Source organism: Culex quinquefasciatus, chromosome 2 (assembly GCF_015732765.1).
Source record: "Culex quinquefasciatus strain JHB chromosome 2, VPISU_Cqui_1.0_pri_paternal, whole genome shotgun sequence".
Taxonomy (NCBI): Eukaryota; Metazoa; Arthropoda; class Insecta; order Diptera; family Culicidae; genus Culex; species Culex quinquefasciatus.
This window is the reverse complement of record NC_051862.1, coordinates 93,637,143-93,706,816: the sequence shown is the minus strand read 5'-3', so window position 1 is coordinate 93,706,816 and position 69,674 is coordinate 93,637,143. Positions and strand designations below refer to the sequence as shown.

Below are 69,674 nucleotides of genomic sequence, written 5' to 3'. Positions count from 1 at the left end.
GGTTTCCACAAGACCCTAGTTAATATTATAAAGTTTTGTAAAGTACTTCAAAAGGTGTGCAAAAAACATGTTTTTAACAAAAGTCTGGTAGATTGTAAAAATGCGTGGTTTTTGTAAGAAAGCCCATCATGTTATACATGGTATTCAAAAGACCTTTCTAACGAGTCCAAAACATTAAAGATCTGACAACCCTACCAAAAGGTACGAGCAAAGTGTTAAATTAACACTTAACGAAACTATTGGCACTACGCCCCCCGGGGCATGGCCTTCCTCTAACGTGGGATTTCTGCTCCAGCGCCTCTGACGAGACAGGAGAAACCGGGACCGACGTTTTACTTCACCATCCGATAGAAGCAAAAAAATAAATTAACACTTATCAAAAGCTAAATCTCAGATATTTTGATGAAAATGTTGTCCGGATCTATCGTGAGGCCCATCGTTGGTGGTAATCAGAAGACCTTTCCACCATACTTAATCAGGGTGGATTCAGTAACGTTTTTATCATAATATCTGAGATCTGACCTCAAATAACCGGCTCCGTAGCTTAAAAGTTACGGCTTCTGTCTCGCATGCAGAAGGATCAGGGCTCAAATCTCGGTCCGTACCTTTGAAATTTGTAATCAGGAATTTGAACTTTGAAAATGAACTTCGCAATTCGCAATTTTCAGTGTAAGAACGAGCCTTGACCGATCTTATGCACCAGGTTCCCGACGAACACGCACTGCCCTTACACCTACATCTCACCCTTGCTCTGAGTCAGTACGAGCAGCACGCTAGAACACGCTTTGAGTGTTCGTGCCAGGCATGCACACCTTCTTTTCCGGTTACGCATTTTAACTCGGCCGGAGGTGGTACATTACGTAGGGTTTGATGTAAGTATAAGCGCCTAACCATTTATAGTGTGCCTATCAACTTTCATAAAGCCAAAACTGTTTTATTTTAGTTTGAATTCAAAACTAATTGTTATTTACTGTGTATTGTTTTCTCCTGAAATCTTCCCTATTGTTGAGTCGTGTTTATCTGTTGCTATTTCTTTTGTCGCGGTGTTTTGTTACAATATTTTGGTCCTAAGCATTTTATAAAAGTTTTTCAAAAGTACAATAGTAATATTTGTGTTAATCCTTTAATCATTTCATAAATTGAGTCAGGGCTCGAACCTCACTTGCTTAAGAAAAAGGTGAAATTTCAAAACAATGGACAGTGAAAGAAATATACTATGTAAAGAATCAATAGTAAAAGAAAGATAGTAATTTATGAAGAAGATAAAGAAATTAACAATAGTTAATGAAAAGAGATAACAAACAAGCTTAGATTATTGTTATGATGGGCAATTTACAGGGAAGATGAGAAATTATTTAAATAGATAAATAAAGAAAAGGCACATGATAAACAAAATTGACATCGCTGCCAAATTAAGGGAAAGCAGACAGTTTGTTGCAGCAGCATCAATTAGTAAAACAGAGTAGAAAAGCGTTGAGAAATAAGAGAATCAAATAAGTAAAATCGAAATCAAATGGAGGATAGTAAACAGAAGCTGCTTTAGAGAATCAGTGAAACAAAATTAACAGAATATAGATGATAGATAAAAACGGAAAGAAGAGAAACCCCGTTGTGTGATGTTTCAGGTACATCCACAGCAGTTGACTCAACATACTGCGAATCAAAACAATACCGTCTACAATCACAAATTACTTCCCTTCCCCACATTGTCGCGCCCCTTTCTTTTAGCCGTTTCGACTCTGACCCGCGGTGGTCAAAGGTTTACGATCCGTTTCCACAGGCCACCAGCTAGGTCATCATGAAAACCAAGCCAACGTGGAGGTAAGAAAATAGGACACTTGCAAGGAACCAGAGCTATACTGTCTTGATCAAGTATGATCTAACAGGACTACGGACGTAGTCAGTGACGCTCCTTCCAGGATGTTCCTCGCCTGAGCGTCAACTGAAGAGGTATCATCAGCATCATTCGCACTTGGCCTGCTAGAAAAATCGTCAAACTATGAGAAAAACTGCGTTTGGCCAAAAAGTTAACACCGTAGGATTATAGTCCACTTTTCCAACAAAAAACGTTGGAGATCTGACAACCCTATCAAAAGTTATAACCACTTAACTGTTATTGATACATTTTTTAGAGGCCGGTCTCACATATTTTGATGAAAACATTGTCCGGTTCTACCATGCGACCTATCGTTGGATGGGTAATCAAGAGATTTTTCCAAAGAATCCAAAGATTGAAAATCTGACACCCTATCAAAAGTTATAAGAACTTTACACTTTTTTCCGGCTGGATCTCAGATATTTTGATAAAAATAAGTGTTATTTATACACTTTTTTGAGGCTCTATAGTGAATTAACTTTATGACTGTGAGGAAGGTACCACCCACCCAAAGGTGGGTTAAGCATTTTTATTACACACCCAACGATGGATTGCATGTTTGATCCGTACATCATTTTTATCATATTATCTGAGATCCGACCTCAAATAACCGGCTCCGTGTCTTAATGGTACTGTCTCACAATGACGAATTTAAACTTTGAATGTATGTATGTATGTATGTATGATCCCCATACCCGCAGGCAACTTGGTCCTGGAACACATGTGAGCGCTAGGTGAACAATTCGATCATCTTTTACTCTGTAATCTGTACACCCACGTGCATAAGTTTTTGCACGAATTTTAGTGCTACAAATACCGGCGCAAAGAATAAAAGAAACCCCTTTCCCTCCCCAAGCACCGGAAATTTGTAGCGGGTGTAGGACACTTTGTATAGACGCCCTTGCTCCCATCACGTCACTGAGGGTATGGAGCGACGAGAAATTAATAAGCATGCCCCCTAGTCGAACCTTCATTAGAGAAGCAGGCAATCCACAACTCACAGCGAACGACCAAAGGAACACCCTACCGCGTATATAGTAATATTGGCGTGGTTTGTGTTCATTGATGTGTGTGTATGTCAGAATAAATGAAAGTATGGTTGTCTTATAAAAAGAACGAGCTCACCAGTTGATAAAATTTTCAAAATCAGCTTCTCTTCAAAGGTCACGCATGCCCGAAATACACCAAAAAGGCCGGTTCCTGCTTGGGCTGCTTCAGCTTGCCGCCGCCCCACTCGTAATCTGCTCCGTCGTCTTCCTTTCTCTCCTTTCGTGAAAACTGCGGCAACGGAACCTCCCGCTACAACTGCGTTCCACCTTAACTGGTTCCGACGAACTAAACCGTGCGCCAAGGCTCCGATTCCCGTTTGACCTCGACGAGTCCATCCACGAGGAGACCGACGACCGCTTCGCTCTCTGCGTTCCTTCAGATTCCCGGAAGTTGTCCATTTCCAGGCGAACCCACATCCACCCTGGTCGTCGGGGAAGTTTCGAAGGCCTCCGCGTTCCATAGCAGTATCGCGACCGACCCGGAACGAGCCACGTCCTTGATTGAACCGTCCTGTTCAAAATCCTCCGCTGGAACCATTGCTTGAACATTTCCACCACGAACAACACCATTCACCACTGCACTGATTAGTTCCGGAACCACTTTTTATTTTTTGGAACAAAAATTCAAAGAAAAGCAGCAGCGAAAATTTTTGACGTCTTTCTCCAATCGTAGACTGCTTCGATCCCACACGAATTTAAACTTTGAATACGAACAAAAACGGAAATGATTCAGGTGAGATTCGAACTCTTGCTCTATGTTTAGGGCGGGGCCAGAAAATGCCCAACGGCCTCGGAATTGGGGGGCGTGGGGCGCGGGTTCGATTCCCGCCTCATCCTCCTGGCCTTCTATCACATGGGGAAGTAAAACGTCGGTCCATTTGCGTAAAAGAGGTTTTGGATGACTTACTACACATAACCTTCGGACGCCTAGAAATAAGCAGAAACTTGCAACAGAGATCACAAAAGACCTGGGTGTCGTTGAAGTGGATTGCTTTGCTTTGGTCTCTGCCACTCTGAAATGGGTCGTTGAAAGCAGCGCGAGAGCAATCACCACCTAATACCCGGGACTAAGATATGATGCATCGGCATTCGGCATATACAAAGTCTGATACAAATTATACCTTCCCATAATTTCGTTACCGGTTAGCGGGTATTGGATTGGACCACACTCACACACACAATATTCGAGATCCGGCCTTAAAAATGTGTACAAATAAAACTTAAATTATCATATCAGATCTTCAATTTATTGGGCTTTTTTCTTGCCTTGACAAAAAGTCTAACGAACAGAATATCGTTGCCAAATACAATTACTATTATTAATGATTAAAAAGACCTTTCTACCAGGCTATCCACTACACCACCGGACCCGGTAACACCAACAGGTACCACAAGCCCAATTTATCGCCTAAAAACAATAAGGACTTTTTTTTTAAGACATCACGGGAGAGATTAAAATCTAATAGAGATGCTACAAAACTGAATGCCCTGTGCAGTGTAGTCAAGGCGCTATGCATATCATAATTCGTTCGGCGGATCGGAACACGCAAGAACGGAGTGTTGCGAAGCGTTCGAAGCGGGACCGTCGACGGATCGCGATCCGAATGAATCTTCGCTGAACACTGAATCCGCAACGCACTGTTCTCGTGGCAGAACAGTATTCCAGCGATGAACGGACCAAAGCGCAGTAAAGAGCTTGGGACAGTAGTTTTACATCCGTAAAACCTATTGCTGCACGGAAGATGAAGCCGAGCAGTCGCGAAGCTTGGGAAATCATGAAGGAAATGTACTGCTTGGGATTAATGTACCGCAGTTCTGGTGGTCAAACTTGATCTGGTTGCGTTTCCTGGAGAAGGCAATGACGGAGCACTTGGTGGAGTTGACAACCATACGGTTTGTTTCACACCAATCTGCGAAGATGTTCAGTTCCTGTTGGAGGGCTAGAGCGTCGGCTGCATTATTCACTTGACACTAGATCTTCATGTCCTCTGCGTATGACAAACGCTGCCCAGAGAGTTTAGTGGTTGCAGTCGCCCCCTGTGCGATACCCGGAAAGGCCCTCAAGCAGCCAAGCAGATTTCTCGCCGGCCAGATAGGACTAAAACCAACAAAGAAGAGTCCTGTCGATTCCCATTATTGTCGAACGCTGCCGGCAGGTCGGTGTACATTTTTTCAGGACAATCGATGGAACCCCGTCTCTGGACCTCTTTGGGGACATTTTAATGAATATCACGTGTTTTTTCAAAAGGAAATGGTTGAATACCCCACGAAGAATGATGGACCAGTTTGGACCGGAAGGACCACTTTAAGACGATCAGCCTGCCGTCGAAAGTGGCTCAGCTGTAGCGATTAGGAGGAATGCAGAGTTCTCGGAAGGCGAAGATATCCAGCAGCATGATTCAACGGAATCTACCCAGCTTACGCCGGATTTGGAGGCGAGGTCCGACGATGAATTGACTATGGAGCTCGTCAACATAAAGGTCAACCACCAGAAGCAACTTCGAGTCAGTGCGGGACCGAGCCGGACCTGTCCTAAGCAAAGACGGCTCACGAAGACGCCAAGGAGTCCCACATGTGTGTCAATCTTGGTTATTTCGTGTCGATGGATCGGAGCGTGAAGTAGGGCGTACACCTTGCGGATGGTCGCTCCGGAAGGACAAGAGGTGGACGGAGTATTCGGCGTATGACCCGAACCAAGGAGTCCTGCGATGTCGGGACGTGACTTGGCCTTGCTCGAACTGTGGAACGCAAGATAAGCAACTTGTAACAGACCGACTGGACCAAAACTAAAAGATGTTAGATGTATTTTATTTGTATGTAAATTGTCCACGATCCACGAAAGTATCCTTATAATTATAATTATAATTACAGATACCCCATACCCCATAGAAATTTGACAGTTCTCAAAACCGACGAAATGATAGACTAAATCGGTCCCTACAGAATCGGCCTACAACTAGACTGATTAAATCGGGTTTCGTATTGTTTACAAAGTGGACTTAGAGAAAATTTTGGTGGCAACTTCTTTTAAATATAATTTAATTAAGAGAGCAGTTATTTTCGGTATGTTTTATATAAAGTAGAACATTTATTGCTCTAGTTTAAGCAGTAAGTGGAGTTTATAGTAATCATGAAAGATTGCTGTTTATTTTAGAAATTTTCATAATTTTGTAGGTGTTTCAATACAAAGCCAGGATACAAAGGTTTTCATCATGATCCGGAAGATGGCCCATGCGGCCAAATAGCTTATGATGACACCACTGGTTCCTGCTACAGCTTTCCGGATTGCCGAAACATCAATCTTTGTTCGAGGGAGCGAAGAGATTTGAGGTTAGTTTTTTAGATTTATTGCAAAAACTTCCGGGGGGGGCTACACATTGTGTAAATATGTATTGGAAGAGCCTGCGCATGTGAACTTGGCAGTAGGCTCATTTCGGTTGATCCGGCTGGCCGGATTCATCCACAACGCCGTTTAAATGCATCGATTAATCAAGCGATTTCGTCGGTTGCAGTCGGCCGATTTAGTCAACCGATTAGTCGGTCGATCCCTGTGTTAAGCTCCCATAAGAGTCGGTGAAACAAACGACCGATTAGTCGGTAGATTTAGTCGGTAGATTCAACAGACTGAAACCGACTAAATCGTTGAGAACGTCGGCTATATTGGATTCTACCACCGTAACATCATGATTCTACCAAGATTTCGATTGAGTTTTATATGGAGGTCCCTGGTCCCGACATCATTATAATATCTTTGGAAAACTTTTGGGCTGTTCTTGGTCCGGCAAAATATCCAGAAATACAGATATTGAATTCTACCGAACGAATCTTTATCGAAATCTTGGTTGAATTATACTTTTTTAAGGTGGTTGATTCCATGAGCTGTATTCCTGGAAACCTTGAAGATATTTGAAGGGTCACACAACACATGTATAATTTCTGGAAAGTATTTACAAGTCTCAATGGAGTACCCACCGTCGAGCAGTTTTTGACAGTTCGCTCCATAAGAAATACATTGTAGTAAAATGCAAAAACTACTTGACGGCGGGTGCTCCATTGTGAACCTGTAGTTACATCGGTTTTCAACGCTATTTAAACTTTCGCAACCTTTGAACGCATTTATCAATCTCGGACACATTCCTCTGGACGATCAAACCAGACACACTTTCAATCAATACGAGAAGAATTCACATCCCACAGGGAGAGACACACCAACTGCTTTCGTAAACGCTTCACGTCTATCCTTCTTATTCTACGACGGCCAACCAGTCTTGCATATTGTGTCCACTTCTAACACCACACCAAAACCCACAAAACTTCTTCGCTCAGCCAGCGTTCCCATTTAAACAATTTGCTAGCTTTTACTCGCTAATCTGGTGCGGGAATCTCCCGTTGATAACGGAACATTCTCGACACGATAACTCAATCAAACGACACAAAAACTCTGGAACTTACCTTCTTCACAATGCGCTTCGACGTTCACTTTCCGCCACTTCCGGGGAACCTCTCTTTTTGCTTTGTGCTGATTTGGCCACTTCCACTTAACACGGTGGGGTGGCGCCTCCTCCTCCTCCGCTCACGTTCTCGCCGTGTACGTGGAGCACGACGACGACGACGACGATGTCGGATTGGGGTGTGTGTTGGAGCAGCGAAGATGACGTTTGCGGATTTTTCGTCGTCGCGGCCTCCTCGCGCGGACAATGGGCAACCGCGACTCTTTTTGCTGCTGCTGGCTGCTCTACAAAATGGAACTCTTTTGCGATTCTAGGTCGCGCGCACACACTCACTCTCTCCTTCTCTAGCTGGATTATTACAGAAGAACAGAAAAGTCACTCTTGGGAAAGGGGGTAGAATCGGTCGCGGACACACGACGGAATTACGGACACGGATAACTCTTTTTTCTTCTTGCTTTTTTAAAACTTTTTTGCCTGGAAAGAAATTTCTGGTTAAAATTTGCGCTGCGATTCGCTGCTCTTCGTTTCACGCGGCCGCTGTAACGGGAAATATCTTCCTCTTGCTGCTGTGGCCACGGTACGTCCCCCGCACACCTGTCCACCACTCCCTCCCCCTCAAATCTACGCCCCACCGGGAAAGACAAGAGAACGCGAAATCGCAAGTGATTTCCCCGGAATCTTCCAACACAACACTCCAAAGCTACTCGACCCCCCACAACGGAACCACAATCCGGAACAAACCCCGTACAGTGACCACGAAGGCGTTTTCCTGCGAGATTTTTCGGAAATCACGTCCGAACGAAACGCGGCGCGACGAACCTCTGACGCACACACACACTAACGGGAACCTGTGCCGCGCGGACGCACGAGTATTGGTGCCAACTCTGGTGGCCGCACTCTTTGTGGCCACGGCGCCGCCGAGACACCGCCGGGTTTGATGGTAGTGATGGGATGGTGCCGCCTGCCCTGCACACACCAACACAATCGCACGCGCGCAAGTGAAAAATTCCTTCCTGCTGGCCTTTGCGCTGCTTCCTTTGGAACCGTCCTCTTCGCCCCCTCTCCACCACACTGCTTCGTTTTCTTCCACCACCTCCGTCACACCGCAAAAATCGCGAGAAAGTCTCCGGAAAGCCCCGTCCGCTCAAAAACCCCGACGATTTCAGCCCCAAACCCAGTCCCAACCGACCCGCATTCACACGCACCGGACGCGGAACGGTACCCCGGACAACCTACACGCCACTTGGGCCACTTTAACGCACTTTTACCGATGCTGCTGGCGAGCTTGCCTTACGGAACGGTCGAATCTTGAACGGCAGACAAAAATGGCGTTCGTTCGTGTGAAGAGTGTGAACCTGCTGCTGCTGCTGCGATGATGTGCACAAATACAGAGAGATGCGATGAAGGGTGTGCGTGTGTGGGTGACGTGACGTGACAGGAGGGTGGCAATTATTGATCTAGATCAGATCGGGCGTGAAAGTAAAGCAAAGTTGAGCTGAAATGCGTAATTTTAACACAGTTTTTGATCAGAACACTGAAGATCAGAATTACTCAAAAAAGTGTAAAATCAACACATTGTGGTAAAGCGTACGTTGCAAAATTTCGCAGCGGCATTGAACTAAAATGTCCTAGAGTTCAACCGTCGGCATGGAGACGTCAAGCGCGAGTTCAATTACGATGACGTATGACCTATATATACAATTTATCAATACTGAATTCAGTTAAATTTACTGAAATCTGCACTACTGAAATTTTCAGTAAATGAAAACTTGCTGAAATTTCAGCAAACTTTGACAGGTCGGCAACGTGACCATCACTGCTGTCGCACGTCGAAACGTCCATCCAGAACCCTCCTGCCTGGGGTCTTCGGAAGTGACCGGTGGCGTACCGTAAGAATCGCTACAGCTTGGACTCGAATGTTGGCTAACCTTGAGCAGAAGCGTTGAATAATATAAAAAAAATGTTTTCTTTAGCATACTGTTTAAAACATTTAAAAACAAAAATCAAATAAAATAAATAAAATCAAGCACATTTTGTTTATTCTCGCCAAAAAAGGTTTCTTTTCCAATTAAAAGTAAAACCGACGACGTCGGTAAAACACTTTTACCACAGACAAACAGACGGGACCAGGGTTGTTAAAATATCAAAATATCAGCTCTCAGCAACTACAATTATCCCGCCTGAGTATTCATGCCTCAAATACAACTGCTCTTCTCTCCTCATTGAAACTCTAAGCGCCGAACATAGCCGAACACGTTCTCGTGTTTACCCACTCGCGATTGACATTTTCCTTTTCTCTCTCATTCTCGCTTCCACTATCATCCTACCGTAACAGCGTTTAACCACAGAAGCCGTCACAAAACCAATTATGCAAACGCAGTTTAACGGGACGTCATGCGTGGTCGGCTCCTAATCGCCATCTCACGGTCTTTCTTTGCAGTTTTCGGAGAGATTGAGAGACTCAGCGCTGAGAGCGCATAGTCGAGGAAAAGGAAAGGAGTGATAGAGAGAGATTGACATTGCTGTGAATCACGAGACACACGAAGAGATCTCACAAGCTATAGTGACGGCCGCTATACTCTCGGATATTTTTGGTGCAGAGATAATCTATTGATAGCTTTTCTATCACTCTTTTGCAACACTGGACGGGACACTCGAGTGCCGAACCATCGTCCTCCAAAAACGGTTATTTCAAATTGAATTTTGTTTCGGCATCCACTCACCCGGCGCTGATGGCGCTGCTGTCGTGACAGCTCGCCCGTCTTTTCTCAGTGTGTGTGATGCATGTTTTTTTGTTTTTAAGTTGAGCGTGAGCACGTGTGAGGCAGCAAATAAAAACAAAAAAAAAACAGCTTTCCACCTCGAGTGCACCCGCCGGAAGGTTGCTTCATCTGTGGAGAGTTCGAATCCGGCCGAATGCACCTGAACGACGAGAGCCAGCGGTCTCGGACGTAGTGTTCCGACGGAAACACGAGCAAACGGACATTTACGGGCACTTCTTTGACACGCACGACTTTGGGTGTATCAATCGGTGGCGAATCTACCTCACGAGGGCGACTCGGACAGCGTGACGGACCGGAAGCGGACTGAAAACCTGAAGTGGCACACTCTTGCTTTTACCCCACTATTAACCAGATAGGCCTGCTCCACTGCCTGCCGAAGTCGAGGCTGCTGCTGAGGCGCCCGCTACTGCGGAGAAAGCCGGATCCTGTGGTGGAGTCATCTCCTTTGGAGCAACCTGCTTATCCTTCGTGGACTGCTCAGATTGCTGCTGCTGTAGTCCTTTTGGCATTTTGACGATGTTGCGTCGATCGTGAGCGCCACTCTTCGCGACTTTTTTTTCGTCATTCGGCCCTTTTGGTTTTGTTCGCTGGCAACTTAATTGCGCCGTGGACACGTTCCCCGTAGATGTTTCCAAACGCCCATCGTGGGGATCAATTCCGTTAGTTTTGAAATGGATTTTCCTATTCCGGCGGCCACTACTGGTGTTTTCGTGACCGGGATATCTGGTTTCAGGTGTAATGGTTCATGTTTTCGGTGGAGGAGGAATCTTAGACCTTGTCTTAGACGGAACATGCAAGCAACGGGAGGACCAGTGGTGTGGTCTCTGTCATTGTGTTTGTCTTGCATCGCTGCAGGTGCTGCCGCAAGAGTTGCCTCATGAGGTTCTGCCATTGGAAACGGAACCGACCCACCGTCATTTTCGGCCGTCGGTCTTGATTTATTTATTTTGATTTTGTTACTGATGATCAGCAACAACAAAATTATTTCGAAACAGCTGTTAATGTTTACAATCGTTAAGGCTTGATTGTCTCACGCATACACTGACATGACACATGACAGTAATGGGTTTGTATTGGTGTGTTTGGGCTGCGCTTCGGCATAGGCTCACCAGGCAGCGCTGGCGTCGCCGTGATTTGGTGGTTTGATGAAGGACGATGGATTTCAAAAATAATTTGTATGGAGAGTCACGTCTGTTTGTCTGTGCTTTTACTGTTACAACGATTTTGCTCCATAAATGCATGGTAGTATCAAAAACATTCCAACTTTAAAATTAAAAAGTTTGAATTTTCTACAAATATTCTTTTAATCCAACGAACGATTTTTTTAAATTTAGAGTATTTTTTCTTTGTGTGTAGGCCTATCCACGACCGTAGACCGTGAGAAGATGCCAGAAAATCCAGCTACAAGCTAAATCCACAATACCTTCTAGTACGACGTAGTCCGACGTCAAAAGATGAAAAGCCTTGGGTAAAAAGTAGGGACCCTTAATAGGGAGACTGGTCGAAGTGAATTTGACGTACCCAAACCGGGGGGATGGTAACCTTATTCCGACCATAGCAAACTGACCACAGTCGACATTAGCACGGTTGTCAAATGAGAGCCCACAACAAAAGCAAATCCAATCAAATTATTCGCTCTACAGCATTGCCTTGGCGTTCTCGATTTCGAGATTCCTACTCGAAACTAGGTGTCCGAAGGCTTGATTGTTGAGGCAATTGCAAACCTCTTTTTTACACCTAAGCTTCCATCCATCCCGGGATTCGAACTGACGACCTTTGGATTGTTAGTCCAACTGCCTACTAGCGACTCCACCGAAACAGGGCCCAGGGAGACGACTCCTACACCTGGACTGAGCTTACGACCTAACCTTTTTTTTTTAGGTTAGTCCGGGGCCAACATAGAGTTATCTACGTGCGCATGTATTGCGTGTACGTACACGAAAAAAGTGAGGTTAAAATTTGTACCCGCCAACAAAAACAAATGGTACACCCAAAGGAAAAATATATCTCAAAATCTGCAACATTGGATTTGCTGCAGAAAATGTCATATTTTATAACATTTTTTGCAGCAAGCCCGTAGATCATTTTTGCCCGCGTGTAAAAATGTCAGCGATCTGCAGTTCTCACCAACACATATAAAGCTGGCCCGTCCCCGAGCAACACTCCAAAGAGAAGCATATGTTGGTGCTATTTCACTCACTTTTCACCAAGCGTCCATGGCGCGGTGGTAGCGTGTCGGATCAATAAACAAGAAGTTGGTGGTTCAATCCTCGTTCTGCTAAGTGTTATTTTGTGAAATACAACCAAAAAGCCGTCGGTAATGTCGATAATTGTCGGTAACGGGCAAAAATGTCATACCCCTATATCGCAAAAAATGCATGAGGACCTAGATGAGGACAGATTTCATGCAGATTCTGATATACTTTCATGCCGCCATGCATCACAATCATGCGACTGCCAGTTGGGTGTAAGCTAGTGTGCGTGAGATCGGGCTTAAATAGCTCTATTAACTTCCCTGTCCGACGGAAGGCGTGATCAGACAAACTCGTCTCAAAATTTGCCACCGGGACCTTCTGGGATCGAACTCAGGCAGAATGGGTGAGAAGCAATCACGCTTACCCCTACACCACCAAAAGCACTAGCTGTCAAATGGTAGCCCATAACAAATCATTGTTTGGGTTTTTGATTTTCAAATTTCCCGCAATTCAAACGATAAATACTTGAAAAAACACGTGAATTTTGTTGCTGATGGCAAATTCTATCATATCCTTGGAGATTCCATCCCAATATTGGCTGAAAATTCATATCGTAAAAGTGATTTTTCTGTTTATCTTTTTGCTTTTTTCTTTTGGTCGATCAAACAGTGCACCCGTACACTGTGAATCAGCATTACACATTTTTCAGTTTGGTTTACACATTTGCATGGGACTTTTGAGTTTAACCAGGATTCGTGTTACCAAAGCATAATATGAATAATTCTGATTCTGAGTGTTTGTTATCTTGTTCCAAGATGGCGGCTTCTTCGCTACCCCCTGACCCAAACAGACACGAGTTTGACGTATCCAAACGCCCACACTGTAACTGAAAATCGCACTTTGCTGAGCTCGTTTTCGCACTTTTTCATAGATTTTTTCAGTTCGACTGCGATTACACAAAAAAGTGTAATCGCAGTTGAACTGAAAAGTATGAAATGCTCAACAAAGTGCGATTTTCAGTTACAGTGCAGTAAACTTGGCAGTGTGGCAAGCTCAAAACATACGTAGCTAGAACGATTTAGCAATGATCGACCAGTCTCCCTATTTAGGGTCTCTAGTTAAAAGTAGAGAGCCTATATGTAGGTCCCTAGTTAAAAGTGCATAATCATTTTGAGTGGGGTGTTAAGCGTGACAAAAGATATCTAAATTAGTAAAACAAGTCAAAACTTTTCAACGTGTTTAACACGCTTAAATAGAATCCATTAAAATTGAGTTCAACTAATTTTTGACAGTCCCCTTTCTCTGGGGGTGGTGAAGCTGGTGAAGTGGTGCGGGTGCTCTTGTGATTTTGCGAAGAAGAAGAACAGAAACAGAGAGAAAGGCACAAAAATCAGTTCTCCGCGATTCGTTCCTTCGTCCAGTCGTTCGTGGGAGTTGCTGCCGCTGTGCTGTGCCGTTGAGAGATCTCCCCCTTCTGAGAAGCTTCTAAACTCTGTGGGCTCTTTGTAGAAGTAAACACTAACACAGCAGGCTTAGTCGTTGCTTCTATGAGTAAAGTTTCGGCCCGTTCTAATGTTTTCATCGTCGTCGTCGTCGTCGGGACTTTGAAGAGTATTCTTGTGGCACTTTTTGGTCTTTTTGGCCTCAGTTCGCTCACCTTTCTTTGTGTGGAGCTTTTTTTCGGGGGGCTCTTCTTCCCTTGAGTGGTGTGCTGGTTCCGTGACTCGTCCACGAAGGACAGACGATGAAGTGGACGCGATAATAACCGATTTCGAAAGATTTTGGAAACCTCCAGAGAGAGAGGTAGAGCAAAAATCGAACCGCAGGAGATGATTAATTCATAGCGATCGTCGTCGTCGTCACGGTGTGTGTCATAAATAACTTGGGTCAACTGCCCCCTGGCCATCGAGACGGGAAACCGAAAGAGAACAACGCGAGAGAGAGAACCTGCCACCAGAAAGTTAGGAAATTCCAACGCAGCTCGCGACCTGCTGCTATTTACGTATTTAAGTAGAAAGAGATTAAGCCACCGCGTACACAGACTGAGTCATTCTCCCACTGATAGTCTACGCTAGAAAGGACAAACAAACCCACGAAAAGATGTTGAAAACGAAATCTCAACAGCAGAAGAACATTCTCAACACCATCATTAGCGTGCTGCCGGACAATCGACCCATTACGTCCCTTCAGCTGGTCGAAGATTATGAGCGCTGTCCGGCTAACTTTGCCCCGATCAATAAAACCTACGACCAGGATCAGGATGCGGACCTGTGGCGAGAAAACATTCTCTTCGGGAAGAAAACCTCGCGCTACCTGTGCCAATCCAAGACGGAAGGCCTTCCCGATTACATCCTGGAAACGCTGCGGGTAATCGGCGAAAAAGAAGCACTGCCGGAGGGATTTTCACAGTTGACTCGAACGGCGGACTCGGAGCAGAAGGCTTGGCGCAAACGTCAGCTGGTGTACCGGTTGGCGAAGAAGGGAGTCGCCAAGCAGGCCATCACCGATATCATACTGTGTTCGAGGTTGCGGCAGGCGCCGGAGGGATTCACGCTGGCGGGGTGAGTAGATTTAATTAATTTAATCTTTGGTAATTTTTTACTGTTCCCAAAGCACTTACTATGGACATAATGAGCCTGTTTCTAGTATGTGTCATATTTTTAACTTATGCTCGGCCTATTTCGACTTTGACCTATCCCGTGACAATTAAAATCCGATTCCTAAATTTCCTGAAGTCCCTTCCCTGACGAGTGACGATACAGATGTAGAACGCTATGATATTTTTGTCAATTTATTAAGCTAGTTTTGTTGATGCGAAAAGACGAGGTGGTTTTGTGCATTTTTGAGTGAGTGTCTTGAGTTTATGCCAGATACAGCTCAAGGGGGCTTTTGTCCACCTCTAAATAGAGAAAATGAAATGAAAATGAAATTATAAATTCACAATACAAATAAAACCTGGGATCAAATGTAAATTTCCGGCTAGTTCCTTCCTTGAAGTTATCGTACCCAATAAAACAACAAATTACCAAAAAACACAAAACGTGACTATTTTTGTCCTTTCCATTACATCCTGACTTGGAAGGCAGGTCAACAATGGAGAAAAAGTAGAAACCAACAAAAACTAGAATTGTGAGATAGGTTTACGTTTGGCAAACAAGGTTGGTAATATGAAAACATCTTGAAAATAAAATAAAAATCTGATAAATTAAAATTAATTAAAATAAAACCAAGAGTAGAAAATTCAAATAAAAAGCAGGTGGTTATGTTACACATGACCAGGGTTGTTAAAATATCAAAATATCAGCTCTCAGCAACTACAATTATCCCGCCTGAATATTCATGCCTCAAATATAACTGCTCTTCTCTCTTCATTGAAACCCTCAGCGCCGAACATAGCCGAACACGTTTTCGTGTTAACACACTCGCGATTGACATTTTCCTTTTCTCTCTCATTCCCGCTTCCACGATCATCCTACCGCAAAAGCGTTTAACCACAAAAGCCGCCACAAAACCAATTTCGCAAACGCAGTTTGACGGGACGTCATGCGTGGTCGGCTTCTAATCGCCATCTCGCGTTCTCTCATTGCAGTTTTCGGAGAGATTGAGAGACTCAGCGGTGAGCGCATAGTCGAGGAAAAGGGGAAGAGTGATAGAGAGAGAATGACATCGCTGGGAATCATGAGACACAAGAAGAGATCTCACAAGCTATAGGCAAGAAAACTGTGACGTAGCAAATGAACTCAAAGAACTCAGTATTCATTTTGTGAGTGCCATTTGAGTGGTTTGACAGGTGTCAAAACGGGACTTAGCATTTTTTTGAATTAGAATTTGCTTCCAATTGCGCGAAACGTCGTAACCCGAGTTTTTTTTTCGTATAAGTGTCCGTGTGCTTGTCCGTGCTTCTGGCCGTGTTCGTGTACGTGCACCTGACCACGTAGTTGCCTGTTCCTGGACGTACCCGTGGCCGTGCTCTAGGCCGTGTCTTTGTCCGGACTCCTGCCCGTGTTCGTGCCTGTGCTTCTGGCCGTTTTCGTATCTCTGGCCGTGTAGGTGCCTGTTCCTGGCCATTTCCGTGGCCGTGTCCTTGCCGTGTTTTTGGTCGTATTTGTGTCCATGCGAAACGGAACAACCGGAACAAAATTATAATTTTAAGTCCCGGAACTGACACCTGTCAAAAAAGTTCATTCGGTTGTTTACCTTTGAGGTTAAGTTCCGAGCTTTTCTCCTTTATCGTGACGACCGCTATACTCTCGGATATTTTTGGTGCAGAGATAATCTATTGATAGCTTTTTATCACTCATTTGCAACACTGCACATGACCAATATATATACAGGGTTGTTACGGACGGCGCGGATCGCGCGGATGGCGCGTATCGCGCGGATCTGGCGCGGATTTGCTGGCTAATTTTGCTCAGGCGCGGATTTCGCGCGGATTATTTTGATAAACAAAATAATTGAGAACGATAGAATTTACAAAGGAAAATATTATTAGGAATTAAATAAATTCAATCTTATTCGTTGAGTGCGAAAACACCAATTTCTAAGAAGTTGTTAATGAAGAAAATTTTCTTCTAAAAATTATTGATTGTTTTTTCTTCATACGAAACTTTGAAATAATCTTCAAGGAGCAATTTTGTTAATGTATTGAGATTTGTTATATAAATTTAACATAACATTAAAATTCATTATTTTTAAAACATCTGCCTAACAATTCAAATAAATACCAATTTTATTAAAATCAAAATAACAAAATTCGAAAAAATTACAAAATTTAAAAATTTAAAGCTATGAAACTTTTTAGATTTTCTATGTTTTTTCAATATAATTTTTTTTGGTTTATTGAAAAAAAAAAAATCTGTTGCCACTCTGATTCAGGTAGAATTGATTCTACTTCCAATTATCACAACATGACGAAATCCACTTAGAAATCTGCTTAAAACTCCGTCTAAAAGCGAAATGTAATGTTAAAATAAAAAAAATAAGAAATCTGGAGTTCAACAATTTGAAATTTCAGAATTTACATATTCAAATAATAAAAAAATAAAATTCATTATTTGAAATTGTCAAAACTTACAGACTCAAAAAACGTAAATAAGTATGAATTATAAAATTGAAAAATTACAAAAATATGACAATTGATTTTTTTTTTTTGTTAATTTTCAATTTTTCAGGAATGTTCTCAAGTTATCAAATTATTAAATTTTTAAATTAGGCCGATGCAAATATTTAAAAAAGTTTTTGTCCCTCGGCCCTGGCCGAGGTCAAGGGGGCAAAAATAAAAAAATATAAAAATTTAAATAACAAGCCATAGTCTTCACATTTAAACGAAAAAAGTGTTTTAAAATACATTTTACACTAGTTCAGTTGTTTTGCAATCATTAGGTTTCAAAAAATCTAAGATCTGACAAAAACAAAAATTGTATCGAAAAAAAAGATTTTGCATCGAAAATTTTCAAAAAATATTAAGATTTTTTAATAAACCCAAACATGCTAAAAATGATTTTTTGCAATTCCGTCGTGAAACTACTTACTTTTCCTGTCATTCTTGATCGACGAAATAGCCTACTTTTCTGTACCAAAAATAACAGAATCGAATAGCAACACTTTTCAAAATAAATGCTGAAAAGTTCTACTTTTCAGCACTCAAATGGGTGCTGAAAAGTTGAACTTTTCAGCACTTGTTTCGAAAAGTAGCACTTTTCAACATTTTTTTTATTTAAACGATTTATTGACAAAATACATGAAAATTTGACATAAAATTTCACTCAGTGTGTGTTTTTTGGAATTGCAAAAAATGTTGTATGGAACTCGATGCAAAACTTGATTTTTTCAACACTCTTCGTATTTATCCAACTCGGTGAACCTCGTTGGATAAATGTACGACTCGTGCTGAAAAAATCCTCTTTTTGCAACTTGTTGCATAAACTACTATTAAACGCAGAAGAATGTATTTTAATTTGATTTCAGTTGGTTGCACTTAAATGTTCATTGAAATTTTAAAGTTTATCGTAAAAATATTTTTTTTGACCCCTGATTTTTCGGGCCAATTTTGAAGGGGGGGGGGGTGACAAAAACTTTTAAAAATATTTGTACCAGCCTTATTAGATAATTAAATTATTAAATTATTAAATTATTAAATTATTAAATTATTAAATTATTAAATTATTAAATTATTAAATTATTAAATTATTAAATTATTAAATTATTAAATTATTAAATTATTAAATTATTAAATTATTAAATTATTAAATTATTAAATTATTAAATTATTTAATTATTAAATTATTTAATTATTTAATTATTTAATTATTTAATTATTTAATTATTTAATTATTTAATTATTTAATTATTTAATTATTTAATTATTTAATTATTTAATTATTTAATTATTTAATTATTAAATATTAAATATTAAATTTTTAAACTATTAAATTATTTTTTTTTGCCGTTTTCTTAGTTCGAATCATTTTTGGAGTCATATTTTAGTTTAGAGAAATTTAGAGAAGAAAATAATATAAATTTCGTGTTTCGATTTTCCAGAGTAAAGTTTTGGCGAGAATTATCAATACTAAATCCCTAAATTTTATTATTTGGTGATTTATTTTATGGTTTTAAATTTTTAAAATTTTCTAATTTTTTTTCTGAATTTGTTTTTAAAGCAACGATATTTAAAGTGTTGCAAAAAATGCTAATATTGTTTCAGAAATGGCAAAAGAGGTTACATTTGGTACAGGAGGGATATGAATCCACAACTGATCAACGGTACTGATCCAAATGCCTTCTGTATTATTCTTTTTTGTTTAAAGTTTCATTCATTATGTTTGTAGCGATTTTTTTATATGGCGCAGATTTCGCGCGGATTGGGTTTTGGGGTCGGCGCGGATCTGGCGCGGATTTTTTCTCGACTTTTCCGTAACAACCCTGTATATATAACAAAGAGCATTACAAAAAACTCTTAAGGCTCTGAAAAGTATCATCCCCGGCCGGCCATTTGACCGGGGGGTTGAGATTTCCAAAAAAGTGTCCACGTGGTTTATGGATGGTCCTTGTGCAAATTCATGAATCAAAAAGTTGTTATCTTTTTGTTGTTTGTAGAAGCATTTTACGTGCATAATTTTTCGTTTCAATTTTCTATTTCTGGACCCTTAAGTGTATCTCCAGCGCAGGGGGCAAACATCGAAGCAAATCATGTTTCTTTTTATCTGACGAGAGTTTTTTCGCAAAAAAAAACTTTTTGCGGGACTGTACATTGGTTTTCCATAAAAAAAACTCTTAATTTTTAAAGGAGTGCTAAATATGTTATAAACGCAGAAAATGTATTTCAAATGGTTTTCCATCGATTTAACTACTATTTCCATTACAATTTAGAAGTTCGATTTTTTGCACCCCTATTTATTTTATTTTTAAAATTATTATTATTATTGAAGGGTCAGGGCCCAGCTTTGAAAAATATTTCAACGACCTTATAAAATAAAAATAATAATTAAAAACTAAAATCTAGACTCTAGGTTCTATAAACAAATGTAAACATTGAGTGTATCCCGTTTATTCCGATGGACATTGACATAATGTGAGAGGGACTCACTCAATGTTTACATTTGCCTATCCAGGTTTTTAAGCGAAGATGGCGTTCGAATGTTGAACGTCCGAAATGTCAAAATCGCGCAGTAGCACCAACATTAGAAAAAAATGCGGCTGTCATGCCATGGCACACTTTTTTCGTAATGTTGGTACCACTGCGTGATTCTGACATTTCGGGCGTTCACCATTCGAACGCCATTTTCGCTTAAAAAGCTGGATAGGAAAAAAAAAATGTAGAAATAAATAAATAAATATAAAAAAAAAAACAAAAAAATAATAATATTTTAGAAATAAAAAGGAGAAACCCCCAAATTCAAAACAAAAATCATTATAAATAAATCTTCAACAAACTAAAACACATAAAAAAAAAAATATCAATTTAGAATTAAGAACAAAACATCACAACATTTAAATGCCGTTGTGCTCTCTTATACTAACATACATTTTCGTAGTTGTGAGAAAATCGATTTTTAAACTTTAAATTGTTGTTTCTGAAAAACTATTCGACAAACAATTGTATTAACAAGAAGAATAATTTTGGCAGAGAAATTACTAAAAAAATATATGCACAAGTGTGTTTTGGAAGGTAATTTGTATGAGTTAGCACAATCGTGCTCAGGGTTTTGGTACAAAAGAGTGCAAAGTCGTTTTATTGTTAAAATAGTACAAATTAGTTGTTTCAATGAACATTTTGCATGAGTTGATCAATTCGAACTTAAGAAAAACATTTTAAGAAAAGACCTTTCTGGAGTTTTTTTTGAAAAGGTCCAATAAACCAAATTTCCAGTTTTTCCTTTTTGGGTGTTTTTGAAACCGCCTTGAGTCAGCACCCAAAAAGCAAAAACTGATTTGGTTTATTGGACCTTTTAAAAAAAAACGTTACTTAATCCACCCTTAGGTGGTTGGTGCCTTCCTCTCATTCAAAGGGTAATGCTATCCAAAATAGACACGCTCGTGAGAAGGTCTTTAAATTACCTATCCAAAGATAGGTCGCATGATATATTTGGAATACGTTTTCATCTAAATATCTGAGATCTAGCCTCCAAAAAGTGTATAAATAACTCTTAAGTGCTTATAACTTTTGATAGGGTTGTCAGATCTTCAATGTTTTGGACGCGTTGGAAAGGTCTTTTGATTACCTGTTCAACGACGGGTTGCATGATAGATCCGGACAACGTTTTCATCGTGATATCTGAGATCCGGCTTCCAAAAAGTGCATAAATAACACTTAATTGCTAATAACTTTTGATAGGGTTGTCAGATCTTCAATGTATTGGTCGCGTTGGAAAGGTCTTTTAAATACCTTTCTAAAAATGTATAACATACAAAAACCACCCTTTTTACAATCTTCCAGACTTTAGTCAAAATTGTTTTTTTAGCATAACTTTTGAAGTACTTTACTAAACTTCATAATTTTCAATAGGGACTTATGGGACCCCAAGACGAATCGAATGAGACCAAAACGGTCCAAATCGGTTAAGCCAGTGCTGAGATAATCGAGTGCATATTTTTTGGTGCACAGACCCACATCCCTACACACACACACACACACACACACACACAGACATTTGCTCAGAATTCGATTCTGAGTCGATAGGTATACATGAAGGTGGGTCTAGGAGGTCTAATTGAGAAGTTCAGTTTTCGAGTGATTTTATAGCCTTTCCTCAGTAAGGTGAGGAAGGCAAAAAAACTCCAGCTTTGAAAGTTAAAGCTATTTTTCTACGCACCGCAACTTCTCAAACCACTAGTGTCTTCCTTTTATCTTCAAGGACTTCGCCGCCCTGGGCTCCTATGTGTATGAAAGTATGGCACGGAGCGACGGCGCCGAATACTCATATTTACAAACAGAATTTTAGAGCGCCCCTATCATGCTGATCAATACCGGCGCCGGCTACAGCCAGAGGTAGAGTCACTGGGAAGTGGATAGGAATGTTAGTCCGTTACTTCAGTGATAGTTAACGCCCAATCGACTGCTTCTCCGACAAAGTATCACGAAAGTTTTAGAAGAGGTTATTAAAACGGGTATGAGGTCAGGATTCACGCGTGCCAGCGATATGATCAGTCAGTGTTATTCATAGAACCTAATTTTGAATAAGATGTTAAATTCAAAGCTTTCAATTTCCAATTCGGTTCACCACAAATGCCACAAAAAACGTATAAAAATAAAAATTATTTATAGCATAAAAAATATATTTTTAGTATAAAAAAAGAAATATCAAAATTCAAAACATTCCTGGTAACATTTTTTGTAAAAATCTAATTTTTAAAAGTGAAAATAAAGCTACATAAAATTTTAAAATTATTTGCAGTTGCCCTAAGTAATTTTTAAACTTACATTTTAATTTAAAAATTTAAAAGTTTCGTTGATTTGCGAGAGACTAGGCTTATATGAGGTATGATTCAAAAGGAAGATACAAATATTTTCTTTGTGATTCGATTATCCAAAACCCCAGTTTGATATTTAGACTCATTAGTTCATAAATATCTTAGCAGTCTACATGCAAGTATAACGGAAACTACAAACCCAAGCCAAAAAAACTGCTAACATAGCTGAAAGTCAATGTTTTACAAACAAGCGTTTAATTACGAGCAGTTTTCTCACTACTCTCCATCTCCCAAAACGAATGAACTTTTCTTTCCAGCGTTAAAGCCGTCGCATAGAACACAACGCTCGTTATTATGTAAAACCGAAAATCGTAACTTATCAGTCCGACCCGCTTTGCCTTCTTCCAGTGAAATCAACGGCATTCTGATCTGCTACAAAACATCACTAATAGCCCACCGCGCCCCACCCGGCGTCCCGTCCCGCCAGAGCATCACCGATCTCGAGCGTACCATTGAAGATTTGAAGATTCAAGCCGGCCAAGAGAATCCACTCTATCCAGTGAGTACCTAGCTAACTTGTTGACTTTAGCTATTGAAGCAAGTTTTTTTTTTGCTGATGAGTCGGCGCGCGTTCAAGCGTGACGCGTGCCCAAGGTCTTGCAATTTATGAGGCTTTTTTTGCTCTCTGTTGCGTCCGATTTCAGGCGGTGCCATCGGATCCGTCCGATCATGACTACGAGCAGCTGCGGATGTCGTACCAAATTTCCCCCAAACGGCCCGCACCCAAACCGCCGGCGTACTCCACCGGAACGTTGAACGTTCACACCGAGGTGGAAGGAGTTCCGTTCGTGCTGAATCCGGCCCTCTCCCGGCAGTCTTTCGAGGTAATTAAAGGCGGTGATGAGTCCGGAAATTTGTAAATTAATCTTCTCTCCATGACTCGACAGGTTCCGTCGCTGTACGAGCCCAGCAGCTCGAAGCTTGAGTATGACTTCCACCTGGAACGGCAGATTCTCTGCACGACCAAGACAACGAATGCTCAAAACAAGAATCCGTTCTTCCACTAGCCGTTGGTGGTCGTCGAATCAATATTCTCAAGTAGGTGAACCCCCTCTTCCACGCAGAACCACACTTCCCAGAAAGGTTGTTTTTCACACGTTTGTCTCCCGTTGATCCATGTTTGAGAGCCACAAAAAAAAAAACAAAACGAATTGCGATTATCAGGTTCCACAGAGCCATCGAAGGTAAAACCTTACCCGTCATTTTATAGCACGTAAGTTAAGCAAGTTGTCCCTAGGAGTAATCCCAATTTCATCGTCGCTAGTCGCTGATGAGAAGCATCGATTGTTGCGTTTCTACACCCACAAAACTCGAATTTACATTTACCGTCTTGTTCGTGTTGTTTACCAGTAAGCTCCCGAAATTATGTCACCCAGAGGAGAGACGTTATTCCACTGGAATTGATTTAAAATATATACATATATTTACACCCAACCATCACCGACTACTGAAATCCTCACAGCATTTTATTTGTTTGCAAAAACAAGCAGGAATCAGGCTAAACCACGATAACTTTTTACAAGTTACACACACCAAAAACCAAAACACGTTGATTTGTTAAAAGCAGACCATTCTCATCGGTGGACTGGACTGATTAAAGACGAAAGAAAAAAAACAAGTTTTCCAAATCGGCACTGAATAGTATTTAGAACCAAACCCATTCTCTATTGGTTAGAAGCGTATATGCTCTATTGTATTGGAAGTATTGTTAGGAAAACGAATAAAGTATTGCCAGCGTAGAGTTAAACACTTTTTTTCTATTGATATTGATGACAGGCCATTTAGTTCCCAATCACGGACTTCACCAGTAAGCGCAGCAAATCAGAAATATATTGCTCTTCTGTTATATTTTTAATTTTAATACTGATTCATTATCTTTCAGTGGAAAAGCTGGGCAGATTCATCCAATGGTACCGATTTTCCCAATCAAGAAAACAACGAAAAGTAGTGGTTTTCCTGATCATAGTAAGCTGAGCGAGGAGTTAATTCGCTCCTGTCATATTCCAATTTCTATCACTGATTCATCATCTTCCAGTATGGTAAGCAAGATCAATTTGGTCAGTAACGCCTACTCGTACCGCAACTGAAACACAACTCTAGAGAGAAGTTGCAGATTAATACAAGAAGCAAGATACACCGAACTACATAGTGCACGTCAATAATTACAGAACAAGAAACAGAAGAACAGAAGAAAAGGTACGAAACTTAATGCAGCGGAAAAATAGCTTGACAATTAGGTACGGAGACCTTGAAGATACTGAATACTAAAGAGAAAATAAGTTTCAACAGATAAATAAACGTTTCGCGCCCGTTGCTTTACTTTGAAGTCCGTATTTGAAGAACAATTTTAATTGATTTAGGATAGTCGGCTGAAGTGCAAGTGCAGTAATAAGTTTTGGTTCTTTCATACGATTTAGGGAATAGCTGTAATAATAGTATCAGTTGTAGGACGACCGTGTTAGTGGGGACGAGAACCATCTGTTTAATCAAACTAGCAGGGACATGAACCAGTTAAATGTTATTTTTAAGTATTTTGACAAAACAAACATTGGAGTTCAAACAAAGGCATAATAAACGTTTGACATCAAGCAACTGGCGACACTTTGACGATCCGCCCCACCCAACCCAAACGACCCAAGGTCATGGACATTACCCGCGAAACCCACGGTCAAGGTGAATGAAAATCGCAACCGTGCGTTTTCCAGACACAAACGCTAATTGTGTATTATTACCTACCTTCTGGAGACATGGTCGAAATTTGCTTTCTTTTGCGCATCCGATCGAGCATGCCCAGACCAAACCGAAACCACTAACCAGTGTTACAGTTGGACAGTTGAATTTCTATAAAACATGGGTCACCGGACGGTTTGGCGATCAATCGATTGTTGGCGGTTTCTGGCGGTGGACATATTGCACCATGATTAGATTAGTGGTGCTGGGGCTGGTTTGTGCAGTTTTTGCTGAAAGTTTGTACCGAGTTGTTTCGGAAAGGAGTGATTTATAACAGTGAGATTTGTTTTATTTTTAGAACGAGAATTCGTACCTTCGGCAAGCATGGACACCGAAGGGGTTGGCGAGTGATCGAGCATCCCATCATTAGCTACAACGGGCTTAGTGAGAATGAGCCGAGTGTTTATTTGTCCTTTCCTAAATTGGAACGACTGTCCAGTGAAGTTGTTGGTTCGGATTTTCTGAACAACGACGAAGAGTTTCGCATAAAAGTGTTGGACGCACAGGACGAAGGAAGAACTGCTTTGCAACGAGCTTACGATAGCATTCCAGAATCGTCGTCTTCGTACATCACTACGAGTCAGGAAGAACCGTTGGAGTTTCTGTCTCCACTCAGGCTCGTGCAACCTCCACCGGCATTCAAGGAAGAATCGCCAAAATCCCAACAGTTTCCCTCCTTCTCGTCAGGTGATATCAAATCCTTTTCGAAACCTCGTAAGCTCTACCCCGAACGATTCCCAACGTTCTACGACAGCGTCCCCGAAATGAGAAACGTGAAAAATTTCCAGCAATATCTAGCTCAATCCGACGACGAGTACGAGTACATTGCTGTCCCAAAGGGGTCCTACCACAAGCTTCCCAAGATCGTGGAAGAAAAACCCCAACTGTACGAAATTGACAAGAACGCCCGTCCGGTGATCCTCAGCGAAGAGATCCGGTATGAAGGACTACCACCGTTCATGTCCCCGCGATTTCCACCGATGCCGATGAAGATGAACTTCCCGAGAGGAGGGCCAAACATGATCCACAGATCGCCGCCGCCGCGGTCTTACTTCAAGCCGATGCCTCCGAAGCGATCTTCGATCAAAATGAAACGAGTCGTAAACAACTCGGACTCGCTGAAGCGGGCGATGCGATCGTACGGAGGAGGATCGGCGACTACCAAAGGGATTCCGCTGATTCGGGGACGGTTCCAAGTTTAGGCAGTTATTAAATATTTTGATTTGTATTTAAACTATATGATTTTTTATTGTTTGTATCAAATAAAGAATACATAGACTTTGTTATTCGTGCATTTCAATAGTTCATGCCCCTCTCGTTGAAATAGGTCTTTGCCTCGTGTGGATTCCCGGCCGGATACATCGACCTCGGGCCACCGCCACCTCCTCCGCCCGGCGGACCTCCCGATTCATGCCAGGAGGCGGATTATTATTGTTCCTGTTCCGATTATTATTGTTGTTCGAAGGAGGTGGCGGCGGAACTGATCGACCCTGACTATGATTCCGATGGCCCCGGTTATTATAGTCCCGATCCGCACTCACGACACTGTCCCGGTCGTCGTCGTCGTCGTACCCGTCAATGTCGAACATGTTGTTGATTTCGTTGTCGAACGCGCTGTCCGAATACCGGCCCGAGGTGTCCCCACTTTCGGAATACTGGCGTTGCTTCCGCGGTGGACCGCGGCCTTCGTTACCTTTTTGGGAGCGCTTGGTGTCCTTGGTGTTGGGACGGACGTTCGACTGGTGCCGGGAGTCGTCATTGCGGCTGAATTTTGAGTTGAAAGAATGAAGAGATATAAAATTTTTCTTAAATTAAAACAAAATTGTATAAATGGTTTTCACGACAACTTGAAATGTTATATGTTTTTTTTTTTAGTTTTTACAATCCCCTTAAGAAGCTATTACACTACGGCAAACAAACAAACTCGCACTTTTTGACAGTTTTCCTGATTAGTTTGTTTGCCTGGATTTGTTTGTACTAACGCCAGCCTGCATACATTTTGCCTTGTTTGCGAGATTGTAAAACTGTCAAACACGAACAAGTGCGCGTTTGTTTGTTTGTTTGTTTGTTTGCGGTAGTGTAATGGCTCCTTTATTATTTTTTTGCTTTTATTTTTTTTAATTTGTAATTAAAATGATTTTAAAATTCATTAAATTCTTCATTTTTAAAACGAAAAATTCAAAAATTAAAAAAATAACAAAATTTTAGAACTAAACAAAATAAAGGGATCTGGTTTTTTTTCGGAAATTTGAGGCCAAACCACTTGAACAATAAGAAAATCCATCAATTGACGCAATCAAATTTTTTTAAAAAAAGCATTATTTATCATTTGAAATGATATATATTTTTGAATCAAAAATTATGATGGTAAGTTTTTTTTTAAAATTCTGATGATTTTAAAATTTAACATTTTTTTTAATAAGATTCAAAAATTTCACGGTGGCCACTCAAGTCAAGAAATTAGAAATGTCACGAAAAGGTCGGAAATTCGCCAAAAATTTGCAAAAAACTAGAAAAATGATTTGCGTTTTTTTGTCAAAAATTCTGGAAATCGGGAATTCCGAGCATACTTGATTGAACAATATTTTCTAATTCTTGAATTATTTTGTACTTTTAAAATATAAAAATTTGAATCATTTTCTCTTAAAATCTTATGAGTTCACTATTTTAATGGAAAGGCTATATCTTATACTTATTGGATGATGGCATGAATTTGTAATAAATTTTATGTGTTTATTATTTATTTTTGACTAATTTAACTAAAATAAAACGGTAACAGTAAACTTAAAACAAAAATTGTGCTATCGAAACTCCAATTTAGAGCTTAGTTTCAACGATTGTATATAATTGTATGATATTTCAAGATCTCTAATTTGTTGTAATCTAACCCTAGCGCAGCCAACCTTTCCTGCAGAATGTCGGGGTGATTACTTCCAACATACTTCTTTTCTAAACGGCCAGGCCAACTGCGTAAAGTTAACCGCAAAGATGATTCGTTGAAATGGATTGAAATAACCAATAATGATTACTTAAAGTTAGTTCAAAACATTTTAAAATTTCCTCTACTCAATGAATTGAAAATTAACTTGAAATTGATGGACAACCAGCGACTACTATTTGAAAAGCCTACAATGATCAGTCAAGCGAGAACTCCATCGATTCAATTAAATACTCTGATAACGCACTCACTACTCAATTCCCTTTAAGTGGCACACTTACGGTTTCGTCAGATTGCTCTTGTGCGGTGGTCTCCGGATGGCCTCCGACTTCATGGACCGCAAATCGTCGTTGGTAATGTTGTTGCGCGATGTCGTGTCGTGCTCAAATCCATAGTTTATGCTTCGCCTGAGGAATAAGTTTGAACAATTACACTAATTAAAAATTCTCACACTAAATTAATTACGGTGGTTGCTCGTCCTCGTCCTTGATTGACTTGCGAACATTTCGCACGAAAATTCCTAAAATTATGATCAGAACCAGTAGCAAGGTGCAAACACCGCCAAATATGGCCACAAGTAGATAAATTTGATGCTGGAGCTCCATGGCTCTTGAGGCACGTTCCACGGATGTACTAACAACACTTTTTCGGCGATAAATCAACCATCACTCAAAAGCCATTGCCGGCTCATGTACCTAATGGATGTTCCAATGACTAAAACACATTTACGATAAGCGAGAGTCCGCGAGACAAGCTGATAAGCACGCCCTCGATGTACCTCGATTGGATTCTTTGAATTCTTCCCCCAAATAACTACAATGCATATATGCAATAAACTCCTCAAACCACAAAGCACTGCAGCAAAACTGGCACTGAATTGGCAAACGGAAATTTGCACCTCGCAAGTGCCCAATAGATAAAACGGAGTATCTCCGGTCTGTGAGTGCTATTCAATTTGTCGTTATCAAACCTGAATCAGCAATTGAAGGATTTCTTATCAACGAGTGTGAAAACGACCCGTGTTGGTAGATCCTCGTGGACACCTTAAGGGAAGATGGGAACATCTTTTCTTGAATTCTCTATTCGTATTTTTGAAATTATCACAAAATCAGTACTCACATCTTGTATAAAATAAATTTTTATTTCGTAATTTCAAAAATACTTATTTGTTTATAATATACCAGACTTGATAATCCGACAGCCTCGGACAAAAAAATCACTTTGGGTAATCGAATCACGAAAAAAAAATTGTATCGTTTTCTTATTTTCAAATTTTCAAATCTGTTAGCATATGAAATACATTTTCTCAATATTTCAACTCCGCCATATTGATTTACAAATTTCCAGATCACTTAAGACCATTTTTGGGGTAACGGAGAGTCCAATTTGCTCTCCATCCGCATTGACTTTTTCGCATTTGTGATTTTTAGACTTTGTAAGCGGATACTGAACTATCCATACGCATTGACTGGCTCTAATTTCTGACTTTCTGTTCTTCTTTTGCTCTTCCTACCAACTGTTTCTTTTTTGTCGTTGTTATGGGAATTTTCGATCCATCCGCATCGACATTAAATCTTGGTTTTGCTGTTACTTCCAAGGGAATGATGGAACGAGACGAGTCACAAATCCGCATAAATAATTTCAAGATTTTTCAGGTGAAAACCAAAAACGCGATCAAAAAATAAAGCGGACGAATCAGGCTCCTGCTAATTTAATTGTCGGTGTACAGGAAGCCGCACTATTTAATCATTTTCTGGCGTACATTTAATTTTGCAGCCACAAATCAGTTATTGAATTGGGTCCTTAAATGAAGCTTAGATTGCTGATATTATTGTTTACAGCGATAAAGCTTATTTATCTGGGTACAATGACCCTTTGTATAACAACAAAGTGTTTAAAATGGATTTTTAAATCATTTTTAAAAAATTTAACCTCGTGGTCCTTCTTTACAGAAAAGGTCCTACTTGACAGCTCTATCCAAGGGAACCATAGTTGATCCATCGAAAAAATTTTGTCTTGTCAACTTTTTTTTGCATTAAAATAATACAAAGTGATCAGAAATGGGTTTTAATCTTTTTTTACCGTTGTACATACAAATTGACATATAAATCTTTATTATCCACTTTATAATTTGGAAACCACGTGGTTTAAGGCTGGTATGCAGATCGGAAGGAAAGGGGTCAAGAAACAGCTTCACGAACAGCAGAACAAAGGAGAGGGAGCGATTTCTTGGAGCTTTTCTTCAACCTCCATTTGATTTTTTTCTTGACCGATTCCTTCCGAAGTGCATACACCGCTTTATGCACGAACCTTAACGACAAGTTCTTCCCGGATGCTTTCTTCGGACTGGCTGAGCTTGCGTGTTTGATTAGATAAGATTAATTCGATGCTAACGAATTATTCAAAGAAAATAAAGGGTATTTGTCCCTATTTTGGGCCTAGTACCTATTTTGGGTCTATCAAACATAATTCAACGAAATTTAGCATTTCACCAAATCTGGCAGGAATCTGCCACTTGATAATGATACGTGCAGTCATTATCTTCATTTTGGTGGGCAAGAATAGTTTACTTTTTCCTTCTAAATTAGAAATAAAGCAATAAAAATAGCACTCTTCAATTTTTTTCTCAGCAAATCGCTAATTGCGAAAATTTTCGCCACTGAGAGCCGTTCCCGAATTTCTAACCACCGGCAATATGTTTTTTTTTGTGGGTTGCACAATCCCGTTGAAAAAAACAATCACCAAACTGCTACCAAATCAATTAAATAACTGATTAATAACACACTCTGTGGTTTAACTATACGGCTCACTTCTTTCACTGGGCCTTGAAAGTCTCATTGTTAAAATTTTTAATGTTTAGAATTCCATTTTCTTCCTTTATGTATTCTCCAATGAAAAAAAATGCATCATTTTTAAATTTTTGTTTTCTAAAAACAAACTGTCCACCTGCTTTACGGATGGCCCCTGCAAAACTTGCTGTTCAGAATGTTGCCTACTCACCAGGCGTAAAATAAAAGCTTTTCACCAGCACTAGCAAAAACATGCAAGCTTCAAGTGATTGAAGTGGGTATGCAATGCTTTTGAGCACCCAAGACACACACCAATAGGCTTGTTTTACATTGCAAACCCTCGAACCAAGTTTTCACTAGAAAAGATGAAAAAAACCAATTTCGGTTCATTTCAACGTTTATTTCAAAAATCCAAAGATTTCCTTCTCGCCTAACGGTTTCGTGTTCTTTTCCTCGTCGGACCGCAGCGCCTCCATCAGTGCCTTGTCCAGATAGGCCCCCGCACTGACGCCCAGCTCCAAACTCTTGGTGAGCGTGTCCGCGTGGAACGACCCATCGCCGGACGTTCGTATCGACGTAATGTCCCCACTGCCATCGCTCTTGTATGACACTCCGATGACCACGCTGATGGTGCTGCACTCTTCTTCCTCGGCCGACGGATCCACTACGCAGTGGTCGCCGATCTTGCACACGGTCACCAGCAGCGGAACCGTCTGGATGGTCAACCGTTCGCAATCGTACGGATCGTCGGTTAGGATGATGTCCATCGCTCCACCGTCCAGCTCGGCGGAGGATACCCGCGGCAGCTTGGTGTTGTACAGGGCGGCCTTCACGGCCAACGAGACGGCGTCGAACAGGTTTCCGCCGCACTCCAGGATGAGAATGTCCGCGTACAGCTTCCAGCACTGGTGTTTAGCGAGGATGCAAAGCGGACTCAGGTCGAAGGCCTGCTGCGAGAGGTACGCCTTCGAGAGGGTGTTGGAAATCTCGGTGGCCAGCTCTTCGCCGCCGCGTCCCTCGAAATCGGGAGTGGCGTTGGCGGAACAATCGACGAAGAATTCGATTTTGCCCTCCTTTGGGCGGTCCGGGCTTGGTACGTCGATGTCGGCTTTGATCGCGACCAGGATGTCGGTGTTGGCAAGGCGAAGACGGGCCGAGCCCATCGCGTGAACGACGACGTCCGTTTCCAGCTCCATCGGGCGGTAGTCCCGGTTCGTGCGGCCGTCGTTGCGGTAACCTTTCTGGAAGGTTGGGGAAAGTTGGTTTTGGTGCTTTATCGCTAAAATTTTAACTCACTTGAATTCCATGCAGAATATAAGTCTTTTCCGCCTCACTTAACAGAACGTTTGCCATTTTAACTAGATTTTATGCACCTACAAAATTTAAATTAAATTCCGCTGAACCACTTTGTTTACAAAATAGTTTGAAGATTCCGCGTGTTGCTCTCTCACAACTGAGCAGCGTTGCCAGCGGCCACAAAAAGCCGGCTGAGAAACGTCAGACTTTCAGTGGAAATTTTACGATGTGACTGCTTTTCGGCCAGTTCGACCAATACCGTTTCGGTTTGTTGATGTTTTGAAAACGGTGGGCTGCGCGCTCGAAATTAGCTGAATCTGAACCAGATTAAACCATTAAACCAGAATATTATTTTTAAAGTTGATGAGTTGAACTGAAATGGAGGCAGAACCGGGAATTATCCGCAAGTTAGACGAAGTCGTGGTCAACCGAATCGCAGCTGGTGAAATCATCCAGCGTCCGGCAAATGCCCTCAAGGAGATGATCGAAAATAGTCTGGACGCGAAATCCACAAGCATTCAGGTGGTGGTCAAAGTGGGTGGTCTCAAGTCGCTCCAGATCCAGGACAACGGAACCGGCATCCGGCGGGAAGATCTGGACATTGTGTGCGAACGGTTCACCACCTCGAAGTTGCAAAAGTTTGAAGATCTGTCGTCGATCGATACGTATGGATTCCGGGGGGAGGCCCTGGCCAGTATCAGTCACGTGGCCCACTTGACTATCACGACCAAGACTAAGCAGGACAAGTGCGCGTACAAGGCTTCATACGAAGATGGTAAGTTAAAGGGGACGGTCAAACCGTGCGCCGGAAATCAGGGAACGCAAATAACCGTCGAAGACCTCTTCTACAATGTCCCCTTGCGGAAGCAATCCCTGAAAGCGCCCAACGAAGAGTTTCAAAGAATCTCCGACGTTGTCAGCAAGTACGCCGTCCACAACCCACAAACCGGTTTCCTGCTCAAGAAGTTCGGTGAAAACGCTGCAATTCGAACGCAGGCCAAATCTACCGTTGAAAACAACATTAAACTAATCTACGGCGGTTCAATCGGTAAAGCCCTGCTCAAAATCGCCATCGACGACCCCATTCTCCAGCTTAAAGTCGACGGTCACATAACCGACGTCAACTTCTCCCTGAAAAAGGGAATCTTCCTCCTGTTCATCAACCACCGCGCCGTCGAATCCGCAAACCTCAAAAAAGCCATCGACAACATCTACTCGTCCTACCTTCCCAAAGGATGCGCTCCCTTCCTCTATCTCTCACTGGAACTCGATCCCAACAACGTGGACGTAAACGTGCACCCGACCAAGCACGAAGTTCACTTTCTCCACGAAGACGAATGTGTCGAAAAGATCAAAGAAGCGGTCGAGCGAGCCCTGCTCGGGGGAAATGCGTCGCGAACATTCTATCAGCAGGCGCTTCTTCCGGGGGCGAGTGCTCCGGCGGATGCAACCAAAGCAAATGACACCACGCGGCTCGATTACAAGTTTGTGCGCACCGACCACAACGACCAAAAGCTGGAAAAGTTCTTCGGGACGACGGCGGTCGCGAGGAGGGAAAGTTCCGGCGATGTCATCGGCAAGAAGGCGAAGCAGCGACCGGTCAAGTGAGTAGTTTTGGTTCATTTTAAACAGTGGTGCTTAAGTAGGATGTGTACTTTGGCCGACATTTCTAGCTTTCAAATATTCAATTCAATTCAATAGTGTTTTTATTAGAATTTAACTGTTCTGCTCCAGGATGTTACATTTGCAATTCAGAGATTTGGAGAACCTTTCAACTGAGATCAATTCATAAGCCTTTGCAGGGAGGATACATATTTCTACGTTTAGATTTTGCTAACTGGGTGTTCTTTTAGGGAAAATAATTTTTGAGAAAAAACCCTAGATCTATGTTTGGCTTAAAAACTAATATCACAGTTGTTGGCGGAGGAGTGCTTCGATGAGCGGATTCGTTGACATCCCACACGAAGTCCTGAAGGTTCTCGTTGCCCTTTCGATGCTTGCATCAACGGTGTCGACGCCGGCCAGCTTGTGTAGATCGTCGGTCGGGTACCACGGGTCCAGGTTGTGCACCATCTTGAGCAGCTTATTCTGCTTCACCTGGAGTCGCTTACGGTGCGATTTGGCGCAGTTGCCCCAGACCGCAGCAGCGTAGGTCAGCATTGGACGGATGATGCACTTGACCACTAGCGACTTGTTCTTGATGCTCAGCTTCGACCGCCGATTCAGCAGGGAGTAGAGCGCTTTGGTGGACCGATCCACCTTCCCGATGATGTAGTTCACGTGCTTGTCGTACTTTAGCTTCTTGTCATGCACCACTCCCAGGTACGTGACTTCGTCGTCCCACGTTGCAGGCTGGCCGTTGACGCTGATCGATCTGCGGGGAAGGTGCCGAACAGCACGCCTCCTGGTGAAGAAGATGGACTGGGTTTTCCCAGCGTTCAGCTTGATGCGCCACTTCCGCTGAAACTCCTCGAGGTTGTTCTGTGTCGCTTGTAGGTGGGTGACGACGATCTTCGGGTCCTTGTCCGATGCCAAGTATGCAGTGTCATCCGCAAAGAATGCGTACGACACTCCATCGATCATCGGCACGTCGGAGGTGAGGATGTTGTAGAGAGTCGGGCTCAGCACTGATCCTTGGGGCACGCCGAAGGGGATGTTGTGGACGGAAGAACGTTCGCCATTCACCGTCACCGTAAACGAACGATTTGTCAGGAACGACTCGACGATCTTGACCAGGAATGGCTGGAGGTTCGAGCGGAAGAGCTTGTAGACCACGGCGTCCTGCCACACGGAGTCGTAGGCTTTTCGACGTCGAGAAGGATCATGCCGGTTGACTTCCCCGCCAGGAAACCGCGCTTCACCATCTCCGAGATACGGGCGAGTTGGTGCACCGTTGAGTGCCCCGGCTTGAAGCCGAACTGCTCGTGTGGAATGAGTTGCTCCGTCTCCAGGTGACGGTTTATCCGGACGAGGATCACCCGTTCCAGGAGTTTGCTCAGGCTGCTCAAAAGGCTGATCGGGCGGTAGTTACCTGGATTGGTTATGTCCTTGTTCGCCTTTGGGATGGCGATCACGTTCGCGTGTTTCCAGCCGGCCGGAAAGTAGCCCAAGGCCAGGCAAGCGTTGAAGATTTTGGTCAGGACAACCAACCCTTTTCTTGGCAGCTGCTTGAGGCACGTATTCCGGATTCCGTCTTGCCCAGGAGACTTCCGGTTTTTGAGCGTGCGGATGATCGCCTTGACCTCTTTCGGTTTGACAAGGGCGGCCGGAGGCACGGGAGGAGTTGTCGCTCGGATGTGGCCAAGCGCGTTCTCCACAGCAGGGGATCACCTGGTTGCTCGTTGTTGTGGGCAGCGGCGAATGCACTAGCGAGCGCTTCGGCTTTCGCTGAAGGGCTCGCTACGAGGTCTCCGTTGACGTTCAGCGGGGGACTGTATTTGACCGTGTTCCGGAGGTTGCGGGTAAGCTTCCAGAACTTGTTGCTGCCGTTGTCCAGCGTCCTTAGTAAGGAGCCGAAATTTTTGTAGCGGTGTTCGGCGCTTTTGGTGCTGATGACGTTGTTCAGGTGGGTCACCACCGCTCCGATGAGCGGGTCACGTCTTCGGATGAACTGCCTACGCCGTACGTTCCTCAGCCGGATTAGCAGCTTCAGCTCGTCGGGAATTTCTTTCTTCTGAGGTAGGATCCTACGCGAAGGGACAGCGGATTCCTCAGCAGCTTTCAGGATGGCGGTGAACTTGTCGATGGCGTCGTCGATTTTCTCCGAGCGATCCAAATCGTTGATCCAGCTTGCGTTAAGGTCGACCTCCCGCTCGATCGAGCGAGCAAATGTACTCCAGTTCGCTCTGTCGAAGCATCGGACGAGTCTTCCAGCCGGGGCGACTGGAACGTCAGCGTCGATCTTAAAAGTGACCGGCAGATGGTCCGACGACAGTTCGACGTGCGTTATCGGCTTCGACATCTGCACCAGGTTGTTTGAGATGACCAGGTCCAGCGTGGAAGGCCTCCCTCGTCCAGCGGGGCAGCGGGTGGGAGTATCCGGAGCGTGTATGTAGATGTCCTTGGACTCGTACTCTTGGTGCAAGATTTGTCCTGCTTTGTTGGCCCTGGCACAGTTCCACATCCTATGTCGCGCGTTCAGGTCACCCACCAGGAAGACTGAGCCATCGATGCTGCTGAGCTGCCGTATTTCGCGTCGGAATTGACAAAGCGTTGCCCTGCGGGTCGAGCCAGGGTAGTAAACAGCAACGATGTTCACTGGTTCGGGATCCACATTGATCGTGACCCCAACGGACTCGATTGCCCGGGTCGAAGTTTCGAGCTTGGAGTACTTTATCCCGTTACGCACCAGAAGTGCAACTCCTCCCCCTCGAGCAGCATCCGGTGAGTTACGGTCCGCGCGAACAATGGTGTAGCTTTCGTGGTACACCGAGTTGTTGAGCTGCAGCCAGGTCTCCGTGATTGCAGCGATGTCGATTTCGTGAGCTTCGAGGAAGTGGAAAAATTCCACAACCTTGTTGCGGATGGAACGGCAGTTCCAATTCATCACCTTCAGCGAGCTAAGGTTGGCCATTATAAACAAACTTGATAATGAGCTCGCTGAGGGCGAGGAATTGCATGGCCTTCGACTGGCAATTCGAAAGCCTAGTGAAGAGTTCACTGGCTAGGCACATGAACTCCTCGACGGTGAACAAGGTTGACGACTCGGGCTGGCCCTGCACTGCTTGCGAGTACGAGACCCCAGGATTCGCGATGCTGCCGAGCAGCTGGCTCAAGTCGCCACCTTGTGGCCTGGGGGCAGGCGCAGGAACTGCAGACACCTTCGGAAGGTTGCTTCTGCTGGCGGGACTCGTTTTCTTCTTTGCCTTCAAGTCCTGCAGGTACTTGAGGCGGGTGGGGCAACCCTTGTAGTTCGCTGTGTGATTTTGGCTGCAGTTAGCACAACGGATTTGTGAGCGGTCGTCGTTGACCACGACGTCGGCTCGCGCGGGGAGTGCGCATGCGGTCGTCTGGTGGCGCTCACCACACTTCACGCACTTGGCCTCCAGATGGCAGTTTCTCATCCCGTGGCCGTACTGCTGGCACCGGAAACACTGGACGACGTCCGACTTCTTCTTGGAGTAGTGCCTCCAACGGACGATCACGTTGAACAGCGCCTTGATTTGTTGCAGCTCCTGAAGTTTCACGGTTCCCTTCTCAAACTGCAGCAGGTATAGCGCGTAATCACCGTGCTTCGATTTCCCCATCTGACGCACACTTGTGGGACGAAGAAACACATCTTCGAGTTCCCGCCTAACTTCTTCTACCGGAAACACTGGCAATCCGGAAAGGACGATTTTCACCGGGGTTTCATCACTGGTCCCGTGGGTGTAGAACTGGACATTTGCCTGCTTCAAAGTACTCACCACAGAAGTAAAGTGGGATTTAGTCGACACCCTGATCTGGATGTACCCTTTGTTTACCCGCAGGTGATAATCGTCGGCGCCCAGCTGGGTTGTTGACATCAGTCGATTAAGCGCTGGGACACTGGAACCGTGGACGAAAATCGGCGGACAGCGTATTTTTGCGGGAGCAGGAGGCGGATTTTTCACATTACTACCAGCAGCATCACCACCAGCAGCACCATCACCAACGGCAAAAGTTCCACCACCGCCGCCATTGTTTACGTTTTCTGCCTCATCGCCGGAGATGTCGAAGTCGAGCATCTCGAACTGATTCGCCGTCGGGAATCCTCCGGAAGACCTCCCGGGTTGGGTCAGTGGCCGATGTTCGTTGAGCTGGTCCGAAATCGATGAGATACCGCCGGTGGAATTTCTTCGGCGGCGTCTCGAAGACGGCGGCGTCACCACCTTTTCTTTCTGCTGTTTGCGGGCCTTCTTGTAGTCCACCCGCTGCACGATCTGCGATGCACTATCCCGGCCGGAATCGCCTTCGCCGGGCAGCGGCGGCGGCTTGGGCTGCTTTCGTTTCCCCAGGGTGCTGGGTAACACACCGGGAGCACTAATAAATTAACTTTCGCGAGAGCTACAATTCGACGACGATGTTTACGCGCCGACGGTGACAGCTCGAATGGCTTTCAAATATTCGCAATTCGCAATTTTCAGTGTAAGAACGGGCCTTGACCGATCTTATGCACTTGGTTCCCGACGAACACCCACTGCCCTTACACCTACATCTCACCCTTGCTCTGAGTCAGTACGAGCAGCACGCTAGAACACGCTTTGAGTGTTCGTGCCAGGCATGCACACCTTCTTTTCCGGTTACGCATTTTAATTCGGCCGGGGGTGGTACATTGCGTAGGGTTTGATGTAAGTATAAGCGCCTAACCATTTATAGTGTGCCTATTAACTTTCATTAAAGCAAAAACTGTTCAAAAACTAATTGTTATTTTACTGTGTATTGTTTTCTCCTGAAATCTTTCCTAGCGTCGAGCCGTGTTAATAATGAAGATCGAAGTAATCAATGACAATCGGTGATCATTAACTTTAAGTTTTCCGTTCAATAAAACTTCATTCCACATTTAACTTTCCCCACAACCAGTCGTATTTTCCCTCGCTCTCTCTAGAGGTTATGGGCCCAGGTGTGGGTGGAAAGTGTCTAAGCTTCTAGAAGATTGAAAATTTTCGCAAGAAGTTTCCGCAAGAATTTGAAACAGAAGTTCACGCAAGCAGTTTCCCTCAAGAACCGTTTTCCTCAAGAATGGCGCACGCTACGGGACCATCTCCGGTCGTCGAACGATTGCTCGGCAGGGAGAATTGGTGCACGTGGAAATTCGGTATGCAGACCTACTTGGAAACGGAGGAGCTGTGGGAAGCTGTGGAACCGAACCTGAAGGATGACGGTACGCCTGAAGCAATTCCGAAGGCGAAGGACCGTAAAGCTCGAGGAAAGATTATTCTTGGCCTCGACCCTTCGTTGTACGTCCATGTCCAGGGGACAACAACGGCCAAAGGCGCTTGGGACAAGCTGGAGCAGACCTACGAAGACAACGGATTGACGCGTCGCTGGGGTCTCCTGCACAAGCTGATGACAACGAACTTGGCCAACTCCGTATCCATGGAGGCGTACGTGACGAGAATGGTTGCTACCGCAAACCAACTCGGTGGTGTCGGATTCCCGATTTCGGAAGAATGGGTTGGAATGCTGCTGCTTGCTGGCCTGCCTCAAAGCTACAAGCCGATGGTGATGGCGCTACAAAACTCTGGCTCGAAGATTACGGGCGACCTGATCAAGACAAAGTTGCTGCAGGAGGATCACGAGCCGACGGAGACCATCGAACCAGCGTTTGCGGTGAAGGGCAAGCCGAGCTACAAGCAGGAGAATATTGGTAAGCAGCAGTCCAAGGGTCCAAAGTGCCATTCCTGTCACAAGTTTGGACACATCGCGCGGGATTGTCCCGCCAAATCGTCGTCGAAACCGCCGGAGAGAAAAGGTGGTAGCAAGCCAGGTCGTGCATTTGGTGCCGTGCTGACGACGATGGACGAGATGAAGAGTGAGGACTGGTTCTTCGATTCCGGAGCCACTTGCCATCTCACCCGGACGAAGTCGTTGCTGCGTGACGCTCATCAAGCAGATGGGAAGATGTTCGCCGCAAACAAAGGCGAAATGCAGGTCGTCGCGGAGGGCACTGCCGTGCTACATCCGATCTGTGGAGAAGAGATCGACGTCAACGGAGTGCAGCTGATTCCAGAACTGGTAGTCAATCTACTGTCGGTAGGTAAAATCGTCGATAGTGGCCACACCGTTGTTTTCGGCCAGAAGGGCTGTGAAGTGCTCGATCTCGAGGGCACGTGCATCGCGACCGGAAGTCGCTCGAACGGACTATTCAAGCTGGAACAGGACGTACCCAAGGTGCTGGTGTGTCAGCCGACAACCGTTGAGCTGTGGCACAAGCGTACCGGTCATTTGTCAATCAAGAACTTGACCAGATTGCGCAACGGCATGGTGACTGGAGTCCAATTCCTGGAGTCTGATAGTGCTGCTGGCTGCAAAATCTGTCCCATGGGGCGACAGACCAGGCTGCCTTTCAACAAGAGTGGAACCAGAGCGACCGAGGTGCTTGAGTTGGTGCATTCCGATATCTGCGGACCAATGGAGCAGGTATCCATCGGTGGAAGTCGATATTACATCACTTTCATCGACGATCGGACGAGGAAGATGTTCATCTACTTCCTGCGTCACAAATCCGAAGAAGAGGTGACTCGCTGCTTCAAGGACTTTCACAGCATGGCAGAGAGGCAGACAGGACACAAGCTGAAGGTTTTGCGTACGGACAACGGGACGGAGTACAAAAACAAGGGTTTCGAGAAGCTCCTGAGTCAGCTGGGGATTCGCCACCAGACCACCGTTGAGTACACACCCGAGCAAAACGGTCTAGCGGAGAGGGCCAACCGGACGATCGTCGAGAAGGCACGTTGCTTGCTATTCGAGGCCAACTTGCCGAAGACGTTTTGGGCGGAAGCAGCTGCTGTTGCCGTGTATTTGATCAACCGATCTCCGTGCACGGGGATTCAGACGACACCAGAAGAAGCCTGGACTGGTCGTAAACCGGATCTGTCCAATTTGCGAGTGTTTGGGACGACAACGATGGCCCATGTCCCGAAACAGAAGCGGCGCAAATGGGATCCGAAGGCGGTTGAATGTATCCTGATCGGGTACGACGAGGAGACGAAGGGCTATCGTCTCTACAACGTGAAATCGAAGCAGATCTTCATGAGCCGGGACGTGACTTTCCTCGATGAAGGATTGGCGGATCGCGACGGAAGGACAACTCTCAAAGTAACCAACGGGCCACAATCGACGTACGTGAGGTTGGACTTTGAAGAACTTGTTCAAGAACCAGAACCTGTTCAAGAGCCGGAACCTGTTCTAGAGCCGGAACCTGTTCAAGAACCGGAACCTGCTCAAGAATTCGAGCAAGTGGAAGAAGAGGAGGCATCCGATACAAGTTCGGACGAGTTCGAGGATGCTGATGACTCCGTGACACTTCCTGCGCTCCCGCCGCGACAATATTCACATCCGCCCCAGTCACAGGCGTTGAGGCGCAGCGGTAGGGAGCGCGCAATCCCTGGCAAGTATAAAGATTTCAATGTCCAGTGCAGTGGTAAGCGCTCTTCGCGTGTTTCAGATGCCCCGATGATGGACGGACCGTCCACTTCAGCTGCCCGACGAGAGAATGCTGCCAGCACTGCACCCCCGTCGTCATCAAATCAAAGACCAGTTGACGACGTTTTCCAACATGGGTTGATGCTCAACGATAGGGGGTGCCCACCCCACGGCAAGTATTCCCATGTTGATGTCCACGATGGCGATACTGGTTCCAACTGTTCACAGCGCAATCTCGATGATCCGTGTACACACCAAGAAGCATTGACACGTGACGATTCCGACCGCTGGAGACGTGCGATGCAGGAGGAGTACGATGCTCTCATCAGCAACGGGACCTGGGAGATGACGGAACTACCAGCTGATCGGAAGGCGATTCGATGCAAATGGGTGTACAAGACGAAGGTTGACGCTGACGGCAAGGTGGATCGATACAAGGCAAGGCTGGTGATCAAAGGGTACTCTCAGCGAAAGGGGTGGATTATGAAGAAACCTATTCCCCGTGGTTCGTCATAGTTCCCTGCGATACCTCTTTGCGCTCGCTGCCAGGATGAATCTCCAGATCGACCAGATGGATGCCATCACCGCGTTCCTCCAAGGTGAGCTGACCGAGGAAATCTATATGGAACAGCCGCCCTGTTTTGACGACCAAGACAAGACGAAGGTTTGCCGACTCAAGAAGGCACTCTACGGCTTGAAGCAGTCCAGCCGCGTGTGGAACCTCAAGCTGGATGCTGCGTTGAAGAAGTTTGGTCTGACTTGTGCCGACTACGACCCGTGCGTATACTACAAGGTCGTCGGAGAGAAGGTTCTGTTTCTTGCGCTGTACGTGGATGACTTGCTGATCTTCAGCAACTGCAAGCGCTGGAGGAAGGAGGTCAAGGATCAACTTTGTGGTGAATTTCGGATGAAGAATATTGGCCCAGCTAAGCACGTCTTGGGCATTCGTGTTTCAAGGACCAAGGACTCCGTTTCACTGGACCAAGAGGCGTACGTTGAGTCTGTGTTGGCTCGTTTCCAGATGTCCAACTGCAAGCCGGTTGCCACACCGATGAACGCCGCCGAAAATCTGACCAAGTCGATGGAACCAACCGATCATGAAGAAGCCAAGCGGATGGCGAACGTACCCTACAAGGAGGCAGTGGGCTGCCTGATGTATCTGGGACAGTGCACCCGTCCAGATATATGCCACGCCGTGAACGTTCTGTGCCGCTTCAACGACAACCCCGGAGACAAGCACTGGAACGCCGTCAAACACCTGATGCGGTACCTGCGAGGGACATCGAAGTTCAAGTTGACGTATCGGAAGGACGGTAACGCAGACATCAAGGGGTACACGGATGCTGATTGGGCCGCAGACTGCGAGGGCCGGAAGTCTGTAACGGGATACGTTTTCATCGCGCAAGGTGGAGCTATTTCGTGGTGCAGCAAACGACAACAAACCGTGGCGTTGTCAACCTGCGAGGCGGAGTACATGGCCTTGTCTGCCACAGTACAAGAAGCTTTGTGGTGGAAACGTCTACGCGCCCGGATCGAGAAGAATGAGGAGATCGTCATCTACTGCGACAACCAGAGCGCCATAGCCGTTTCGAAGAACGGTGGTTTCCACTCCAGAACGAAACACATTGACATTCGTCACCACTTTATACGGGACACACTAGATCGTGGCGATGTCGAGATTACCTATATCAACACCGAAGGGCAGGTAGCCGATGGATTGACCAAGCCTTTACAGAAGCAGAAACTGGAGTTACATCGCGCTGCTATGGGACTTCAAGATCACTGATTGAGGAGGAGTAATGAAGATCGAAGTAATCAATGACAATCGGTGATCATTAACTTTAAGTTTTCCGTTCAATAAAACTTCATTCCACATTTAACTTTCCCCACAACCAGTCGTATTTTCCCTCGCTCTCTCTAGAGTTAATATGTTGCTATTTCTTATGTCGCGGTGTTTTGTTACAATTTTTGGTCCTAAGCATTTTATAAAAGTTTTTCAAAAGTACAATAGTAATATTTGTGTTAATCCTTTAATCATTCCATAAATTGAGTAAGGGCTCGAACCTCACTTGCTTAAGAAAAAGGTTAAATTTTTAAAACAATGGACAGTAAAGGAAATTTACTATGTAAAGAATCAATGGTAAAAGAAAGATAGTAATTTATGAAGTAGATAAAGAAATTGACAATAGTTAATAAATTGACGTAACAAACAAGCTTAGATTGTATTGAAGGCAATTTACAGGGAAGATGAGAAGTTATTCAAATAGATAAATAAAGAAAAGGCACATGATAAACAACACAACAGTGGCAGTGCGTGGCCGAATGGGTTCGATTCCCATCTGCTGCAACCTTCCATCGGATGGAGAAGTAAAATGTCGGTCCCGGCCTTGGTTGTTAGGCCGTTAAGTCATTCCAGGTGTAGGAGTCGTCTCCATGTCATAAGTACAAACAACACACCAAACCAAGCCTACTCCGGTGGAATCGCTGGCGGCGGTTGGACTCGCAATCCAAAGGTCGTCAGGTTTGGGTGCTCTCCCCATTCAAGCCTTCGGACTCCTAGGTTCGAGCAGAAACTTGCAATAGAGACCACAAAAGACCCGGGGGTCGTTAATGTGGATGGTTTGACATGATAAACAAAATTGACATCGCTGCCAAATTAAGGGAAAGCAGACAGTTTGTTACAGCAGCATCAATTGGTAAAAAAGAGTGGAAAAGCGTTGAGAAATAAGAGAATCAAATGAGTAAAATCGAAATCAAATGGAGGGTAGTAAACAGAAGCCGCGTTAGAAAATCAGTGAAACAAAATAAACAGAAGATAGGTGGTAGCTAAGAATGAAGAGAAGAGAAACCCCGTTGTGCGATGTTTCAGGTACATCCACAGCAGTTGACTCAACATACTGCGAATCAAAACAATACCGTCTACAATCACTAATTACTTCCCTTTCCCACATTGACGCGCCTCTTTCTTACTCTGACCCTCGCTGGTCAAAGGTTTACGAGTCGTTTCCACAGGCCACCAGCTAGGTTACACCTTGTCATCATGATGACTAAACCAAGCCAACGTGGAGGTAAGAAAATAGGACACTTGCTAGGAACCAGAGCCATGCTGTTTTGTCCAAACAGCACTACGGATGTAGTTGGGCTCCTTCCGGCATGTTCCTCGCCTGGGTGTTGTCAACCGACGAGTATCATCAGTATCATGCACCCTTGGCCTGCAACATTTCTAGCTTTCAAATATATTTATAAAATTATTTATTTATATATTCACTTTAACGTCCCCCTGCTCATGCAGGCCAAAGATTGATACCTAAGAGCATGCAACGGCACTGACCTTGTTGCGTGCTCTTCGGTTGACATCCAGGTAAGGAACATCCTGGAAGGAGCGCAACTAACTACACCCGTAGTTATGTTAGATCATCCGAATTATCTTGATCAGAACAGTACCGCTCTGGTTTCTTCGAAGTGTCCTATTTTCTTACATCCACGTTGGCTTGGTTTTCATGATGACCTAGCTGGTGGCCTGTGGAAACGGATCGTAAACCTTTGACCACCGCGGGTCAGAGTCGAGACGGCTAAAAGAAAGGGGTGTGACAATGTGGGAAAGGGAAGTTATTTGTGATTGTAGACGGTATTGTTTTGATTCGCAGTATGTTGAGTCAACTGCTGTGGATGTACCTCAACGTCGCAGATCGGGGATTCTCTTTTCATTCTCAGCTACCACCTATCTTCTATTTTTGTTTTGCTCTACTGATTCTCACTTCTTGCAGGCCAAGGGCGAATGATGCTGATGATACCTCTTCAGTTGACGCTCAGGCGAGGAACATCCTGGAAGGAGCGTCACTGACTACGTCCGTAGTCCTGTTAGATCATCCGAATTATCTTGATCAGAACAGTATAGCTCTGGTTGCTTGCAAGCAGACATGCATCGGCACTATGAGCTCTTTTTAACGGCACTCAGCTTGTTCTAGATGGCATTTTCGTTTAAAGTTATGCTTGTTGCTAGGTAAAAATCTCTTGTTTGTGGCTTGCATAATGTGTAGAAAACATTGGTTCATTGGAAAACCCGATTTTAGCTATATTTTCATGTAAATGTTCTCTTAAGCTCTCAAGAAGAACTTCTTAAAAGCTCTTTGAGTGCAATTAAGAGTTCTTAACCTATATCTGAGTTGGGTTTCAAAATAATCTCTCAGGGTCTTCGGGAGCCTCAAAGATAAGCGTAATTAGCGTATTCTAATCACTGGCACAACATGCTGGGCATCTTCTACGTCAAATGCCAAACAAGTTCTTCTAAAAGAGGAGTTAGAGCGGATGCATGTCTGTTTGCAAGTGTCCTATTTTCTTACTTCCACGTTGGCTTGGTTTTTATGATGACCTAGCTGGTGGCCTGTGGAAACGGCTCGTAAACCGCGGGTCAGATTCGAGACGGCTAAAAAAGGATGGGTCAAGGCCCGTTCTTACACTGAAAATTGCGAATTGCGTTGATGTTGATGCTTCACTTTTTTAAGGCAGACAAGGGAAATTCTCCACGGTATCCCTAAACAAAGTTTGCTTGGAGTTTGACTGGTTTTGGGAAGGTAAAAGTTCCAGGACAAGTTTAGGAAACGTCTAAAGCGCTACCTGGTAACGACGTTGATGTCCGAGAGATGTCTCGTTGACAAAAATATTATAGTCAGAGTGATTAATTTTCGAAAAAAAAATCTCTCGCTTTCTTTTCAGAGAAACCAAACTGACCAGCGTGCTAAACCTGCGCAAAGCGGTCGAGGACGCGTGCGATCTGGACCTGCGCAAAATTTTCAGCGAGCTCACCTTTGTCGGCGTCATCGATCGCCGGAAGGCCCTCATCCAGTACGACACCAAGATGTTCCTCACCTCGACTCGGGTGCTGTGCCAAGAGTTGTGCTACCAAATGCTGCTGTTCAACTTTGGCAATCTCGGTGCGATTAGCTTGAGTCCAGCGATTTCGGTAGCCGAGTTGGCCTCGCTAGCGCTGCAGGATCCGGACAACGGCTGGACCGAGGAGGACGGTCCGATCGCGGAGCTGGCGGAACGAATCGTCGAGATTTTGGTGAGCAAAGCGCCGATCATGAGGGAGTATTTTGGGCTGAGCATTAGCGAGGAGGGTCTGCTGGAGTCGATTCCAGTGGTGATTGAAGATTATACGCCGTCGGTTGTCCATCTGGCGACGTACGTGCTCCGGCTGGCGACGGAGGTCGAGTGGGACGACGAGCAGGAGTGCTTCCAGTCGTTCTGCCGTGAAACCGCAGAGTATTATGCAAAGATTGCTCTAACTAAAGAGGACCAGGAATACAAGTGGGAAACGGAACATGCTATCTATCCGGCCATCAAACAGTATCTGTTGCCACCGACATCGTTCGGGAAGAACGGAACCATCTTGCAAGTAGCGAATCTGCCCGAACTTTATCGAGTATTCGAAAGGTGTTAATTTAAATAAAGCTTTATTGTTCCATTTTTAAGTAGTCTAATACAAAGCCGGCTGGCAAAGCCGCTTTTCCTTATTCGCATTCTTCACGTGCTCCTTGAGCATGTTCATAATTTCGTTGTCGTACTCCTGCGGCGTCGGCTTCACTCCGGTCGCCCAGTAGAAGATGTCCCAATCGTTCGTGGGCATATTGATCAGGGTGTCGTACAGCTTGGTCTGCCGCGCGTCCAGCGACTCCAGATACTTGGCCGCAAACGTGCTCAGCAGCAGACCGTTCTCGAGCATGCCGCGCTTCCGAGATTGGTACAGCAAGCTGGAAAGAACCTCAGATTTATAAACTCATTCAACCCCAGCAAGAAAATTACTTAATTTACCGAGATTTCTGCAACTTCAAAGGTTCATTGTGCTTCTCCTTGTAGATTGGGATCGGGAGCGACTTGTCCTCCAGGTCGATCATTGGCGGGGTCGTTCTCCTTCACCGGCCAACGAAACGCGGCTTGTTCCGATGGTACGAAGGACCATCCGACCGCGGTTGAGCCTCGAAGGGCACAACAGCGGGACTTTATAAGGGAAATAATTATCACGTTAAGTAGATTATAACGCAAGAAATGCGAGATTAAACTCACCAAGCAGAATGAAGCCATTTTAACGCGGATTTTAATTGCAACACGTTATGTAAAAGCGACTGGCGCTGATTTTTCTCCCAAAACACGACGCAATTTCACAACAGAAATTTGCAGAAGTTTTTTTTTGTCTAGAAAATGAGCACAAAAGAGAAATGTCAAAAATGGCATCGGTCGGTGAGGTCGAAAAAAGCTCTAATCGCAATCTTTGACTGTTTGAGATATCACAGACTTGGTACGGAAAGATGAAACACTTAAAAGTAAAAATAGCGAAATATATGCAGAAATTGTTCTGGAGAAAAACCATTCGGCCCAAGCAAACTATTTTTGAAAAATTCAAAATTTACGTGATTCTAGGGACCCCAAACTTTATGCTGCCCCTCGAGTTGAGCCTGCTCAGTCATTTTTGTCATTTTTTGTAAGTCAGTGTTATTTAAGGGAGGTATCTATTTTCTTAAAAAAAACTGTATCATATCAAATTCGGAGCCATAAAAGAGACTTTGAAACGTAGATTTAAGCTTTTAAATCGTATCAAGGGTTAATAATACGCAGTTCTAAAGAAAAGAGGTCAAGAAACACCTTTACGAACAGCAAAAGAAATGAGAGGTAGCGATTTCTTAAGGCTTTTCTTCATCCTCTCTGATTTGCCTTCACACAAAAAAATACTGTCATTTTAAAAAGATCGTTCGTTGGATTAAAAGTTCGCATTGGTGAATACCCGTAGAAAGTTCAAACTTTTTAATTTGAAAGTTGGAAAGTTTTTGATACTACCATGCATTTCTGGAACAAAATCGTTGTATCGGTAAAAGTTTGTTACTTTTACTATAAGAAGAAACTTTTTATGGCAGGAATAAATAATAATTAACATTACAGTGATGATTTTCACAAATGTGATGGATTTTATTTCAATATTTTAATAGTAAAATAGTAAGTTTTCGTTTTTTTTTTGTATTTAGCGCACCGTTAGCTGTACCTATTCTTACAGTACGCCACTGGTCACGTCCCAGGCTGAGCAGGTTACGGATGGATGGATGGATAACGCCACCAAACACCCAAGCTTCCTTCTTACCCATTTCGTGAAACAGTCCAAGTCCTGACTACGGCCGCGTTCAGTTTTGATTTTCGTCGTGGACCACCACTCACTAACCACCGAAATCACCTAAACTTTTTTTTTACATTTTGGACTTAGGCGTATACGGTTACACGAGTACGACAAAATGAAAGAAATTATCCAGTTGAAGCTTTTTAATCAGTTAGCAATGAGATTTAAAAAAACTGTAGCAGTCGCAGGCTTCATTTTCAAAACAAGAAAAAAAATCTAAGGTTGCAAATTTTGACCACCTTTTATTTCAAGAGTAAGTTACTTTTCTCATTACTGTAATATTTTTTTGTGTGTAGCTTTTAACCTGCAGGATAAAAGTGTCCATAGACACGCACCACAGTACACTGTAACTGAAAATCGCACTTTGCTGAGTTCGTTTTCGCACCTCCCCATACGATTTTTTCAGTTCAACTACGATTACACTCAGCAAAGTGCATATTTGGGATGTGTATACAGTAGTTGTTCGGTAACTGGGTTACAGTTAAAAAGCAGACAAACGTCAAAAAACCAAAACAACCCTAATAGAATCGGTGTGCCTAACAATTAATTTCCCATTTAGTGAAAGCTATTTGTGTTATAGTTCGCTATACCACAAATCATTTGTCTCTATATGAGAAATTAGTTGTTAGGCACTCTGATTCATTAGGGAAACCAAAATGACCGAGGGGTTAAGGGATGCAAAAATTATATTCAATAAATTAAAAAATCTTTTTTCAAACTTTTGTTTGATTTAAAGTTACAATTAAAGAAATATGAAAAGTAAGAATTGTAAATAAATTTGAGCAACTTTTATTTTTATATTTCATCTGGAAAATATTATTCATCGGTGGTCCCCTCGTTATTATTTGTTCAGCCCAGTTAACGAGCAACATTCGGTGACTGGGCTACGTTCTCAGCCCAGTTACCGAACAACTACCGTAATCTGGGGTGACTTTGATAGGATTTCAATTTGTTTTTGGAATATTTTCCAACAGGTAAGGTTTTTCTCAAGATTATTATTTTTAAAACATGTACTGGGGTAGGCCACACAAAGTCCATGCACTATTTTGGAAAAAAAGTTTTTTTAATAGTGTTTAGAAAAATAGTTACGTTAAAAATTCTTAGTTTCAATTCCGGGGTGACTTTGATAGTCATAGTTTTTCTGGTTGAAATCATATTTAAGATGTTCAAACTTTATTTGTACGTTAAATGTACCATCACTAAAGTAGCTAATATAGTTTTTCAGAAAAAAAATCAATGTTTATATTTAGTTAACTAAGTGTATAAGCTTTTTAACAAAATACATATAAATTTTAGGTAAAATTGTTAAAAAGTCGGAATTTTGCCTGATGTTTATTAAAACTAGTTTTGTTTATAAAATTATCGATTTATATTGTATTTTATACTGAATTAGAAGCAAGAATCACAAGTTTTCAAATTTTACATGAAATTTGTACAACTGAAATTGCTTATAAATATGGAGATTTTTTTTAAGTTGTGTTTCAAAAACACATATTATTTATTATTTACAAACTTACTTAACCTTCTCCTAGTGGAAAATTGTCCAAGGAATCCGAAAATGCATTCCGTTTTCCGATTCAAAATCATGTTCATTGAGAAAATCATGACACTTTGAGAAGTTAAAAACTATAGTTAACTAACTTTTGAATCTTTTCAAAAAATTAAGAACAGTTCTTCTTGAGGTACTTTGAATACTTTCTTACCCGTGTTCTTACCACAGTCAGTATGATTCTAAACCTTTCCGTAAGTATTTTAATTGTACTCTTCATTTTGCTGAAAAATTGCGAACCTATCAAAGTTACCCCGGCTAACAAAGTCACCCCGTTTTACGGTACTGTATTTTCTGGCTGTGTGTCGAATTAGGTGCAAAATTTTCAATAAGGCTTTCTAGTCAGAAATGTACCAATACATTCAAAGTATGTTTATATTACTGTAAGGTACGCACTTCGGAAGTAATCGGTCAAGAAAAAATTCAAATGGGCAGCAGCGGTAGCGAAAGCAAGTCAGAGAGGGTGAAGAAAAGCCCCAAGAAAACATTCCCTCTCTTTTGTTCTGCCGTTCGTAAAGCTGTTTCTTGACCCCTTTCCTTCCGGTCTGCGTACTAGCCTTACAGCTGGACGATTGTTTGCATCAGGTTTCCTATCTCTTTCTAGCAAAAGTTTTTTGTCGGGCGCCTTCTAGCTGGTTTTTTTTGACTGACCGCCCGATATGTCAGCCAACATACTTCGCAGGGCTGTGACAGCTCGAGCTCGATCATTGTTTGCAACAGGACAATGTGACGAGAAATTCGTCATTTTTGGGTTTAATTATATTTTTTCACTGGGTCTAGAAAAAGCCTTATACCAACTTAGCAAATTGGGTCCTAAAATGAAGCATAGATTGCTGATTAGGATGTAACAAAAATGACTTTTTGGCGGGCATTCAGGGGTTTGTTCCGGTGGGCATACTGAGCCTAAATCCCAAATATGAGCTTGATTGACGTAACAGAGCTGGCGCTCCGCCCTTCAATTTTAAATGGGATTTAACCCGTAAAAAGATTTTTCAAAATGTCTCTTTTGAGGCGTTTTGGCCACCAATGCGTTTACCAAAAACATCACTGGCGTGTAGGCCAGATCCTTGCGCATCTTTTGGTATATATAACATTAAAGTTTGGAGCATCCTGGAGCTCGGTACAGATCTTCAAAGTTTGGCATTTTTTCAAAAAATCGGCCCCGGCAAAAAAGATATGCGTCGCACCTCGCGACGCCCGAGACGCCATTTGATTTTGCTGGGACCGATTTTTCGAAAAAATGCCAAACTTTGAAGGTCTGTACCGAGCTCCAGGATGCTCCAAACTTTAATGTTATATATACCAAAAGATGCGCAAGGATCTAGCCTACACGCCAGTGATGTTTTTGGTAAACGCATTGGTGGCCAAAACGCCTCAAAAAGTGACATTTTTGAAAAATCTTTTTTTACGGGTTAAATCCCATTTAAAATTGAAGGGCGGAGCGCCAGCTCCTGTTACGTCCAATCAAGCTCATATTTGGGATTTAGGCTCAGTATGCCCACCGGAACAAACCCCTGAATGCCCGCCAAAAAGTCATTTTTGTTACATCCTATTGCTGATATTATTGTTTACAGCGATAAAGCTTATTTTTCTGAGTACAATGACCCTTTGTACAACCACAAAGAGTTTAAAATGGATTTTTAAATCAATTTTGAAAAATTCACCTCGCGGTCCTTCTTGACAGAAAAGCTCCTACTTGACAGCTCGTTCCAAGGGGACCATAGTTGATCCATCGAAAAAATGTTGTCCTGTAAAAAAAATTGCATTAAAATGAAAAATAGTGATCAGAAATGGTTTTTAATCGTGTTTTTTACCGTTGTACATAAAAATTGACATAGGGCTTTAGTACCCAATTTCCTAAATTCGGCCACCCATAATTCTGCGAAATGTCCAACTCCTTCTATCGAGACGCACGGTGTCAGTGTCGACCGCACGCGCCTTTCGACCTACCCCGTATAGTTCCTGTTTTTGTTCTTTGCTTCTTTCATCCTTGACATTCTCGACAACATTACATCACGGTAGGTTCAAAGGTAAACAAACCGCATTTTGTGAGTTTCTGTTCGCTAGTCAAGTTTAAAGCAAAAATTAAGCGGGTTTCAATGAATGTTGGATATAAAAGTTAAAGTTTAGCATGTTTACCGCGATAAGAGCACAAAGTTTGCCGGCGATTGTCCCACTCGTTCGCCGGTACTGCGTTCCGGTTGTGAACATTTTCGACAGAAAGGTGAAACGACTGCAGCGCGAGCGAGCCGCCAAAAGGTTTGAACTATTTTTAAGTAAACTTAGTCAACTTTGTAATTTAAGCGGTTTCTTTGTAGCGATGACGTCGCACTGTACGACTACATCAAGGAAGAGGTCGGTTACCGGCTTTCGGATCGGATCTTCGACGTGAAGCGCGTGTTCAAGAATGCGGTTGATTTGGGCGCCGGCCGGGGCTACGTGACGAACCACGTGCTTGGGGAGACGGTCGAGCAGCTGACGGCGGTGGACCTGAGCCCGACGATGCTTGCGCAGATCAAGGGAACACCCGGGTTGGACTTCCGGGTGCGCGAGATGGACGAGGAGAAGTTTGACTTTGAGGCGGACAGTTTGGATTTGGTGGTGTCGAGTTTGAGCTTGCATTGGATCAACGATCTTCCGGCGTGCTTCCGGGCGGTCAATCGTGCGTTGAGGCCGGATGGCGTGTTCATCGGGGCGATGTTCGGCGGGGAGACGCTGTACGAGCTGCGATCGTCGCTGCAACTGGCCGAGGTCGAGCGGAGAGGTGGGATTTCGCCGCATTTGTCGCCGTTCACGCAGATTCGGGACGTCGGGATGTTGCTGAACCGGGCGAACTTTAACATGCTGACGATTGACACGGACGAGATCGTGGTGGGGTTTCCGTCGATGTTTGAGCTTATGTGGGATTTGAAGGGGATGGCCGAAAGTAATGCTGCGTTTAACAGAGCGCTGCACATTAGCCGCGAAACAATGATGGCCGCGGCCGCGATTTACAAAGACATGTACTCGAAGGAGGGCGGAGTGACGGCCACGTTTCAGGTCATCTACTTTGTGGGGTGGAAGCCGTGCGCGAGTCAACCGAAACCGTTGGAACGTGGCTCGGCGAACGTTTCGTTGAAGGACCTCGGGAAGATCATGGACCCCAAGAATGTCAACAAAAAGTGAGCGCCGTGTTGGTCTGTTGTTACAAACTTTATTGGATACTGTTTGTAGGTACGTTTTCTAGACATTATTACGAGAAAAGGAACAATCCTGCGGTTGGAAATGAAAAGGAAATCTGAATAAACGTAAATCCGCTGAGCGCGTACAAAATCGTGGATCGAATCCAAAGGTTTTTCTCTGAGTATAAATAGCTTGATTACACCATCATCATCCATCCCTCTCTCGATAGTTTTCTCGAAACTAAGTACATACGTAGATTGGCTGTTGCCTTGTAAAGTTTTCCCTCCTTTATCGCTCAAAACTCACAGTCTTGAATTCTTCCCTGATCTACACACACAAAACTACACCTTCTTAATACGATTTCATTTTATAACGTCTAAATAAAAGCAATAAACAGACAAAATTGAACAAAAATGTTACGATACAAAGAAAAAAAAAGTTCGGGGCAGTCGATAAAGACAAAAGCATTTTAAAGTAACTTGGCGCGCGCACGTGCATTTAAATGAAAAAAGAACCTCACAAAATAAACCCGGGAAGGATCTGGAAGCAGACGCCGCTGCTCAGCCTGTTGCGGGCATGATGGCCTCCGCCACCACCCCAACCGCCGCCGCCGCCGTCCTTCCCGTTCTCCTCCTCTCAGGATTCGTACATCAGCCGTTGGTAATGCGGATAAATCTCGCTGGTCGGCACGTGCAGACTAAACTCGAGCGCCACCAGCACGGCAAACTCGGACGCAATCAGCTCCTTGCGGCTCAGCCGGAACACGTTCTCCGTTTTCTGCCAAAAGAGAGAGAGAAAAAAATCACTAAACATTTTCTACCAACTTCTTCAGGCTTCTTCAACCCACCTCGATCAAACTCTTCAGCACCTCGCCCTTGACGTCGTTCAGCTTGGCGCTCAGCAGCATGCAGGCGCCCGCGCACAGCTTTCGGTTCTCCTTGTTGATCAGGTTCAGCAGGATCAGCTTCTCAAAGTACACGTACGCGACCGAGATGGTGAGGAAGTCGATGCGCGAGTCCAGCTTGTTGATGCGCTTCATCTCGCGCTTGATGCTGAGAAAGAGAGAGAGAGAGAGAGAGAGAGAGAGAGAAAAATGTATGATTTTTTTCTTGTTTTTAACGCGTTTATGTAAATTTTACTGGACGTTTGCATTTTATGCGAATAAAAAAAAGGGCTTGTAGATGAAACTTCAACGTCAACAGCGATTCTGAACCATTAAAGCCGGTTTGGCTCAAATTAACACAGAGTTTTTTATTAGCGTGATCTGTTTTGCCAAAAGTTTTAGTCGCGTGACCATTTTTTGATCAAAATCCCACCGCACTCACAGACATTCGATCAGAATTTGAGTTGATAAGTATAAATAAAGGTGGGTCTAGAAGGTCGAATTAAGGATAAGGAGTTCAATATTTCGACGGTAACATTTTAAATGGCATCATGTACATTTTGACACTTTCTGGGTTATTGTATATTTTGAAAGTACTTCTAATAAGCTACCTCTCCACCAAAAATGAGCAAAAGTTACTTCAGTAAAGTCTGTTTAATCATGATTTTAAATAAAGTAACATAAACAAAATCTCTGCCATCAGCAGTCCCTGTTTATATAGCCCTGCCAACCTGTCAAACAAAAGGCTACATAAACCTCGTGACGAAAAAAAAGCAACATGAAAAAAGCGCCATGTACATTCAGCGAAGAAAAACGAATCATAACAAAGCGCCCCCCTCAGTGCATCTCCAGCGCTGGGTGCAAACATCGAAGCAAAGCTAATTTGCACCCGACGTCAACCCCATCGCGGTAGCTGTCGCGGTAGCAAATTTGCTCTCAGTTCTTCGGGATTTCACTTTGCTACCCGGTATTCAATCTATTTGCTACCGCTTCAAAGGGAATAAGCACGGAAAAATCAAATCAAGCACGGAAAAAAAAATTATAAAATCTAAAAAATTTAAAAGAAATATTTTTTTTAATTTAAAAAAAATCAAGATTTAAAAAATTTAAAAAATTCAAAAATTTTTAAAATTTAAAAAGTTTAAAAAATTTAAAAAATTTAAAAAATTTAAAAAATTTAAAAAATTTAAAAAATTTAAAAAATTTAAAAAATTTCAAGAATTTCAAAGATTTCAAAAATTTAAAAAATGTATTTTTGAATTTTTAAGTTTTAAAATTTTTGAATTATTCAATTATTGAATTTTGGAATTTTTGAATTATTGAATTATTGAATTATTGAATTATTGAATTATTGAATTATTGAATTATTGAATTATTGAATTATTGAATTATTGAATTATTGTATTATTGTATTATTGATTATTAAATTATTGAATTATTGAATTGTTGAATTTTTGAATTTTTGAATTTTTGAATTTTTAAATATTTGAATTTTTGAATTTTTAAATTTTTGAATTTTTAAATTTTTGAATTTTTAAATTTTTAAATTTTTAATTTTTTTGAATTTTTGAATTTTTGAATTTTTTTTAATAAACTTTTAGCATTTCTAGGCATGAATCAACACATAATTATTGATTTTGAAGGTAAACGAGAGCAAAAAATGATAAAAACCCATTTTTGCCCCCCGCGGTGGGCTTGTTTCGGTGGCAAATTTGCTACCCTAGCGGTGGGGATGACGGAGTTTTTTCAAGGTGGCAAATTTGATCTCGGTATTCATGAGCCGGGTGCAAATTTGATTTGCACCCCAGCGCTGGAGATGCCCTCAGTGACAGCAGGGTGATATCGACGTTGGTGATTTCAAAAGAAGTCAAGCAAAACAATGCCAAAGGGCCGTTGTGGGTTTGTAAACAAAGAGTGTGTCTTGCTCACGCTAGAGGATGTTTACATCTGGCATGAAAGGGATACACTCTTTGTTTACAAACCCACAACGGCCCTTTGGCATTGTTTTGCTAGAAGTTATGTTTGTTTTTCTCAAATAAAATTACGGAAATAATGTTTTATTGAATATGGATGATCAAGTATCAACAAAAGCAACGTTTTTCATCGTTTGTTATCATTAGAACATCTTATTTTGCTTTTATATAAAAATGGTAATTGAAAATGGATGCTCAACATTCAAATGCGTTTTTCTCAAAACGCATGGTTTGTACATGATGCTTTTTGAAATGTTGGCATCGATTTGAGTGATTTTATAGCCTTTCCTCATTTTTAGGTGAGAAAAGAACTACAGTAGTTGTTCGGTAACTGGGCGTTGTTTTACTCGATATATCCACCCACGAGAGTGTGTTAGTTTGTAACAAAATTCATCATCCCGGTACGAGAATCGAACTCACGACCTCTGGATTGGAAACCCAGCACGCCGCTAGTCGAAACCCATCCCCTAACGGTCAGTATTCCCAGTGAGCATATTTACTCTTTTAAGGGATCTGACTTTGCCGAGCCAGACAGGAATCGAACCCATCACCTTCCGCTTACAAGGCGAAACCCGTAACCTCACGGCCACGGAAGCTCGGCATAAATTACACTCATACATAGGCAAATCGAGTAGAATAATTCGTCTGTAAAATAAGCTGTGTCTTTTGTTATACCACGAGCACGTGGAAAACAGCTGGTTTTTACAGGCCATTTGTCTACTCGATTTGCCTATGTCTGCGTAAAAATAGTGTAAACAAAATCAGCTGCTCGGAATTCAGCAAATCACAATCGATCAAAACCAAAACAACACTTTAAATACAAATACTAACACAGTACCATAATGTGCGTGAGAGAAACCGTGGAGATCTCTCTGGGCTGCTTGTTAACTGCCCAGTTAAAAAGCAGACAAACGTCAAAAAACCAAAACAAACCGAAATGACCTAGGGGTCAATGGATGCCAAAAGCCTGTTCAATGAATAAAAATAACTTTTTTCAAACCTTTTTTTTAATTTCAACTCGCAATCAAAGAAATAAGAAAAGTAAATATTGTAAATAAATTTGAGTATTTTTTTATTTTTATTTTTGACCAGAAAAATATTATGCATCGGTTGTCCCCTCGTTATTTTTCGTTCAGCCCGGTTAGCGAACAAGCAAAAAAAAAAAAAAAAAAATATATAATAATTGAAATTACAAGTCATGGTCTCAACATTTCAATGAAAAAAGTGTTTAAAAATGCATTTTACACCTGCCCAGTTGTTTTGCAATCATTAGTTTTCAAAATATGCAACTATTGAAGAGATTTTTTTTCGCCGAAAAAAAAATCTTTCTGCGGTGCTGTACATTGGATTTTTACAAAAATTAAAAATATTTTTGATCGATCCCAGACATGCTAAATATGATTTTAAATCCAGGAAAATGCATACTAAATTGTTTTCTGTTGGTTAGACTTTTATTTCCTTTGAAATTTTGAAGTAATATTTCGACATAAACTTTGAAAAATATTTGCAACGGCTTAAAAGTAAAAAAAATATATTTTTTTAAGATTTTTTTTTACGGTTCCTAAAAAAATATTTTGCCTTTTTTAAATTTATAAAAAATAGAAATATTTAAAAAAAATTAAAATAGCAAAAAAAATAACAATTTTGAAATTTCCTAAAAAAGTTTGAATTGATTTTTTTTTAATTTTAGATTTTTTTGAAATTTGAAATAAAACGTTACTTAAGGGGTTGCATACATGTATAGAAAATCACAAAATTTTATATTACAGAATATTTGTTAAATCCACTCAAAATATGTTTCTTAATCACTCCTGAAAGTTTCATGAAGATGTTTTACGAGTAAACTGCGTAAGAGACGATTTAAGCTCACAATTTTGCCATGCGCAAAGCGGGCTGTCAAATTTTGTTGGCGTTTTTCTCTAAACCCCGAGTTGATTTACGATATCTTGAGATGGGATGGACCAAATTGGCTGAAATTTGAAGTGAAGACTCTCAAAATGTATCCCGTGTGCATGACGAAGCCCAATTTTTAAAATTTGCATTATAAAAAAATACAAAAATCAAAAACTATCGGTTTTTGCCTTCCTCACTTCAATGAGGAAAGGCTATAAAATCACTCGAAAAATGAACTTCTTTATTAGACCTCGTAGACCCACATTCACGCATACCTATCGACTCAGAATCAAATTCTGAACAAATGTCTGTGCGTGTGTCTGGATGTGAGTCCGTGCACCGAAAAATATGCACACGATTATCTCCGGATTGGCTGAACTGATTTCGACCGTTTTGATCTCATTCGATCCGTCTTGGGGTCCCACAAGACCCTAGTTAATATTATGAAGTTTAGTCAAGTACTTCAAAAGTTATGCTTAAAAAACGATTTCGAATAAAGTCCGGAAGATTGTAAAAAGCAGGGCTGCGGAGTCGGGTCATATTTCAAACGACTCCGACTCCGGCTTTCTCAGACTAGCCGACTCCGACTCCGACTCCGGCTCCGGCTTTCAACAAATGGTTGGCTCCGACTCCGGCCTACCAACTTTAGCCGACTCCGACTCCGACTCCGACTCCAGCTTTCAACAAATGGTTGGCTCTGACTCCGACTCCGACTCCACATATTTTTAAATGTTTCAAAAGTTAGTCAACTATTATTAATTAATGATTTTTGAAACATTCATAAATAAGATTATTTAAATTAGAGGTGGGCAAAAAAAGAGCGAATCGCTCAAAGAGCCGGTTGATTGAAAAGAGCGAACGAACCGTGGCTCACAAAAAAAGAACCGCGGTTCTTTTTAAACTCCGGTCTTTTGAAAGAACCGGCATGATTTTTGTCATAAATATAATTTATTGAATTTCCAAAAAAATAGTATTAAATTTGTTTTTGAGAATTGAAAATGCAATTTCAAATATTTCAATGCTCATAAAAATTAATTCCAAAAGTAAATGATTTTCTAAGCAAAATGAAGTAAGCTTTTCATTGTACAACTGAGTGCACATTAAAGTAATACTGGAATACAAATTTGAGTATTTCAAAAAGCATAATTTGTCAAACGTTACCAAAAATCAACTGAATATTTGAGAGATTTTGTAAAAAAATAATCATTTTGTCCGATTGAACTTTAGCGTTATAGACTTCATCGATTAAATCATAAGTTCAGTTCTTGTAGAAATTTTTTTTGTGAAAATCCGTTGCACAATAAGGCAAAACGTATTTTTTTGACATAAAAAAAAGTTCATCAATACATCGATACTTTGAAAACTAATGATTGCAATACAGCTGAGATGTGTAAAATGCATTTTTAAACTCTTTTATCATTAAAATGTTTATACCATGGCTTGTTTTTTTTTATCAGAGTTGAGGGACATAAAATTCAAAAAATATTTGGTACGGCCTAATTTTTTAAAAGTCCAACGTGAAATAACTTATAAAATCACACGATTCTTGAAAATCCCATTTTATCGAAATTTTTAAAAAGAGCGAAAGAGCCGTTCAAAAGAGCGAACGAAAATGAGCGGCTCCTAAAAAAGAGCGGGTTTGCCCACCTCTAATTTAAATACTCTCTAAGCGTCATGTTTTTTACAAGAAAAATAAGTTCCAATCTCAAAACGAAAAAAAAGTGTCTAGGTTACAAGTTTTATACGTTATGGAAACGGAAATCGAAACATATCTTCAGTTTTAGAGGCATTTTGAGAAGACAGTTTTGTAAATAAATTTGGAATTATTTGCTTAACCTCAAATTTGCAAATAATGTATTAAAAGCTAATAAATGTGAATATTAAATTGTTACATTTGAATGAATAATTAAAAAAGAAACCTGGCCTTAATGATCTATTGAACATTAAAATTCAATTTGCTCTTTTTCAGGCTGACATTTAAAAGAAGCACAGTGACAGGAACCTTGTTTTTAAATGACAATTTTAAGCGAAACATTTTTTTTTGTTTTTTTACATTGACATCCCGCCATGGCTGAAGGAGATTATAATTGCAAATCAATGTATCTGAACAATTTCTTCGTGGAAAGAAGGTTTCTTTTCAAATATCTGTGACATAGAAAATTTTTTACCCTGGATTTTCTTAATTTATTTTAATTTTAAAAATTAATATACATTAAAAAGGAAGCGCACGATACTTCGTGAATCTTCACCTAAAACGAAGCTTTATGAATGATCTTGCGCCTCCATCAAAATATATGGAAAAACTTAAAATATTATAAATACAAATATCCACAAGTAAAATATTTTCTAGGTCACAAGTATTTCATTTTTATACGGTACATTGATTTGCAATGATAATCCCCTTCCGTCATATTGGCGTGGGACATACAGTATGAGAAAATTCTTACGGGTTGATAATATTTTGATTTCGTTTTTTTTAAATAATATTTGAAAAATAATTTAAATTCCTACATTTTCTTCTATACATTTTTTATTAGTAAATTGTTGTACTGAAGTCTTGAGATTTGTTCAGCGATAATTTACAACGATATCAAAATAGTTTACCTAAAATCAACATCAACATCAACATTCAATGATTATTTCAAAATTAGTTACAATTTCTTTTGATATTTTTTGTTAGTTTCAATTATTTTAAATGCAACACTTTGATTTTCTTGTACTCAGTTATAAACAAAATGCGCATGTTGAGTTCCAAGTAAGAAATTGTTATTATCGTTGATTATTTGTCACAAAAGTTAAACTGTCAGTGACTCTTTTTCGATTTCCAAAAACAGTAATTATTATTTGTAATCTTTTTATGCACCTCGTAATTTTTTTCCCAAAAATGATTTAACTTAAAACCTCCAAGACATTCGCTATGGGGGTAATAGATGATTGTGTATGTTCTTTTTTCAGAAAGAATTGGATGAAATTTGGTCAAATTTGAATTGCAAGGGCACATAAATATAGGCAAAAGGAAGCAGTCAAGAATCAATTAGATATGTCTGACTACATAACCAATGTTTTTTATATTTTTTTTTAAATTATGATACTAAATATTTGGGTAAGAGGTTATCATTTAATGATTATAGTGAAATAACACAATTAGAGCTTTCCAATAACAATAAAAAGCTTCAAAAACATAATGGCATCTAATAAATCTCTTTTAAAAAATGAAAAGATGGCGACGCATTGCATGCGACGTAAAAAATAATTAAAAACATAAGAAGTTCTGTATATCAAGCTGTTGTATAGTAAATACTGAACAATAAAAAAACATATTTTTTGTTGAATTTAATATAACTCCGACTCCGACTCCGACTCCGGGTTATCAGAAATCTTCGGCTCCGACTCCGACTCCAGCTCTTAAAATTTAGCCGACTCCGACTCCAGCTGTTCGAGTTTTGACGACTCCGACTCCGACTCCAGGTCCCCAAAAAGACCCGACTCCACCGACTCCGGCTCCGACTCCACAGCCCTGGTAAAAAGGGTGGTTTTTGTAAGAAAACTCGTCATGCTATACATTTTTAAAAAGGTATTTAAAAGACCTTTCCAACGAGCCCAAACCGTTGAAGATCTGACAATCCTATCAAAAGTTATAAGCACTTAAGTGTTATTTATGCACTTTTTGGAGGCCGGATCTCAAATATTTTGATGAAAACGTTGTCCGGATCCACCATGCGACCTGTTTTTGTATAGGTAATCAAAAGACCTTTCCAATGAACCTAAAACGTTGAAGATCTGACAACCCTATCTGACAAAAGTGTTATGTATACACTTTTTTAGGCCGGATCTCAGATATTTTGATAAAAATATGTCTTATTTATACTCTTTTTTGAGGCTCTGTAGTGTATTAACTATATGAATGTAAGGAAGGTACCACCCACCTGAAGGTGAATTAAGCAACGTTTTTATATGAAAAACACAAAAATATTTTTATCTGTTTTTTTTTTTAAACTTTTTGAAAATCGGACTTCGTCATGCACACGGAATCGGTTTAAAGAGTCTTCATCAAAATTTTGAGTCGATTTGGTCAAGACAGTGTTGAGATATCGTGGCACCCGTTTTTTTAAACTGCTAACTTGAAATTGCTATATCTCGGCAATGATGCATCCAAATATCTTCAAATTTATTTTGAAAGTAGGTGAAAATGTATATTTTAATGCCCTGAAAAAAGAATTTAAAAAAAAGTTGGAAGTGTGTGCAAGTTTCTTCAAAAAGTTTTGCAAAATTTGTTGTTTAAATAGTGAAAATCAGCCAATTGGACGGAGTTAGGAGCGAGTGCTTAACCTGCCAAACATACGAGAATTTCCCCTACTTGAACGGAAGGAGTTTCACTAGAGAAGAAGTTTCGTTTAAATCGTGTAGGCCGTCGAAGGTAAATATTTTTTTCGCGAGTGTGGGGCAAAGTCGGCATCGGAAGGGTGCACTGGAAGCAATTTTTATTTGCTGTGTTGGGCTTCAGCGTTTACACTGCTCAAGTCGTGCGAAGGCGGAAGAGGCGAGCCTGTGTTTAAAGGAGCTTTCCAGTCCGAAGGCAGCGATAAATTACAAAAAAAGTTCCTTGACTGGATAACCGATTCAAAGTTGGTGAGCGAGAGATGGATGAAATTCACAACGGTAGGGACTAGAAGACCTGTGATTAGAGGTAAGTTTTTCTAGTTTTCAGAGTGATTTGGCGTTTTATTTATTTACCAAGGTTAGTCCAGTTTTTTCGGTTAATTTTATGTGTACACTTTATAATATTTGTTTTTTATACTTCAAATCTTTTTTTATTAATCAGTTCAATCTGGCTGAAATGTGTATGTTCTGTTTATTTATGTCTTTTCTTAATAATTATTCCAATATTATCTCATCAACAGAGAGCGAGTTGTGGCGCTATAACCATGGCAAATAGTGTCCAGGGCATTTGTGGAAATACTATGTCCCATCCTAGAGGGTCCCGGAGCACCAAAACTTCTTAGCATGGTGCTCCCAACGATAAATTGCCAAAACAAACAGGAACGTGAGCGGGGGATCCCCACGTTTCTTCCTCCCTGTAGATTCAGAAATGTATTGCTGTTTGAACACTCGTGCTCAAACTCAATCCAATTCAACGAATCATCTTTGCGGTAAACTTTACGCAGTTGGCCTGGCCGCTTTAACGTTTGTGTTGTTTCAATGCATTCTAATGCAATGGCGCACTGCAAATGTTGATAATGACAAGAAGATGCTAGGCGTCAATCAACCTAAGGCATTCTCCAGGATGCCCTCGAAAGACTGGCTGCGCTAGGGTTAGATTAGATTAGATTAGATTAAAAAAAAGTTGAAGGGTGTTATTAACCTCTGACTTTTTTGCCGATATACATGTATGTAACCCCTTAAATACACCCTTAGGTGGTTGGTGCCTTCCTCACATTAAGAGGGTTATGCTATCCAAAATAGATACAAAAGGGCGGACCTTTCAGTGCTCTATCAACTTGATTCATTATTCATACCATCAGATTGGGTAGTCAGATCTTAATAATTCAGGGCATTTATCTGCCGTTCTACGCATAATTGTCCCATGTCATTTTTGGACGATTCTGACATTTTATCATTTTTTAGTTCAGCTTGACACGTACTTTCAGAAAAAACACATTAAATCTAGTACTTTGTTCGGAAACTCATGAAAAACAACACCAAGTCTGTTTGTCTCATCGTTGAACTTCTACGCATAATTGTCCCACCAAGTATTTTCTTTCACGTAATCATCAGTTTTATGAAGTATTGTGTCTTGTTTACCTGTTGTTTAGCAAGAGGTTTACAAATAAGAGTGACTTATTGGGGCGATTAGGGACTTATAGGGTGAATAGGGGGGGCGGTTATGCTTAGAAACACAAAAAACGGTCGAAAAATTTCAATCGCGTTTTTCTCAGTGGCACTTTTTTGAACATGGGACAATTATACGTAGAACGGCAGTTATGTGCTTATAACTTTTGATAGGGTGGTCAGATCTTTAATCTTATGAATTCGTTGAAAAGATCTTTTAATTACCTACCCAATGGCAGGTCGCATGATAGATTCGGACAACGTTTTTGTCAAAATATCTGAGATCGGGCCTCTAAAAAGTTCATAAGTAACACTTATAAATTTTGATAGGGTCGTCAGATCTCCAAGTTTCCGAACTCGTTGAAAAGGTCTTTCGAATACCTTTTTAAAAAGGTATAACATGACGGGCTTTCTAACTAAATCACCCTTTTTACAATCTTCCGGACTTTGGTTAAAATCGTTTTCTTAGCATATCTTTTCAAGTACTAAACTGAACTTTACAATTTTCAATAGCGACTTATGGGATCCCAAGACGGATCGATTACCCTCTCTGGTTTGCTTTCGCTGCCGCTGCTGCCCTCTTGAAATGAAATGAAAAATGAAACATCATATAACCACGTTGGACTGCTTCCTGCATAATTACATTTTTAATCTAGATTATCCAAATATCCGTATTATGTTGAAACCAATGTTTACAGGGGGAACGAACGAATGCCGAGCTCGACACTCAAGCAGCCGCACGACACGAAGGCACATGCTCTTGCCCTTTCTTGCTAGCGTGGTGACGGCAATCATTTGAATGCAGTCATGGGAAAGGTAGAACGTCAAAAAAGGAGCTCTGCGCGAATGAGAGCAGTGGTGAGAGTCAAATGACTGTATGAGTGTGAGTGACCTTGCGTTGCACTCATTTGTACGAGTGTGAACGAAGCGCTTTGTCACCAGTCACAACAACTTTTGAATAATCACAAGCCTTGCTCATGCTGAAACTCTCGTTTACCTTCAAAATCAATAATTATGTGTTGATTCATGCCTAGAAATGCTAAAAGTTTATTAAACTTTTTAATCCTATTGAAAATTTCAAAGAATTTCATTTTTCGAAAATGTCGAAAGTTTAACTATTTGCTACCCGATTTGATTCCCACCAAATTTGCTCTCGAGTTTGCCCCCGAGTCTCCCACCGCGCGTAGCAAAGCAGGTATCAAATTTGATCTCAAGTTCATCTGTAGAAGAAAAATATGTGTCGGTACCTGTCGGGTACTCATTTTCTGATACCCGACAAGTACCGGCAAGCCGGGGGGCAAAGTTTTGAATGCTTTTTATATGTCTGCTCTCTTTATGATATGTATGATTCAAAAATTCAAAAATTCAAAAAATTCAAAGATTCAAAAAAAACAAATATTCAAAAATTGAAAACAAATCAAAAATTCCAAAATTCAAAAATTCAAAAATTCAAAAATTCAAAAATTTAAAAATTCAAAAATTCACAAATTTAAAAATTCAAAAATTTAAAAATTCAAAACAAATCAAAAATTCAAAAATTCAAAAATTCAAAAATTCAAAAATTTAAAAATTCAAAAATTCAAAAATTCAAAAATTCAAAAATTCAAAAATTCAAAAATTCAGAAATTCCAAAATTCAAAAATTCAAAAATTCAAAAATTCAAAAATTCAAAAAATTCAAAAATTCAAAAATTCAAAAATTAATGCGCAGCTACGTGGGATCGCCGTGGGACATCCGGTAGGACCGACGAACAACTACTAAGGTCAGATCTATCTTTTTGCATTATATAAACGCCCCTGTTCCCCTGAAAAAACACCAAGATTAATACCTAGAGTAGCTTGCTAGCTTAAGTCGATTCTTTGCGCGTCGCGCCAAACAGTCAGACCCCGCAGAGTCAGGTGTGACGTCACAAAATCTAGGCCAGATTGCAATAAAGGGAATTGCCTGTGTCCAAATCTGAATTGCGAACTCTTCTGAATTGAAATTTCGCCGAATAAAATACTCTTTGACAAATTCAATAAATTTAATTTGTTGTTCGCGTACGAATTTTGACTTTTTACTATATTTATCGACTTCGAGAAAAGTTGTCATCCTAAATTAGTCTTTGGGGTCGTATTTAGTCGGAAGTTAACCAAAGTCTCAATCCCTATTCCTAGTTTTGCTGCTTCTTTGCCTTTACAGTTAGATTCCGTACAGTCTGGTCATCTCGGTACACTTGGTTGGTCGAATTGGTGTTTCTGATTCTGATAATCTGTTGGCCTGCCCTGAGAAGGGTTGTCTCAAACCGGGTAAATTTAATCGGAGTTAACGGTCCTTTCACTTGGAGAGGTGGCGCTTAAGCCGTTTTACTTGAGGAACAGAACGGAACGTTACATTTTTGAATTTTTGAATTTTTAAATTTTTGAATTTTTGAATTTTTGAAATTTTTTGAAATTTTTTGAATTTTTTTGAATTTTTTTGAAATTTTTTGAAATTTTTTGAAATTTTTTGAAATTTTTGAAATTTTTAAAATTTTTGAAATTTTTGAAATTTTTGAAATTTTTGAAATTTTTGAAATTTTTGAAATTTTTGAAATTTTTGAAATTTTTGAAATTTTTGAAATTTTTGAAATTTTTGAAATTTTTTGAAATTTTTTGAAATTTTTTGTTTTTTTTTTTTGAATTTTTTTGAATTTTTTTGAAATTTTTTGAAATTTTTTGATTTTTTTAATTTTTTTATTTTTTTTCCGTGTTTGATTCGATTTTTCCGTGCATAATTCCATTTGAAGCGGTAGCAAACAGACTGAATACCGGGTAGCAAAGTGAAATCCCGAAGAACTGAGAGCAAATTTGCTACCGCGACAGGTACCGCGATGGGGTTGACGTCGGGTGCAAATTAGCTTTGCTTCGATGTTTGCACCCAGCGCTGGAGATGCACTTAGGAACAGGGAAAGATTAACTTTTATTACTTTTTAAACATAATCCGATTACAGCCAACGGACATTTTTTTGACAAAACCTGGGTATTTTGTCAAAATCGATTTTTTTTAAATAATAGCGTAGCAATGTGAAGCGACCTGGAACTCAGTGCGTAACAACTCACAGCAAAGCTCCGGCTTCGTTCGTTCGTTTTGTGACACTGTTTACTTTGCAAAGGGTTATGAATTGTTTATCACACTTCCTTATCTTGACTAGCGTTAGATAAAACATCATCAAGTTAGTGACCACAGTGAGCAAAAGAAGCTCTCAGCAGTGCTACTGAAACGTTCAAAACAACCTGAAAATCTTTACTGCTTGTATATGCAATAATGAAATCAACAGCGTTATAATTTAGTCTTTGACCAGGCCCAAGGACAAACCAGGTCATTCAAACTAAACTAATCTCCTGTTCGTTGCATGTGACAAACGCTCAAATCACAAGCGAGCTCGCGTTAGAGGTTATCAATTCAAAGAGAGAGAGAGAGAGCAAACATTAAACACCTCATTTGTAATTCAAACCATGATAAGGCCAGAGAAAAGACAGCATTAATCCAGTTTTGCTGGAAGGTCAAACCCCGACACTTACCTTCTGAGCTTGCTCAGCGTCAGCTGGATTTGGGGAAACTTTTCGCGGAACTTGTCGTTGAGTTCCTTCTTCAGATCCGAAGGCCGCACGTAATCGATGACCGAGGTCACGTACGAGGTGAACGTCAGCAGGGTGCGATGTTTGCCCGCGATCAGCTCTGGATCGTCTAGAATGTTGGGCGAGTACTGCATGCCGGACACGCTGGTGTAGCCCTCGTCAATGGTCGTCACGGCTGCCGCGTCCGGGTTGGTCACGCTCTGGGACGGGCTGGCGGTCGTGTTTTGACGGGCTTGGCTGTTGTCGTAGCTGTAGTAGCGGGCCGCGGCTCCGGACTCGAGCGAGGCGAAGGTCGTTATTTCGAATCCGCTGCGATTGCCGGAGCTTTTTTCGTGCTTCTTTTCCCGATGGTATTGACGCGATGGGATGAGGAGATGGCCGTACGAGGATTCCTGGCCCGGTTCGCCACTGCGTTCGATTCCGAGCAGACGGAACGCGTCGAACGGGTAGTCGTTCATGGAGGACAGCGGTCGCGTTCCGGACGGGTTGCGGCGTCGGCCTTCGTGGCGTTTCTGCAACTTGCCCGGTTTGCTGTTCGGGAGCACCGAGAACAGGAAACAGGGCGTGCGCTTGGACATGAGGACCACGCGGTCATCGCGGAAGTTGTGATTGCGACCGAGCTCCTGGGTGATGAACTTGACGTCCTTTGCGGAGGACGGATCGTTGATGAAAACGTTGCGCCGTCCAATGCCACCTCCACCCTGGATGAGACTCTCGGTGCTGCTGTTGTTCGCTAGCTCGGCCCGTTTGTCCTCGGCGTTGATCAGCAAGGTACGCTTGGCTCCGGGACCGCCACCACCCGCTCGGAGTGACGTCGAATTGGCCCGGGCCCGTTTGTCCGCCGTCGTCGTCGCCGGGAAGTAATGATGATCGTTTGGATTGACATTCTCACGGTCCTTGAGCGGTGTCGAGGCGACCTTCGGGAAGATCACGACGTTGCCTTCGCTGTCGATCCGGTGGACGCCATTCCGGTCTACCACCGCCGTGGAACCTTTGCCAAATGTGCCAGTTCGGGCACGGATTCGTCTCACTGCACCGGTGGCCGATGCCCCGGACGAACCCTTAGTTAAGTTGGACTCAAACTGCTCAAAATTGCCCGGATGTTCACCTGTCCCAGGCGTGTCGTCGATGTTGTCCTCCGACGAGTCATCGAAGTTGGCCGTCCGTACGCCGCCGATGACGACATTGTTGTTGTTATTGTTGAGGACACTGCTCGAGTGGATTCCCGCTCCGGAACCGTGCAGCGGACCAAGTTTGGTGTCTCTGTGGGTGCCGTCCAGTGAAATATTGGACAGAAAAGAGATCGCTGCCAGTCTACGACGAAAACGGGTCTTGTTGTTCATAGAACTAGCCATTAATCGGGGCAAAAGCTGCTATTGTTGATGTTCCTCCTTGCCGCTTCCTTCTCTACCTGGAACCACTCGGAAACTCCAAACACACTCCCACAAAAAAAAAAAAACCCAGAAACCAAAAAACTTAACGCAAAATCAAACAAAACACACACACTTCCACTCCCGTCGGCTGTCGTGAAGCAAGTATCAGTTCTTTTTACTGGGAATCATCTTGAAGGCTGTTTTTTCCTCGTCGTCGGCGGTTCTCGCGCTTCCAGTTGCCACTTCCGTACTCCTGCGTTCTGTCCTCTGTCCCGGACGACGACGATGACGACGGTGTTTACTTTACCCAGCAAAAGCACTGATAAGCAATTCGACTGAACAAAGCAAGCGATGGACGACTCCCACGTTCAGCTTCAGCTCCAGCGAGATTCTCGCGTTACACAACGGGGACGACGACGGTGGCGGGGTGACAAAAACAATAATATTTAATCGGAGAGGCCGTGTTCAAATATCGCACTGCTTTAAAATTGTCCTGACGCGACGAAATTGGATTTCTTTTCTTGCACAAGACCGAATTGTAAACACGCAAAGTGGAAAACGATATCCGGGGAATGGTTCCGTGCTGGCTGGGACTGCGAAAAAATGACGACTGATCTTGAGAAAGGAAGGTTCTTCCTTTTCCTCTTCTTTTGATGGAAAATTTTTATTGACATTTGACACTTTTGTCCGCGGACGATTTGACAAGGGGGTTCGGACGAGAAGGTCGAATAGACTTTAGAAGAATCATAGATATTTTTGTTTAACAGAACGGATTAGCAAACTTGCCGAGCTTCCGTGGCCGTGAGGTTACGGGTTTCGCCTTGTAAGCGGAAGGTGATGGGTTCGATTCCTGTCTGGCTCGGCAAAGTCAGATCCCTTAAAAGAGTAAATATGCTCACTGGGAATACTGACCGGTAGGGGATGGGTTTCGACAAGCGGCGTGCTGGATTTTCAATCCAGAGGTCGTGAGTTCGGTTCTCGTACCGGGATGATGAAGTTTTTTAAAACTTGAATGTTATTGTCCGTTTCTCTCGGAGGTACACGCCGCGCAAGGCTGTATATCATAG

The 69,674-nt window shown here is 42.1% G+C and overlaps 7 protein-coding genes and 1 long non-coding RNA gene across 8 annotated transcripts; 3 read left to right on the top strand and 5 right to left on the bottom strand.

The window, feature by feature from the left end:
* Positions 1–7,377: 7,377 nt before the first annotated feature.
* Positions 7,378–8,770, bottom strand: LOC119767969. Its single transcript, XR_005277821.1, has 2 exons — positions 8,639–8,770; positions 7,378–7,850 (listed from the first exon to the last, which is right to left on the bottom strand). It is a non-coding gene; the product is annotated as an uncharacterized LOC119767969 (long non-coding RNA).
* A 4,945-nt stretch (positions 8,771–13,715) lies between these two features.
* Positions 13,716–24,070, top strand: LOC119767453 (multivesicular body subunit 12A-like). The gene is made up of 4 exons (XM_038256086.1): positions 13,716–14,915; positions 22,672–22,822; positions 22,968–23,147; positions 23,211–24,070. Exons 1-4 carry the CDS (start codon positions 14,455–14,457, stop codon positions 23,328–23,330), a joined length of 912 nt encoding a protein of 303 aa, XP_038112014.1. The 5' UTR covers positions 13,716–14,454; the 3' UTR covers positions 23,331–24,070.
* Positions 24,071–26,357: 2,287 nt separating this feature from the next.
* LOC119766108 (uncharacterized protein DDB_G0287625-like) lies at positions 26,358–28,909 on the bottom strand. The gene is made up of 3 exons (XM_038250501.1): positions 28,457–28,909; positions 28,273–28,398; positions 26,358–26,817 (listed from the first exon to the last, which is right to left on the bottom strand). The coding sequence occupies exons 1-3, from the start codon at positions 28,594–28,596 to the stop codon at positions 26,358–26,360; spliced, it is 726 nt and encodes a 241-aa protein (XP_038106429.1). The 5' UTR covers positions 28,597–28,909.
* A 2,254-nt stretch (positions 28,910–31,163) lies between these two features.
* On the bottom strand, positions 31,164–32,239 carry LOC119767948 (exosome complex component RRP42-like). The gene is made up of 2 exons (XM_038258013.1): positions 32,077–32,239; positions 31,164–32,021 (listed from the first exon to the last, which is right to left on the bottom strand). The coding sequence occupies exons 1-2, from the start codon at positions 32,131–32,133 to the stop codon at positions 31,179–31,181; spliced, it is 900 nt and encodes a 299-aa protein (XP_038113941.1). The 5' UTR covers positions 32,134–32,239; the 3' UTR covers positions 31,164–31,178.
* A 111-nt stretch (positions 32,240–32,350) lies between these two features.
* LOC119766819 (DNA mismatch repair protein Mlh1-like) lies at positions 32,351–46,655 on the top strand. Its single transcript, XM_038252782.1, has 2 exons — positions 32,351–33,680; positions 45,898–46,655. The coding sequence occupies exons 1-2, from the start codon at positions 32,455–32,457 to the stop codon at positions 46,622–46,624; spliced, it is 1,953 nt and encodes a 650-aa protein (XP_038108710.1). The 5' UTR covers positions 32,351–32,454; the 3' UTR covers positions 46,625–46,655.
* LOC119766820 (succinate dehydrogenase assembly factor 2, mitochondrial-like) lies at positions 46,621–47,393 on the bottom strand. The gene is made up of 3 exons (XM_038252783.1): positions 47,248–47,393; positions 46,996–47,181; positions 46,621–46,934 (listed from the first exon to the last, which is right to left on the bottom strand). The coding sequence occupies exons 2-3, from the start codon at positions 47,076–47,078 to the stop codon at positions 46,661–46,663; spliced, it is 357 nt and encodes a 118-aa protein (XP_038108711.1). The 5' UTR covers positions 47,079–47,181; positions 47,248–47,393; the 3' UTR covers positions 46,621–46,660.
* A 4,498-nt stretch (positions 47,394–51,891) lies between these two features.
* LOC6054064 (arginine-hydroxylase NDUFAF5, mitochondrial) lies at positions 51,892–53,216 on the top strand. The gene is made up of 2 exons (XM_001870007.2): positions 51,892–52,154; positions 52,214–53,216. Exons 1-2 carry the CDS (start codon positions 52,027–52,029, stop codon positions 53,058–53,060), a joined length of 975 nt encoding a protein of 324 aa, XP_001870042.2. The 5' UTR covers positions 51,892–52,026; the 3' UTR covers positions 53,061–53,216.
* LOC6054065 (CDK5 and ABL1 enzyme substrate 2) lies at positions 53,067–69,268 on the bottom strand. The gene is made up of 3 exons (XM_038253159.1): positions 67,178–69,268; positions 53,905–54,109; positions 53,067–53,834 (listed from the first exon to the last, which is right to left on the bottom strand). The coding sequence occupies exons 1-3, from the start codon at positions 68,587–68,589 to the stop codon at positions 53,694–53,696; spliced, it is 1,758 nt and encodes a 585-aa protein (XP_038109087.1). The 5' UTR covers positions 68,590–69,268; the 3' UTR covers positions 53,067–53,693.
* Between the last annotated feature and the right edge of the window lie 406 nt (positions 69,269–69,674).

Excerpts from the sequence above, each read along its gene's own strand:
- LOC6054064 (XM_001870007.2), top strand. The coding sequence starts at position 52,027 with ATGTTTACCGCGATAAGAGCACAAAGTTTGCCGGCGATTGTCCCACTC. Across the intron at positions 52,155-52,213 it reads CGCGAGCGAGCCGCCAAAAG|CGATGACGTCGCACTGTACG; the intron begins GTTTGAACTATT and ends GTTTCTTTGTAG.
- LOC119766819 (XM_038252782.1), top strand. The coding sequence starts at position 32,455 with ATGGAGGCAGAACCGGGAATTATCCGCAAGTTAGACGAAGTCGTGGTC. Across the intron at positions 33,681-45,897 it reads GCGAAGCAGCGACCGGTCAA|AGAAACCAAACTGACCAGCG; the intron begins GTGAGTAGTTTT and ends CTTTCTTTTCAG.
- LOC6054065 (XM_038253159.1), bottom strand. The coding sequence starts at position 68,589 with ATGGCTAGTTCTATGAACAACAAGACCCGTTTTCGTCGTAGACTGGCA. Across the intron at positions 54,110-67,177 it reads ACGCTGAGCAAGCTCAGAAG|CATCAAGCGCGAGATGAAGC; the intron begins GTAAGTGTCGGG and ends TCTCTTTCTCAG. Across the intron at positions 53,835-53,904 it reads TGCTGAAGAGTTTGATCGAG|AAAACGGAGAACGTGTTCCG; the intron begins GTGGGTTGAAGA and ends CTCTTTTGGCAG.
- LOC119767453 (XM_038256086.1), top strand. The coding sequence starts at position 14,455 with ATGTTGAAAACGAAATCTCAACAGCAGAAGAACATTCTCAACACCATC. Across the intron at positions 14,916-22,671 it reads GAGGGATTCACGCTGGCGGG|TGAAATCAACGGCATTCTGA; the intron begins GTGAGTAGATTT and ends GCCTTCTTCCAG. Across the intron at positions 22,823-22,967 it reads AAGAGAATCCACTCTATCCA|GCGGTGCCATCGGATCCGTC; the intron begins GTGAGTACCTAG and ends GTCCGATTTCAG.
- LOC119766108 (XM_038250501.1), bottom strand. The coding sequence starts at position 28,596 with ATGGAGCTCCAGCATCAAATTTATCTACTTGTGGCCATATTTGGCGGT. Across the intron at positions 28,399-28,456 it reads GACGAGGACGAGCAACCACC|GCGAAGCATAAACTATGGAT; the intron begins GTAATTAATTTA and ends CTTATTCCTCAG. Across the intron at positions 26,818-28,272 it reads AAGAGCAATCTGACGAAACC|CCGCAATGACGACTCCCGGC; the intron begins GTAAGTGTGCCA and ends CTCAAAATTCAG.
- LOC119767948 (XM_038258013.1), bottom strand. The coding sequence starts at position 32,133 with ATGGCAAACGTTCTGTTAAGTGAGGCGGAAAAGACTTATATTCTGCAT. Across the intron at positions 32,022-32,076 it reads ATATTCTGCATGGAATTCAA|AAAGGTTACCGCAACGACGG; the intron begins GTGAGTTAAAAT and ends CCAACCTTCCAG.
- LOC119766820 (XM_038252783.1), bottom strand. The coding sequence starts at position 47,078 with ATGATCGACCTGGAGGACAAGTCGCTCCCGATCCCAATCTACAAGGAG. Across the intron at positions 46,935-46,995 it reads TTGAAGTTGCAGAAATCTCG|CTTGCTGTACCAATCTCGGA; the intron begins GTAAATTAAGTA and ends GGTTCTTTCCAG.